The following is a 60,331-nucleotide window of genomic DNA, read 5'->3' on the forward strand; positions in this document are numbered from 1 at the left end:
AATCATATGAGATTAGCAATTAAGAGATGTTCATGCAACTTAATATGCCGGTTAATTAACAGAAAATAGTTGTAATTAACACATAAGGATCTTTAACAAGCTTTAAACAAAATCACGAAATTAAATTAATCCAATCATAAAATCAAACCATATTCATAAAGTCATCTATCCTAGACATAAGTTACGAGTTTTTAGCTCATAATTAAAGTAGAAAACAACTCAAAAACGAAATTAGTTGATGCAAACATAGTTCAAACAAAAGATTGGGTAAAGAGTACACTTGATTTGCCTTGATCTTCCCAAAATCGAATGATTCAACTTGATCTTCGAGTTCCAGAGCTTCAGCTGCAACTTGAATCGTAATTTTATCCCCAACGGTTCCAGAGAGAAGTCCCAAATTCGTGAATTAAAGTCCCTTATATATTTTCTAAAAACAGGGGCTACTCGTCAAGTCCATAGACCGACTCGGCGAGTCCACCTCTTAATCTCCGTATACGATAAGGACTATTGTTTGTTCGCGAATCTTCGAGCCTACTCGGTGAGTAGGCACCCAACTCACCGAGTTCTTCAGGGATTTTTTTTTCTTTCTTCTTTCTTTAGTTCCTAAGCTTCCTATCGCTTTTTCTGCTTCCTTTTGCTTCCGAGCTCATCTTTTAGGCTACAAATACATTTTAAACATATTTAAGTACCTTCCGTTCATAATATGTATTAAAATAGCCAAAAAGTATTAAGATTTAACACAAAATATATGACTAATTATGCACATATCAATCACCACGATGTGGTTAAAAGGCACCATGTCGTGGTCTTCATGGATATCTCGTATTCTCCAAGTCAGCTCATTCGTCGAGAATCTTACATTCGCCACATTGTGGTGGATGATCATCATGACGTGGTCTTCTATCTTCAAGCCTTCTTTGTCTTCTTTTGCCTTAGCTCATTCATTCTAGCTTCTAGCTCCTTGTTTTCTTCCTTTTCATCCTGAGCATGTCTTTGCTACTACAAAATAGATTTCAAACATAATAAGTACATTATGTCCCAAAATAAACATAATTGTAGCTAAAAGTATTAGAAATATGTACAAAATACATGACTAAATATGCACATATCACATATCACCAATACCTCATTGCGCATATGGAAAGTGTACATGCGATCTAGGGATCAAAGAGGTTGAGTGAATCTAAAGAAAATAAGATACTATGAATTGTTTATGGGGCTTAACACCATTTTCTTGACAATAGAGACACATATCCTCGCTTCTAAACTAAACCAACTCTAGGGACGACCTATCATTTTGTCTCTTAAGATGAACAACAACATGTTGTATCAGCAACAAGTAATCCAATACAAGAAGCCGCTACCTTCCAAGATTCCATGTTCGATGCCATTTTATGCACATTTTTGGGTAGTTTTCCTTATCATTTAGGATCATACTGTAACATCCAAAACTTTAGACCCAAAAATTTCATTTTTAGATTATCAAAATGTGACGATGTAACTCCTGTGTTTCCGGGCTCGTCATTAATATTGATATAGTAGTCCAGGTTAACCTTTGTAACCCGTTTTGAAATAATAGAAGTGTATTATTTGTGTATTATGTGTTTCGTGCTTAATTGCTTAATTGCATGTCTTAATTTAATTAAGAATAAAAATAAGCGTCAAAATGAAATTTTAGATAAAGACGATATCTATGGATAATGTTGTAATAGTTGAAACGAGGTTTCCGAATATATAAAGAATGCCGAAATCCGAGTTATAACGAAGAAGTTATGACCTGTCGAAGTTTCGCGACAGAACCGGCAACGCTGAATGACGTAAAAAGTGAAATTTACGTTAGTGCGATATTTAGCCTTAGTGATCTAAGCGAATGTTGTAGAGTTCCTTAAACCGAGAGCGTGCATGAAAAGAACGCCCAAATCTGACTTCGTATGAGGAAGTTATGATTTTTCGAAGTTTCGACTTAGCGGTATGCAACCCGAATACTCGAAATAGAGATTGAGTGATATTTAGCCAAAAATTTCTAAATGAGAATTGAAGATCTCATTAATAGTAGTCCAACGATAAAAAGACAGACGAAAACGGAGTTCAGATGAAGGAGTTATGAATTTCGAATAGAGTTTTCCTGTCCCGGCCTACTAAAAATAATATATAAGTAATATACTTATAATATATTAAAAATCAAGTCAAAATTAGCCAATGGAGTCTAAACGAGAGTTGTAGAGCATAATCTCACCTTCGCGTCGATATAAAGAACGTCGAAAACGGAGTTTGTATACGAAAGTTATGAATTTCTGAAGTTCGGGGCGCAAAACCCCAAAACTGTTAGATACCACGACGTGGCAAGTCTTCTGACACCTCCGGGATTCCCCAGATGCAACTTGGGATGACGCATGCAGTGACGACCAAGCCCACGACGTGGAAAAAGGGTGCCACGACGTGGCAAGGGCTAGTTTTGCCCTATAAATAGATTTGAAGGGCCAACCGTTTAGGGTTGCTCATTCTCTCGTCTCTCTCCCATATTACCTCGATTTACGTGCAAAGAAGTACCCCCGAAGCCCCGGTATCAACCCCGAGACCCGAAGCCTGAAGATCCCGAGAAGAAACGAGTTTCCGAGCCGAAACTCTGCCCGCGAGAAACCTGGTGTGTGAAGTGATCTCGGTTTCACCGAAGAATACTACTTCTACAAGCCGTAGTATTGTCCGATCATCTTCTGATCAAGTGAGTGTGTAGTTGCTTTCTTCTAACACATAATTATGAAGTATTTTATACGAAATACGTGTTATGTGTATAATTTTGTGGTTATGTGTGTGAATGTGTATTCACTCTCTTCTATCTCATAGATCTGATTTATTTTCTTTGAAATACGTGTTATGTGGGTGTGCCTCATCTGTTATGTGGAATATGTATTGAATGAAAATGCTATACAGGTTTTAAACTATGGATGAAAATATATATTTTTATCTGCTAATATGTTGGGTAGAACATGGGTAGATAGTTGGTGTGTAATAAACAGATGAGAGGCCTCGATGTTGTTGTTGTTGTTGATCTAGTTATTCAGCGGAGTATGGATAACGACCACAGACTCTTTCTAGACAGTCCTATGGAACCCTAGCAGGTTCATAACCTGTAGGTGTTGTGAACGATGTGTTCACCGGTGTACTCTATGCCCCTCATGGTTGCCTTTAGGATATCTATTGTTGAGGAAACCCCTTAGCAGTAATGTCCGTCCCGATGAAAATCCTAGATTAGGTCCCTTGAGATAGATGTTGTTTTAGGGACGTAAAGTGAGGATAACGGGAATGGGTAATCGGGATAGTGATTGGTTGGTGAAATTAAATATAATTTATTTATTGTGGGTTGAAAACCCTATATGCTCACCAGGCTCCCAAGCCTGAACCACTCAGTTTTATTCATATTACAGGTAGTGGAGCGAGGGCATAAGATGGTTGAATCATCAAGTTGTTTTGTTTACAAGTCTGTATATGTATGTATTTGTTGAATGACTTGTAATGTTATCGTTTATGCTTTATGGTCTGTATCGGAACATGACATCCCGAGTTTTGATTATATAATGAAAAGGCATGTCTTAATGAAATGCTTTGATAAATATTATTCTATCATATTTTGTTTTGGGAACAAATTCCGCAACACTTTTAAATCAAAAGGATTTACTCTGAAATTATTTTAAAAAACATAAATGAAATCGGTCTTTTCTGACCGTGATTTTGGGGATGTCACAGACGAGAACTACAATCTTTTCAAAACCATTAGGTCACATAATAGTTTTAGTTATACAACCAAGACAGTACATAGAAAATCATTATCAGATTATAAATCCCAAGGTCTCAAATACGGAAATCGTAGTGTGATGCAATGCTATCAAGCCGACCCTTTCCCCTTTGAGCCGGAGGTACCTGAAACACAAACTGAACCAGTAAGCATAAAGCTTAGTGAGTTTCCCCTACCATACCACATACAACATAACATATTGCCATGCATATTTGGGTGCCTGAACTACCCTGCTGAGCATATCTGGGTGCTCAACCTACCATGCCAGGCATATCTGGGTACCAGACCTACCCTTATCAGGCATAACTGGGTCCCCGACCTACCCTTCAGTCTTATTTCAACCGATTACGGGGTCTATTTCACCACTACCACTACCATACAAAATCATGCATATCTCACATAAAAAACAAACAATACATATCACCTCAATAATTATCACAAGGACAATTATTAAGCTATAGCAATACTAATGGGCCGGCCTTGGTGCCTTCGACCTACGGATTCTCCGAAAGGGGACTCACCTTAACTATGAATGTCGAAGCGTACTCCTCGAATGACTCGGGACTCCTCTCCTTAAAGCACAACAAACTTAATAATCAGTTATAGGATCCAAGAATGACCCCAAGGGACCAAATTCTACTTCGTAGCATGAAGGAAAGGTTCCCTAGTCCTTTCCCTATTGGGCCTCTTCCTCCAAGGCCCAACTTTCCCAATAAACCCAAGCCCAATTAATTAGGCTTTAAGGCCTAACAAGGTCCAATATCATAATCCCAGTCGTAGGCCCAAAGGTTTTAGTCCACAGGTGGGCTTGAGGCCCAACAACTCCAAGCCCGATATCACATGGCCCAAAACAGCTTTTGACCCCATGTACACGTATGCACGGCGTACTCAGCATGTATGCCATGCATACACTAGCCTTGACCAGAAGCGGGAAACTGACCCGGTACGTGCAGCGTACCAAGGATACGCCCAACGTTCCAGCCAGCCACCCTAAGATCATTCTTTTTTACAAAATCCATTAAGTCCGAACATCCAGAACATAGATCTAGACTTCTAACAACGTCTTAAACCATAAAGTTACAAACTTTATGTCTTTGCATGCATAGGTGGGGGTTAAGACATGATTTATGTCCTTAAACACACTGTATGGCCATCTAACATTTGCATGGTTGTGGGTTAACCATCAAGGTCCTATTTTTATGGTTCAATATGCTTCTAAGAGCTCAAAAGGACTGGAACTCTCAGAACACAAGATATCTCAACTATGGAGCCAAAAAGTCATACAAAACACCCTAAAACTAAGTATAAGCATGCAATGGTCAACGTTAAATCTTGATACCTCAAATAAGTCAGAAAGGGTGACAAACTTCTGGATCTACAAGCTCTCTTCATGTTCTTTCTCCTTCTTCTGACTTCCTCTTCTTCAAAATCACCCAAAAGTGCACCAAATTAGCTCACAAAGCATGCAAGAGGCTTAGGGTTTGATTTATGCGCTTTAGGGACAGTAGAGGCTGAAAGGATGAAGGTTGGGGCAATCATAAGGTCTTTATATAGGGTGCATACCCTAAAATTTAGGGTTTTCAACTAGACAGGTTACGCCTGGCATACGCTAAGGTATGCCCAGCGTACGCAAGGTTTCCCCCGTTTTGCGCCTCAACCATGTACGCCGTGTGTACGATAGGTACGCCAAGCGTACGGCTCGTCTCCACAATAAAGCATAAAATACTTAGATAAATCAAAGGGAAAATATTGTTGGATTAGCTGTCTAAGACTATAACTATAACTGGTATGTACTTGACCCGAGAGTAACATGGTCTTTTTGGGTTGCATTCACCAGAACAATCTCATAGGATGGACATTTGAGAAACTAGTTATTTATGATTTATTAATATATTACAAGTATAATATATTAATATGAAATCATGTTATTTAATTAGTATTGATCAATAATAAATTTGGAATTAATTTAGTGATCAAAAGAGACTAATTAAATTAAAGAGGACTGATTATGTAAATCAATGATGTATATATATATATATATATATATATATATATATATATATATATATATATATATATATATATATATATATATATATGGTTTGGGCTATTGATCCATGATGGGCTAATTTTATGTAAGTTTCCATGAAGAGTTAGCCCACATGAGATATGCATCATAACCCAAGTGTATGGATTAGGGTTTACGCATGACTCTTGGATTCCTACATTATATATATATATATATATATATATATATATATATATATATATATATATATATATATATATATATATATATATATATATATATATATGACCTCATGGCCTAAAATCGGTTACCCCTTGTGTTCTTATGTCACACCCCAAAAGCGGAACGGCGGAAACGTTCTGGGGTGGAGGACGTCATATCAAGTATCACAACACATTGTAGTATAGTAATCAAAGTACAAACACCATTGCATTAATAGTATAAGTTTTACATAGGTTACATTTAGCAACAACATCAAAGTAGATATAGAAAATAACATAAGATGCAGCTCGGTACAAGGCGGTCTTCACAAACGCTTCCGGAGTGTAACTGTCTACTGACGACCTGAGAATACCAGTTATTTTGAAAGCGAGTATCAACATTTTAATGCTGGTGAGTTCATAAGTATTTAATGACATTGATATAAATACATGTTTATTCATCAAAATAATCTCATAAATGATGGTGATTAGAGTTACAGAGTATTGGAATTTCTCCTAGAAAATCCTATATTTTCTAATAAAAGTAGCTATCTATCAAAACTCGACTGTTTCAAGTTTAAACGAATAAGTTTCTCTACTAAAAGTAGTCTTCTACCAAGACCCAACTGTTTTATGTTTAAGGAGTATTTTCCCCCAAAAGTAACTATCATTATCAAAATATAGTTTATACTTTAATGAATATGTGAGAAGATCACAAGTAAAAGTAATAAGGAAAATAATACTTTACTTCAGTAATGACGTGCTGTTTATAAAGAAATAAAATACAGACTCTAGGTAGTATTAAATGGACAATACACCTCGGAGAGTCTAAATGAATGAAATGCAGACTCCAGGTGGTATTAAAATGAACAATACACCTCATAGAGTCTAAATGAATGAAATGCAGACTCCAGGTGGTATTAAATGAACAATACACCCTGGGGAGTCTAAAATAGCCTTTAATCCTAAGTAGGTTAGTTTGAAGGTTTAAAATGTCGCCTAGTGTATAAATAGGAAAATATATTATGACGGTTCTATATGTAGAAAATACCATGATAACACTTATTACCTTAAAGCCATGAATTATAAGGTAAATGTAAAGATACTCGTAACCATACTGATTGACGGATGTAAACACGACGACCTGCTGGCGTCGAAATGGATATGACATTTGTCACCCCTTGGCTTGGTCGGTCGGGATTGTAGCTAGCAGTCAGGATGTGGGATGGTCTGTCCCGTATAGATCTATACACACAATGCCCACTCTCCCTCCAGGAGACTCTGGTTACCACTCGACAATGGTGAAATCCGCGTCATGAGGATGTATCTCGTGTTTTGATTTCTATAATCCGTTCTTTTTACTAAAAGTACAAGTTTTTAGAATATAGATATAACTAAGTTCTTCATCATGAAAGTTATCGTTAGTATCTAAACTACACCTATTATAGTTTACTTGAGAGGTTATCTAGGTGCCTTTGCTACCCAAAGGTGTTGAACTGGAGCAAAAGTTTTAATATCTAACCAGATATACATAATATATAACTAGGACTTCTGATGTGTGTAAAACCAACTAGTTTTAATCCTACTAACTTAAACACAAAGACAAACACACGAAAGGCAGTGTACCTATCGATTAGCAGTTTAGTTCAGGTAAGTAGGGTATCGAACATAGGGAACGGTAAATAATTAAAATAAATGCTAATATTATCTAAATAAAACAAGTAATAGAAAAGGGGTTTTCTCTAGTTTTGCAAGACTAGAAACTTAAACAATTAACTAAAACTTAAATTAAGAAACTAAGAGCTAAGCAAATAAAAATCAACTAAATTCAATATTTAAGAGGACTTCTGTTTAGGTTCGACTCATTTGTTCCCATGGATGATTTCAATGTATCAGATTAATTCTTCATTGGCTACCGACTAAGATGATTAGTTTCACGTTCGCTATTACTAATCCTTAGGAAACAAATTAACTCAAGCAGTGGCCAGTTGTCTAAATTAACAGATTTCCTAGTTATTGATTCGGGTTAAATAAGACTTGTAATGGTTAATTAAATTGGCCCTTCAATTAACCTCTTGCTGATGTTCATCAAACAAGCTCACACATTAACTTACCTATCTTCTAGTTAATTCTAGTTTCACATTCGCTATTCCTAGACATACAACTATGTGGTCACAATAAATCATATGAAATTAATAACTAAGAGATGTTCATACAACTTAATTACTGATTTATTAACAGAAGAATAGTTATTGTTAACACATAAGGTTCTTTAACAAGCTTAAAAAAACATAATCACCAATTAAAATTAATCCTAATCAAATAATCAATCCATGTTCACAAATCCATCTACCTAAATAGAAGTTATGAGTTTTAGCTCATGATTACAGCAAGCTCAAAACGAAATCAATTGGTAAAAACATAGTTCAAACAAGAGATTAGGTAAAGAGTAAACTTGATTTTGCCTTGATTCTCCTTAAAATTGAATGTAGGGTTGATTCCTGATATGTGCATAATTAGTTAGTTATTTAGCATACATTTTTATTCATTTTTAACTAATTATGTGAATAATATGGACAAAAGGTACTTAATATTGTTTAAATTTTGTTTTCAGTCCAAAAGACATGCTTGGGAGTGAAAGGGAACAAGGGAAAGCAATTGAAGACCAAAGAGTGAAGATTGAGGGACAAAAGCTCATCTACTCGGCGAGTACACGAGTCTACTCGGCGAGTCTAGCTGAATATTCCAGAAGATAGCCACGACTCCTGATTTAAGACGGATAACAACGAGTCTACTCGGCGAGTTGGGTCTGCTACTCGCCGAGTACACCCTGTTTTGAGATATGTATAAAAACCAAGCCTTTATCCGATGGGACTACTTTTATGGCAATTTTTGAAGATCCCTCTGCGACTGAGAACCCTGGAAGACGCTGAGGAGTTCTAATCTTCAACCTTTTGAAGAATTGAAGCAACTAGGTTAATCATTCCACTTAGCTTTAGGATTTGAGTATGTCTAATCTAGTTAAACTTGTTTTTATGTTTGTTTTTACTGCAACTATGAGCTAAATACGTTTTTGTTTCTGTTTGGGGAATACCAAGGAACTCCTATGGTTTAATTCTTAGCTTTTGATTAAATGTTTATTGGTGATCTATTAAATTAAGTTTGTTAAAGAACCTTATGCATTAATCACAATTATTTTTTTTAATTGGAAGGCAATTAAGTTGCATGAACATCTCTTAGTTGTTAACCTCATATGTCTATGTGAACACTAAATCATATGCTTAGGATTAATGATTATGAAACTAAGATTAATATGACAATAGTTGGATTGATGTGTGAGCTTGTTTGAGAAACCATCAAACAAGAGGTTAATTGAACCACTAAATTGATTAACCACTACAAATCTTATTTAATCCAAATTGTTAATCTAGGGAATTAATTAGTTTAAACACTTGATCACTGCTTGAATTAATTGATTGTCTAAGGGTTAGGAGTAATGAACATGAACCTAACTACTATAATTGGTAGCCAATAACAATTAATCTATCATAAATACAAAATAACCATAGGAGTGAATTGGTTGAACCTAAATAGAAACATCTTTATCAAATTTGGTGAATTAGTTGTTTTCTTTAGTTGATTAGTTAATTAGGTGTGCTTAAGTTTCTAGTCTTGCAAAACTAGAAGAAAAACCTTTTACTTTCATTAATTGTTTTAGTTAAAATAAGTTATTAGTTTAATTTTACGTTCCCTGAGTTCGATACCTTACTTACTAAACTATATACCACTAAAAGACAGGTTCACTGCCTTTGTGTGCTAAATTTATTAATAAAAAGTAGGGATAAAACAAGTGCATTTTACACACATCAAGTTTTTGGCGCCGTTGACGGGGAACGGTTCTAAATAATTAATCTAATTCCTAATTTTTTCGATCCTTTGTGTGAGTTTACTTGCATAAAGTTACTTTATTGCAATTTAATAGTTAGTAATTAGGTTTTAGCATTTGTTTAGTTTTAAGTATTAAGTTTAAATTTTTTTCAAAATCACACTGATACTCGCCGAGTGCAGTCGTGGCTACTCGGCGAGTACAAGCGTATTTAGCAGTTAATTTTCGATTTTTTCAGTACATTTTTTTTGTTCTTTTTTACGTTTTTATTCTGTTTATTTCAGGACTTTCATGACCAGAGGATCAAACACCCCGCTGGTACCCCCGTTTGAAGATCCCAAAACCGCATTGAAAAGAAACAAAGGAAAGGACGTGGAGAGTTCGAGTACACCAAAGAAGTCACTTTTGTCCAATTTGAAGACTGTTTTTGGGAAAAAGAAGAGCAGCAAATCAGGAGCATCCAGCGCTTCCTTAGTAGTCGACGAACCGGCTAAGGAAGATATTGAGTACGAGACCGAGGAAGAAGAGGACCCGACATACGAGCACGAAACCGAGTCCGAGGAAGAGTTAGCTATCACAATGGCTAACATTGATGAAATCCCCATGGGAGAATGGAAGAAGAGGATGCGCGACGACACCGGCCCAGGACTTGTGCAACCCGCAATTCCCGCGACTGCTACCTTCGAGCTAAAGGGTCATATCCTAGCCTTACTTAAAGAAATACCTTTTTATGGAAAAGACCATGAAGATGCCTACAAGCATTTGGACGAAGTCAATGATGTAGCTGATTACTTCAATGTTCCAAATGTGCCCCGCGAGACTCAGCTACTTCGTATGCTTCCGGTGACATTCAAAGGAGCTGCAGAACACTGGCTCAAGTCACTTCCCCCCGGATTAGTCACCACTTGGGCCCAGATGAAAGAAGAATTCATTGATAACTTTTGCCCACCTTCCAAGATAGCCAAGTTGAAGAAGGCAATTGCTAACTTTGAGCAACAAGCTGGAGAGTCGCTATATGAAGCATGGGAGAGGTACAAGAGCTTACTAAGAAACTGCCCACACCATGACCTAAACAGCCAGCAAGAAGTATCCATCTTCTATGATGGAGTCAATGTCACAACCAAGCAGTTACTAGACTCGCAAGGCCCGCTCACAAAGAAGCCGCCCCCGGTGATCAAAGAATTGATTGAAGAATTCTCTAAACACTCTAGAGAATACCACAACCCTAGACATGATGTCACTAGGGGAGCCGCTTATGCAGCTACTGAAGACTTATCTGCGGTCATGGCTATGCTAAAAACCATGGATAGGAGGATGGATAAGATGGATCAAACAATCCATGCTATTCGGGTGGGTTGTGAAAACTGCAATGGGCCTCACCTCACTAGAGACTGTGATTTAGATGAGAATGGCAACAAGAAGGCGCAAGTGTGCTACTCAAGTGGAAACCGATATGATGAAGATTGGCGCAAACAAAAGAAAGATTGGCTCCCTTATGAAGAGTACAAGAAAGCCAAGGAGGAAAGGTTTAGGCAAAAAGGGAGAGGGTTCTACCAAAAGGAGGAGCCGGTGCAAGAAAGGAAGCCAAGCTTGGAAGAAATGCTCACCAAATTTGTAGCTGCTTTAGAAAAAAGACATAGTGACCATGATGCTGCAATTCAAGAAACAAGGACCATGCTTAGGAACCAGCAAGCATCTATCCACAATATAGAAACGCAGCTTGGGCAAATTGCTCAACAAATCAACCAAAGGTCACCGGGCGAACTTCCTAGCAAAACTGAAAATAACCCACGAGGCGCGCAAATAAACATAGTCACAACAAGAAGTGGGAAGATAATCACTCCCCTGGCACGTATTCAGACCGAGTCATCCAAGAAATCACAGAAGGAGGAGGCAGAAAAGCAAGTAGAGAACCAAGACATACAATCTGATAGCCCTACTCGCCGAGTACCACATATGGACTCGGCGACTACATCACAAAATCCCACCGAACAGATTCCTGAAAAACTTTACCAGCCTCCCATGCCATACCTAGCCCGAGCTAAGAAGGAGAAGCAGGAAGAGGAGTATTAGAAGTTTCTAGATCATATCAAGACTCTTCAAATAAACATACCCTTCATTGAAGCCGTCATGAAAATGACCAAGTATGCAAAGTTCCTTAAGGAACTTCTCACTAATAGAAGTAAGATGGAAGAAGTGAAGAAGTTAGTGCTCAATGAAAATTGCTCAGCTGCTATGCTAAATAAGCTACCAAAGAAGAAAGGTGATCCAGGGAGTTTGACTTTACCTTGCCAATTTGGCAACTTGGCCACCATTCATTCCTTAGCCGATTCGGGAGCAAGTGTGAACCTAATGCCATATTCATTCTTTAAGAAGATGGATCTCCCGGAACCAAGGCCAATTCGCATGGCAATACACTTGGCAAACAAGACAGTCACCTTCCCAAGAGGCATATGCGAAGACATACTAGTCAAGGTGGACAAATTCTTCTTTCCCACTGATTTTATCATTCTAGACATGGAGGCGGATCCACAAGTACCAATCATCCTTGGAAGGCCCTTCCTCAACACGGCACGCGCTATAGTAGACATGAGGGACTCGAAGCTCACCTTGCGGGTAGGAGAAGATTCAGTCACATTTGGGGTAGACCAAGCTATGAAGTATTCAAGGAACAGTGACGACATGGCATTCTCAATCGATATGTTAGACGAATTATTGGAGGAATGCATAACTGAAGATTCCATCAAGTTCACAACTGAGGATGAAGAATTTGATCCAGAAAAAGACTTGATGGAAATTTAAAGACTGCTAGAAGAAGCAGATTATGAAGAATTGGTAAAACAAACTGACAGCTCTACTCGCCGAGTAGGATCGATCTACTCGCCGAGTTCCTCTGAAGAAAAGGCAGAAATTGTGAATACAGCCACAAACTCGCTGAGTACCCTACCTGCACTCGGCGAGTCCAACAGTCAGAACCAAAAAACGGAGCTCAAAACTTTACCAGAACATTTGGAATATGCTTTCCTTGAAGAAGGCAACCAAAAACCTGTAATCATAGCTGCTGACCTGACCAATTCTGAAAAGGAAGAGCTAGTGCAAGTGTTGAAGAAGCGGAAGCGGGCCATAGCATGGAGCATCACCGACATCAAGGGAATCAGCCCATCTTATTGCTCCCACAAGATCAATCTGGAAGAAGGAGCAAATCCGGTTGTACAGCACCAAAGAAGGTTAAACCCGAACATGCAAGAAGTAGTCAAGAAGAAAGTGGTCAAACTCTTAGATGCGGGAATTATCTATTCCATTTCCGACAGTCCATGGGTGAGTCCGGTCCAAGTGGTGCCCAAGAAAGGAGGGATGACGGTCATAACCAACGAAAAGAACGAACTAATTCCGACACGAACGGTAACCGGTTGGAGAGTGTGTATCGATTATCGAAAGCTAAACGATGCCACTCGTAAATACCATTTTCCCTTACCTTTTATTGATCAAATGTTAGAAAGATTATCGGGCCATAGCTACTATTGCTTTCTAGATGGATTTTCGGGTTATTTTCAAATACCCATAGACCCAATGGACCAAGAAAAGACCACATTCACTTGCCCAAGTGGGACTTTTGCTTATAGACGCATGCCTTTTGGGTTATGCAATGCACCCACGACTTTTCAAAGGTGTATGACAACCATATTCCACGATATGGTGGAAAAATTGATGGAAGTTTTTATGGACGACTTTTCCGTTTTTGGATCTTCTTTCCATGATTGTCTCACAAATCTTGACTTAATGCTTGCTAGGTGTGAAAAAACCGACTTAGTCCTCAATTGGGAGAAATGTCACTTTATGGTAAAAGAGGGTATAGTTTTGGGCCACAAAGTTTCCAAAAAGGGAATTGAAGTGGATCGGGCAAAGATTGACACCATTGCCAAACTACCCCCACCAACTAATGTAAAGGGCATTAGGAGTTTTCTAGGACACGCGGGTTCTTATCGGCGTTTCATAAAAGATTTTTCCAAAATAACTAGACCTCTAACACAATTACTACTAAAAGATGCACCATTTAATTTTACTAAAGTGTGTTTAGAGGCATTTGAATTTTTAAAGGAAAAATTAACTAATGCCCCGATCATTATTGCACCAAATTGGAACTTACCCTTTGAGATTATGTGTGATGCTAGTGACTATGCATTAGGAGCTGTCCTTGGTCAACGGGTTGATAAGCACTTTCAACCCATATATTATGCTAGCAAGACTCCAAACCCCGCCCAAGAAAATTACACCACCACTGAAAAAGAATTATTAGTTTTGGTGTATGCCTTTGACAAATTCCGCCCTTACTTGGTTTTATCTAAAACTACTGTTTTTACTGACCACTCAGCTATCAAGTATTTGTTTTCCAAACAGGATGCCAAGCCAAGACTAATACGATGGGTGCTACTTCTTCAAGAATTTGACATAGAGATACGAGACAAGAAGGGCATGGAGAATGTAGCGGCTGACCACCTATCAAGACTGGAGAACCCGCAATTGCAAGAAGATAAAGATGGAGACGACTTCCCGGACGAGTATATTATGGTGACCGTGGGAGAAGAGCCATGGTTCGCAGACATAGCTAATTATTTAGCTACAAAATACATCCCGAAAGATTTTAGCAGTCAACAGAAGAAGAAATTCTTTTCCGAATTAAAATATTACTTTTGGGACGAGCCATACATCTTCCGGAGTTGTGCGGACGGGATCATACGAAGATGCGTATTCGGGAAGGAAAGCCGGAAAATATTAGAGCAATGCCATAACGGGCCCACGGGTGGACATCATGGAGCACACTACACGGCAAAGAAGATCTTTGACATTTGGTTTTATTGGCCCACAATTTTTAAAGATGCAACCCAAATTGTCAAAGAATGTGATGCTTGTCAAAGAGTGGGAAACATTTCATCCCGAAATGAAATGCCACAACATAGTATCCAAGTGTGCGAGGTGTTTGATGTGTGGGGAATTGACTTCATGGGACCATTTCCCATGTCTAAAGGAAACAAATACATACTAGTGGTGGTGGATTATGTATCCAAATGGGCGGAGGCACAAGCATTACCAACAAATGACGGTTGGGTGGTGGTGCGTTTTTTAAAGAAATTATTTTCACGATTTGGAGTTCCGAAAGCCCTTATAAGTGACCGAGGCACACATTTTGCCAATGACCAATTGGAAAAGGTGTTAAAGAAATATGGGGTAACCCATAAGTTTTCCGCATCATACCATCCACAAACTAGTGGACAAACCGAAGTGACAAATCGAGCCTTAAAGCGAATTTTGGAGAAATTGGTGGGGAGCAACCGCAAGGAATGGTCGGATAAGCTAGATGATGCACTTTGGGCTTTTCGGACAGCTTTCAAAACACCTATTGGTACTACACCATATAGGTTAGTTTATGGAAAGCAATGCCATTTACCGGTGGAGCTAAAACACAAGGCGTTTTGGGCTTTGAAGAGGTGTAATTTCAACATGGAGGAACTAAAGAGCAACCGGTTAATGCAAATGAATGCTCTTGAAGAGCTAAGGAATGATGCATACTCTAGTTCATGGATTTATAAAGAGAAGATCAAGATGTGGCATGACAAAAGGATTAAAGATAAAGAAATTCATGAAGGCCAAAAAGTGTTGCTCTTCAACTCAAGACTATAGCTTTTCTCGGGAAAACTCAAGTCAAGGTGGGATGGGCCTTTTATAGTGAAGACGGTGTTTCCACATGGTGCTATAGAGCTATTATCAAGAGATGGCATGCCTTTCAAGGTCAATGGTCATAGGGTTAAAAAGTATGAAGAAGGAGTCCCCCAGAATGAAGGAATGGAAGAGTTGCTGCTGCTGGAAGGGATTGCAACCACGTAGAAGGGGAGGAGTCTAGCTAATGACTCCATAAAAAGAAGCGCTTCTCGGGAGGCAACCCGAGTTTCAAGTTTGCATTTTCTTTCCTTTTCTTTATTTTCATTATTTTCTTTTCTTCATCTTTTTTTGAGAAAATAACTGATTGAGGACAAGCAATGCCTAGAGTGTGGGGTGGATGGCTTAAAAACATGAGAAAATACACTAATTTTTCAAAAAAATTTCAAACTGCAAGGTTTACTCGCCGAGTAGGCACGTATACTCGGCGAGTACCTGCCCGAGTAACCCGAAAAAACGCGTAACTGCAATTATACTCGGCGAGTAGGGACTTCCTACTCGGCGAGTAGACACTGAACACGGGTGAAATATAAAACTGTAAAAAAGAGGGTTTTCACCCATTTCATCCCTATACTCGCCGTGCACTGCGAACCCTCAACCAGCCCCGGAGATTTTAGCGGTTTCGTCCGATCTCTCCAATTTTCCACTCGATTCTCATCATCCAAAGAAAAAGGTAACATCTTTACACTATAAACTCGTTAAAGGTTCGATCTTTATCATAGATTTGCCCCGATTTTGCTTGATTTCGGATTTGGGGGTTTCCTCAAATTCTAGGGTTTCAAATTAGCCATAAATTGGGTAATGTTAGGATGATTTTTTTTATGACTTATGGTTAGATAGATCATTACAACAAACCCCTGTGAAAAATTTGGATTCTTGGACAGTTTATACAGGACCGGCATAGAACAGTCCCGATGTTCATCCTACTCGCCGAGTAGATGACTAATCAGACCCAATTTCTTTGTTTTTAATTACTGGGTATTGTTTGTTTGTGTGTTTTTTGATGTTTGTATGCAGGAATCATGGCCAGAAGGGGGCAGTCTTCTCGTGGGGGGAGCCAAAGTGATATCCCATGGCTTTCTTTTCAACAAATCACTTCTAAGTCATCCCAAACAAGGGCCAGAAACAGATTGGAGGCCCTCAAGCAAAAGGAAATTCATCTAACGACACTCGGACAAATAACCGGATGCTCTAAGTCCACAACCAGACAAGGAACAGGAAATAAAGCGGGCTACCAGTCCTAAGTCCTTCAAACCCTACTTATATAACTATATCTATATAGACATGAGTCTAACAAGAATATAAGTTTAAAAGACTTTGATAAAAGTTTAGTAAATTCAAAAGCGATTTTAATATTTTGAAAGAGACTTGAAAACAAGATTTGAAAACTTTTAGGTAAATAAAACAGTTTAACATGCAGAAATCTATTTGCCTGACAGTTATTAATCACATGTGATTGATATAATAACTTATCAGTTCAACTTGTATTCCCCCCATAAAAGCATTTAAAATCATTTCAAAGGTTGATTAAGGGGTATGAACTCACTTGAAGTGAGTAACTCGAAAGAAAGATTGATATAGGATCACCGGATGTCGAATGAATTCGTGAGCACAAACGGATCCTAGTTTAACATGTAATAACAAATATATGAATATATTTATGGTATATAACCACTGATAGACACATGGATACACTTTAGGGAAATGGGAACCCTTAGAAATGAGTGTTACAAACACCCATTGAAGTCCCTAAATGAGTGTGGGGCATTAGATTTGAGTGTATGGCCACCAAACTCAACCTTTGTGAATGTACGACCAGGTGTGCAACCAGAGTGTGCGGCCAGAGTGTGCGCCCAGGCCTGTGTGTGGCCGTACACTCCCACCTAAACGTGCCTAAATCGATTTTCCACGGCTTGGGGTTGATCCTAAGAAGGTGTTTTGGGTTGTTGCTATGCTTAAAGGAGTGTTTAGGTCCATTTTAGGTCCAAAGAGGTGTGTGCGGTCACACACAATGTGTGTGCGGCCATACACCTTCAAAGGGTGAAGAACACGAAGAACACTATGAGTTTTAGGCTTAGATTCAGGTGTCTTACCAATATAACAAGCTGAATGGAGGAGTACTTCACGTTTTTGAGGCCCTTAGAGTGTTCTTGGATGATGATTCTAGAGAGAGAAAGTTCCAGCTTTGAAGGAGTGGGAGAAAGGGGTGTAAGGTTGGCTAAGTGTTCAATATATAGGGTCGAGTGTGAGGCTGGAGGGTGTGTGCGGATGGGTGTGCGGCTGGCTGGCCGCACACGCGGGTGTGCAGCCGCACACACCTTCTTTGGTGTGTTTGGCCCGATTTTGTGATGGTACACACTTTCTAACCCTTCTTAAGACTGATATCTAGGTTATACTAAGCCTAGAAAACTCATATAGATCCACATTTTCGTTAAAAGATAGCAAAACGAAGGCCGACACTCGGCTGAGTTGAATAGTTGGACTTTACAAGACAAGGATTTTCGGGTTGTCACATTATCCCCCCGTTAGAGGGAATTTCGTCCCGAAATTAGAATCTTAACGAATACTCAGGGATAGGTGCGAAGGATGCGGATACTTCATGCTCTATCCGATCTGCCCATTACGTTGGGGAATCAGATCTATACTGAGTCCTAACGAACATTCACTATGAGGTATAGCTTTTCCTCTGGCCTCTAGGCTACATGGGATAAGGTTTCATCAGTTTCCTTCACCGAGACAGATTTCACCTGTTTCCCATAACGAGCATGACTCTAGTATTTATGGATCTAGTCGAGAACATGATGAGAGTTTTTGTCGGGTACTACTGGTTCATTCGCTGAGACGTGGACAGGTTAGGGTGGAATTTATGGAATCCCTAAAGCAGTTAGGGTCTGACGGATGTTGGGCCAATTCTTATCAAGAATCTCTGAGGGTCCTAAGTTCTTGGGAAAATAGAACGTTCCGTACCCAGAACACGATGTACTTCCATGGTGAGATCATCACTTGGCGTGATCACCATTATGATGTTCCAAAAGTTTTCTCTTACTGGAGGTGTAGTCCTTATGATGGGTTCCTAGGAGTCTCAGGTCGTATACGGATTCGTATTTCCTACTGATTGGCCTTCGGAGGTTTTCTGGATTATTGAAGATGCTGGCTATATGCTGGAATCTATTGGTTGCGTGGCATCTACCTCAGTCCAGCGTAGAAAGGACCTGCACTTTCGACTCATGAGGTGTTTCTAACGGAATATCTCAACGTTAGAATGATAGAGAGTTTTACCAGATGATGCTTAGATAACTCTAATTTTCATCATAGTCTAATAGATGCTTTCACAGCATGATCCCTAATCGGAAGGAATCGTTCTCTCATTCGGTTCGCTGTTTCATGGATAGCAGTCTCTGATCAGGGATAGCTTCGCCCTTAGAGATTTTCTGAAGTGATTGACTATTTCAAGAGGTGGTTCTATTATCTCTTTAGAGATAATATTCGTTGGAACACCTAGTAGTCTAACAAATCTTTATGACATACTTCATTAGTTTTTCCCATTGTGTCTGCTTCCTCAAGTTTGTAGGAAATGTGCGATCTTGTATAATCCGTAGACTAACACCTAGACTGGTTTCGGGTCCACAATCTCTTTATGACTTGGATTATAAAGCTTAACACAACTTGTTGTCTACTTTACTCAAGTATTCCTGGTCGCGGAGGTAATCATGTGGTTCTTAGCATCCTAGTATTAACTTTGGTGAATGTAGACTATCATCTATAGAGTGACGGTAACTTTTCTCGCATGATGAAGCATTATCATAACTTTTTCCGATCTAGGCACTTCTCGTCTGTATTTGGATGGACGAAGTGCTTGAGTAGTGCGAGCATTCCTTGCAACTACTCTTTCGATGTTACCGAGTTTCTTTATCTAGGTTAAATCTAGATGGCATAAGATTTTGCCACTCAAAACCTCTAATTTCTCATCCATTCTTCTCAGAGTTTAACCCGTCACAGCTTTTCAGGTTTCTTGGCTCACTACTGAGATGCTTAATTTGTGGGATTAGGCGAGAGTGGATGGTCGTAGTCAATGTTTTGAATCTTACAACTTGAGTTACTTCTCCTAACTGAGGGTGTCGGCTACTATGTTGGCTTAACCGGGATGACAACAAATCTCGAATTTGTAGTCATTTTAGTAGCTCAACCCACCATTGTTTCCTTTACTTCAGCTCCTTCCCTAAGGGTATATGATGAAGGGCTTTATTTTAAGGTTCATGGTAGACCTCATACTTGGCTTAATCACTAATACTCGGCGTATGCAAGTCGTATATACTTGAGGTTGACAGGATGTTCAGATGTGCGACCCCACCCCAAACCCACAACCAAACAAGGAGCAGGGAGTAGGGAGGAAACACACATTTTAAATTTTATCGACCTAAATTATATACCACTCTAATGCATATACTCAGTAGTAGTAAGTTAATTCCATGAGTTCTTTCTCTTGATCACGAACCTGATCGTGCAATACAAATGGCCTTTCTGGAGGATCTATTGAGTAGGCCTCGGGCGGTTATTGTCTTCCAGAATACCTGCAGTGCCATTTGCTTTAGGTTTTAAATGTCTAAGGAGTGGTTGGTTAATAGCACGTGGTACCCCTCTCCTGGGTACTCCTGAAGGTTGGATAAGAGAGACGACTGGTGGTTCATATTAGGTTTTCTTATTAGGTTCGAAAGAAACTTTATTCGACGCTTAGGATAGGGTGAAAGTTCTTTTCACACAGCACTAGGAATTCTCACATGGTTGAACTAAGTCGAGCCATGACTGAAGGTGGTGTCGAAATTTACAACCATCGACACGATATGGAATGAAGATCGATAGGACCATGTGCTAAACAGGGCACACAAGTTCTTAGCGTCTCGGGTTTCGTCCATGATAACACTATCGTGGATACTTGGACTGACATGATTGACGCCGAACTCAAGGGGTCCTGATGTTTTGGAACTATGTACTTTTCATGAACGGATTTCTCACGAGGCCTCTCTATAACCGCCTAGTATACACTAGTCATGTATAATTAAGAGTAAAAGGACTGTTTACTGAGCGACTCCGCCCTAAATCCACAACCAAACAAGGAACAGGAAATAAGGCCATATCGCTTACTCTAGGTCTATCAAACCCAATTATACGTGGCCTTAACGCATACACTAAGCCATCATAGCTTTACCTGATGAGTTTTTAAGTGTTACAACAGTGCTGCGACTTTCGCCTTAACAAGCGAGTAATTACAATTAGAATTGATTATTTTAATTTTTCGACTAGCTACTTAAGGTTGAGAGGCGTAACAAAATTCTACCGGGTTCCTTGACGTCTCCCTAGGCATTAGGGTTAAACTCCTCCTGCGTCCTTGTCATTTCTTTCAGTTGGGCAGTCCCTCTTGAAGTGTCCAATTTCACCACATAGGTGACATACTGGACCAGTCCCAACATTAGTGGTTGATGTAATGAACTCAACCGGGGTTCTGCAGCTGCGAGCGGTGTGCCCCTTCATGTTGCACCTAACACAAAAGGGTTCTCGAAAGACTCCATGATGATGGTAGTCACACTTGCTGCAACGGGGAAGGTTTCCTAGGTATGGTCTTCTTGGTGTTGAGCTAGGCGGGTTGATAGGGGTATTGACTACCTCAGCTCGTTGCTCTTTGGATGGTCCTTGAGTCGAGGTACTTCCCTCCTCATTCTCAAACTTTCTTTTTAGTGGATTGGGTTGGAGTTCTTGGGTGGCTTTACACACCGGTACTGGTTGCTGCTATCCATTGCTATGATCGGGATTCCTGATAGTGCTCTTGCTAACATTGGCGTTGTTAGCATTCAGGTGAGCCATGACAGCTGCTACGACTCCTGAAACTGCAGCTTGAAACGTAGCTTCATTGATTTGAAGAATCGATGTCTTGCTAGCGGGTTGGTTACGTTTCTTCGGAGGCATGGTTTTTCCTACACGAAAAGGAACACAAGTTGATGAGAAACAATGGTTAACCCTAGATGTATCTTTCTTTACTATGATAGGCATAAATTTTTCCTGCGCCTTGAGTTATGGTTATCTAAGTGTCGACCTACATCCCCATGATGCAGTTCAGGTAAAAGGGTAGGAGTAAGTGTATTGGAAAGCCATAAATCGGGTGTCGTTCCAACTAAGTTATATTTAAATTGGAGAGGTTCACTCTTTGGCTTTGAAAAGATTTGAGAGAAGTGCAGAACAAAGATCACGAAAGAAAAGGCTCATGAATACTTATGGCTAAACACTCTCAATCGAGGTTTTGTGATCCGATCTATTTATATTAAAAGCGACAGGAAAGACGATTTGCCTAACACATAGTGTGAGTAGTGAAATCACTAGCTCACTAAATTGTATTATTTTATGGATTATTAGCGTGACGTTAAAGAGGTTGAAACACTTCTCGGGTTCCATGCATTGGCTCCCTCTGTCCACCTCTTATCCTCGACTGGATCAGCCGTTGGTTTTCTTCGGGTACTTATATAGGGTTCTCTTCTCTTGTAGACATACTGAATTTCTGCTCTGTCTTACTTCCGATTCTGACTCTGAGTGTCATCACTTCATAATGGATGACTAGAATCTCGGGAGTTCAGACGAATTTCTCACCGATGTCCCTAAAAGGTATAGGCACATGGTGATTTCAATAGTCTCGTCCCTGTTCATTTATTTCCTAATTGGAAATCTTCTCAATGAACCTCTTCTGGGTCTGTATCGACTCTTCTGCCAATTACTGAAGTGGATAAGGTTCTCTAAAGGGGTTTATGCGAGAATGGGAATGTCTAAAGAATCTTAAGAGATTATTAAAACATTTCACTGTGTGACCCATATCGAGTCCTGCAATAATTACAAAGTGTACACAAATCATATATAACTTAGATATGATAGGCCTTCGAATAAGTGATACTACTCTATATCCACATCCAAACAAGGAAAAGGAAGTAGAGTGGAACCACTCATTCTTAGTCTATGAGATCTTCACTATATATAACCTTGGGAGTATACACTCTGTAATCATAGGTCTATCAATAAGGTTCTTTTTAGTTCTCACGCAAGGTTATTTATGGTTCCTAAAATACTCCTATAGTATTTTAATTACATGCTTGATTTTAGAACTTTTGAACATGCTTTTGGGTTTATTGTTAGTCTTTTAGTATCATAAAATACTCCTATAGTATTTTTAAACTTTATGTTTGGCTCTAGCAATTTCTGTATGGTAAGTTTCAGATTTATTGCAACATCACCATCACTCCCAAGCACACGTTAGTCGCATATCGAATAAATATAGTTGATCAGGTTATATTTATTCCAGCTTACGATTACATAACTGCCCAGGTTTGACGGTAATGCTCAACATCCAAAGACTTTTATTCTTATTCTTCTCGTGATACTTGTTCGGGTTTTTAAATTTTGGATGTATTTATACTTCTGTAAAATATGGTTATATTTTAAAGTATAACTCTTGGTCAGAGTGTTTTTATCCCATTGTATTTATAGGTTGTATATCTTTTATGATTTGATATACTGAGCTCACTATAAACAATGCTCTGATACCAATCTGTCACACCCCAAAACCGGAACGGCAGAAACGTTCTGGGGTGGAGGACATCATATCAAGTATCACAACACATTGCAGTATAGTAATCAAAGTACAAAAACCATTGCATTAATAGTATAAGTTTTACATAGGTTACATTTAGCAACAACATCAAAGTAGATATAGAAAATAACATAAGATGCAGCTCGGTACAAGGCGGTCTTCACAAACGCTTCCGAAGTGTAACTATCTACTGACGACCTGAGAATACCAGTTATTTTGAAAGCGAGTATCAGCATTTTAATGCTGGTGAGTTCCTAAGTATTTAATGACATTGATATAAATACATGTTTATTCATCAAAATAATCTCATAAATGATGGCGATTAGAGTTATAGAGTATTGGAATTTCTCCTAGAAAATCCTATATTTTCTAATAAAAGTAGCTTTCTATCAAAAGTCGACTGTTTTAAGTTTAAACGAATAAGTTTCTCTACTAAAAGTAGTCTTCTACCAAGACCCAACTGTTTTATGTTTAAGGAGTATTTTCCCCCAAAAGTAACTATCATGATCAAAATATAGTTTATAATTTAATGAATATGTGAGAAGATTACAAGTAAAAGTAATAAGGAAAATAATACTTTACTTCAGTAATGACGTGTTGTTTATAAAGAAATAAAATACATACTCCAGGTAGTATTACATGGAAAATACACCTCGGAGAGTCTAAGTGAATGAAATGCAGACTCCAGGTGGTATTAAATAAACAATACACCTTAGAGAGTCTAAATGAATGAAATGCAGACTCCAGGTGGTATTAAATGAACAATACAACCTGGGGAGTCTAAAATAGCCTTTAATCCTAAGTAGGTTAGTTTAAAGGTTTAAAATGTGGCCTAGTGTATAACTAGGAAAATATATTATGACGGTTCTATATGTAGAAAATACCGTGATAACCCTTATTACCTTAAAGCCATGAATTATAAGGTAAATGTAAAGATACTTGTAACCATACTGATTGACGGATGTAAACACGACGACTTGCTGGCGTCGAAATGGATGTGACATTTGTCACCCCTTGTCTTGGTCGGTCGGGACTGTAGCTAGCAGTCAGGATGTGGGATGGTCTGTCCCGTATAGATCTATACACACAATGCCCGCTCTCCCTCCAGGAGACTCTGGTAACCACTCGACAATGGTGAAATCCGCGTCATGAGGATGTATCTCGTGTTTTGATTCCTATAACCCTTTCTTTTTATTAAAAGTACAAGTTTTTAAAATATAGATATAACTAAGTTCTTCATCATGAAAGTTATCATTAGTATCTAAACTACACCTATTATAGTTTACTTGAGAGGTTATCTAGGTGCCTTTGCTACCCAAAGGTGTTGAACTAGAGCAAGAGTTTTAATATCTAACCAGATATACATAATGTATAACTAGGACTTCAATGACACTCAGACAAATAACCGGATGCTCTAAGTCCACAACCAAACAAGGAACTGGAAATAAAGCATGCTATCAGTCCTAAGTCCTTCAAACCATACTTATATAACTATATCTATATAGACATGAATCTAACAAGAATATAAGTTTAAAAGACTTTGATAAAAGTTTAGTAAATTAAAAAGAGATTTTAATATTTTGAAAGAGACTTGAAAACAATATTTGAAAACTTTTAGCTAAATAAAACAGTTTAACATGCAGAAATCTATTTGCCTGATAGTTATTAATCACATGTGATTGATATAATAACTTATCAGTTCAACTTGTATTCCCCCCCCCCCCCATAAAAGCATTTAAAATCATTTCATAAGTTGATTAAGGGGTATGAACTCACTTGAAGTGAGTAACTCGAAAGAAAGATTGATATAGGATCACCGAATGTCAAATGAATTCGTGAGCACAAACGGATCCTAGTTTAACATGTAATAACACATATATGAATATATTTAGGGTATATAACCACTAATAGACACATGGATACACTTTAGGGACATGAGAACACTTAGAAATGAGTGTTACAAACACCCATTAAAGTCCCTAAATGAGTGTGGGGCATTAGATTTGAGTGTATGGCCACCAAACTCAATCGCTGTGAGTGTGCAGCTAGGTGTGCGGCCAGAGTGTGCGGCCAGGCATGTGTGCGGATAGAGTGTGCGGCCAGGCCTGTGTGCGGCCGTACACTCCCTCCTAAACGTGCCCAAATCAATTTCCACGGCTTGGGGATGATCCTAAGAAGGTGTTTTGGGTTGTTGATATGCTTAAAGGAGTGTTTAGGTCCATTTCAGGGCCAAAGAGGTGTTTGAGGTCACACACGATGTGTGTGCGGCTGTACACCTTCAAAGGGTGAAGAACACGAAGAACACTATGAGTTTTAGGCTTAGATTCAGGTGTCTTACCAATATAACAAGCTGAATGGAGGAGTACTTCACATTTTTGAGGCCCTTAGAGTGTTCTTGGATGAAGATTCTAGAGAGAGAAAGTTCCAGCTTTGAAGGAGTGGGAGAAAGGGGTGTAAGGTTGGCTAAGTGTTCAATATATAGGGTCGAGTGTGAGGTTGGAGGGTGTGTGCGGCTGGCTGGTCGTACACGCGGGTGTGCGGCCGTACACACTTTCTTTGGTGTGTTTGGCCCGATTTTGTGATGCTACACACTTTCTAACCCTTCTTAAGACTCATATCTAGGTTATACTAATCCTGGAACACTCATATAGACCCACATTTTCGTTAAAAGATAGCAAAACGAAGGCTAACACTCGGCTGAGTTGAACAGTTGGACTTTACAAGACAACGATTTTCGGGTTGTCACATCTTAGAGTTCATAGAGTCGATATTAGTGCATTAGAACCTCTCTCTCAAGTCATCCAATTGTTGGTGGAGTTTGTGACTTATTAGAGGCATCATATTTGAGGTGCTAAGTTCTTAAAGGCCAAAGATAACAAGCTACAACAAGAGGTAAACAATATAACTAGTCTTATGATTCAATTATCAAATTTTGTATGCTAGTTTACGCTTCATGCTTTGGAAAACGATATTGCATGTATATGTAGAGAAAACTTAGAGCCAAAGAATCTAAGGTTTTGTCCGCACCATAGGAGTGTTATAGTGCTCAAAACCCTTCAGTGGTATCAGAGCCTAGGGTGTTTTCTATAATATTGATGCATTGGTAATTGTTCAAAGCAAAAAAATCGTTTTCTTTGGAATATGACTGATGACCAAAATGTGATCAATGTGACCACGACGTGGTAACTGTTCGATGGACGTTTTTTTTGGCCTGGATTTGGTTGGAATCACTACCACAAACTGTTTTGCATCATAAAATTTGTTTGTTCTGATATGGTAGTGATTGTACTCATCCAATCAAAAGATAATTGTCAAAATTTTAAGATAATTGTTGGTTTATATGAAAAACAAGATTACTTGTAAATTGTTGATTTGATATTATCTTGCTTTATGAGTTTGGTTAGATGAATCCTAGATTATATGATAATTTTATTTGTTAAAATTGATCTAAATGTTTTTAATGACTTCCATAACCTATCCTCAAGTTATGGAACATGAAAAGTCTCATCCATTGAAATGACATTAAACTCATAAGTTATGGAAATGGAGAGTTTCAAAACTTTCCCTCAAGTCGTTAATGGAGTATGTACGGTTAAACGACACATTAACTTCGACTAGTAAGGGTGGCAAATGGTAGTTTGATGTTTGTCATAGATCAATGGAGCGTGTGTGGTTAACCGGCACATTGATTAGGTGATAAATGACATCGAGTGTACCAAGCACATTTGCATGGTTATTCACACCATGTTTGTAATCCTCGGTATCCCAGTCACAAACTTGAAGGGCATAAACGAGATTTAAACATGCCATTGAAAAGTTCAATGAATCTCAAAGGAATCTAGGAATTTCAATTCATTTAAAACCTAATAATCAATTTCGTTTTTTTCATGGTGAAAATTGGTAAATCGTCATTTACCTACCTTCAAATATTTTACAATTGGATAACCGCATCTCTCTTCCAAATTATGAAATATTGTGTTGGGTCCTAGCCTTAATATTCATTTTGGTGTTATATTAAGGATTCTTATCTAATCTAAACTTTGTCTTTCTTTTTCAGATGTCTTCCAACACCGCTTCTGGCTCAAACTCTTTGGGCTCTTTCTCCCTCATGAATTTGTGTGGGAGGGTCATCTTTGATGGTTCGAACTTCAATGACTAGATTCGGAACATTAGGATGGTCACTCGCTACGAGGACAAGGAACATGTCCTCGACAAAGAGCTTAAGGAGATTGATGAAACCACTTCTACTCCTGAAGAGGTTGCTGAGTATAGGGCACATGAGAAGGATGCCACACAGGTGTCTTGTATCATGCTTCCCACTATGACAACTGAACTTCAAATGTCTTATGAGGACTACTACCCTTTCGAGATGCACCAAGACTTGATGGAAAGATACCATCAAAGTGCTCGTCAGGAAAGGTATGAAATTATTGCCTCTATGATTACAACTTACAGAAAATACAAAGGTTTGTGGACCGCTTGCTGAAGTTGAATGTGAACTTCGATGAAGTGTTGGCCATTGATATTATTCTACAATCTTTGCCTCTTTGTTATGATCAGTTTCATATGACTTATCATATGAACAAGGAGGAGGTCACTCTTAGCAAGCTTCAAGGCCTTTTGAGAACTGCTAAAAGTAGTCTAAAAGGAAAATTTGTTGTATCTATTCCTACTCCTACTGTTGTTGCCCCAGTCTTGGCAATTAGACATGGGAAAGGGAATAAGAGGAAGGCTCCTTCTAAGAGCCACAAGGGAAAGTCTCATGATGGATCCTCTTCTAGTGGGACCAAAGCTGGTTCTGCTAATCCATCTACCAATCCGAAAGAAGCAGAGTGTTTCTATTGTCATGATAAAGGGCACTGGAAGCGAAGCTGCCCCAAATACTTGCAGGATGGGAGGATGGGAGGGTTAAGCCCACCCATGCAGGTATTTATACTATTCTATCTAATAACTCATCACATTCTTGTTCTTGGGTCCTTGATACAGGTTGAGGTTTCCACATTTGTTTTGATTTGCACGGACTAAAAAGAAGCAGGGATGTGGAGCACAGGAAGATGAACTTGATCATGTGGAATAGGAAAATGTCGCCTATCACCAAGATTGGAGTTTATTCTTTATTGCTTGGTAGTGGGTTAGAATTAGATTTGAATAATTGTTGCTACACGTCCGACATGGCGAGAAATATTATGTTCTTTCATAGTTTGTACAAACAAGGTTTTAGATTTTCATTTGATAATGAAACTGGTCCTATTAATGCTTTTTATAATAGTGTATTTTATTTTAAAGCATTGCCTTGTAATGGTGCATATGAAACTATGATGGTTATAGACAACTTAGGAAATAATGTGTTGCACATTGATTCGTCCGACAGTTTGGACAAGGCATGCTTTTGGCATTGTCATCTTGGACATGTCAATAAGAAGCGCATAGGCCAACTCCAAAAGGCTGGTGTGTTGGAGTCATTCGACTTAAGGTCGGATGACACTTGCGAATCTTGTTTGCTTGGAAAGATGACCAAGTCACCCTTCACTGGTACTTGTGAAAGGGGTGAGGTTATATTGGATCTCATACACACCGATGTGTGTGGACCCTTCATAACCAACACAAGGGATGCTAATCGCTTATATGTGACTTTTACTGATGATTACAGCAATTATGGCTATATCTACTTAATCAAGCATAAGTCAGAAGCCTTTGAAAAGTTCAAACAGTTTAAACAAGAAGTGGAGAATCATCTGGGCAGGAAGATAAAGATGCTCTGATCCGATTGAGGTGGTGAGTATCTTAGCATCGAGTTCCTTGACTATCTTAAGGAATGTGGAATTGTTTCATAGTTGACGCCACCTAGGAAACCACAGCTTAATGGTGTGGCTGAGAGGCACAATCAAACCTTGTTGGACATTGTTCGTTCCATGATGAGTCGAGCTTTGTTACCTATCTCATTCTGGGGGTATGCCTTAGAGACTGCTGCCCATATCCTTAATCTAGTCCCAACTAAGAAGTTTGCCAAAACACCTCACGAGATGTGGACAGGGAAGGTTCCCTCATTAACACACATCAAGGTTTGGGGTTGCGATGCTTTCGTGAGACGCGAGACTCACGATAAGCTCGAACCTTGTAGTGAGCGTTGTATTTTCATTAGCTACCCACAGAATTCCTTTGGATATCTCTTCTATAGACCGAGTGACAATTTTGTCTTCGTTGCGTGGAGAGAAGTCTTTCGCGAGAGAGAACTCATATGCCAAGAGGACAGTGGGAGGAAAATTAACCTTGAAGAGCTTCAAGAGTTGAGTGATGAAGGAACCTCAAACACTAGCGATCAACCTGAGGAGGAAACTCATGTTGAACCAATTGACGAGTCCGTACATATGAGGCGTTCCAGTAGAGTTAGTGTTCCACCTGTGCTATATGGTTTCCATATAACATCTGAGGGTGATACATTTATCAGTGATAGCACACCGGTAAATTTGGATGAACCTAAAAACTACAAGGAAGCCATGGAAGGCCCCGAGTCTGCAAAGTGGAAAGAGGCTATGGACAACGAGATTCATTCCATGTATGACAATCAAGTTTGGAACTTGGTTGACAATATACTAGATTGTCAGACATTCGGGTATAAATGAATCTTCAAGAAGAAGACCAACATGGATGGGAAAGTACACACATATAAGGTGCGACTGGTTACGAAGGGCTTTACTCAAACTCATGGAGTTGATTATGATGACACCTTCTCACCAGTAGCGAAGACAAAATTTATAAGGGTTATGCTAGCCATAGTTGCATTTCATGACTATGAAATATGGCAAATAGATGTCAAAACAACTTTCCTTAATGGAAAGTTGGCTGAAGATGTTTACATGAGTCGTCCAGAGGGTTTTGTCAATGCAAAGTACCCTAATAGAGTGTGTAAGCTTGAGAAATCCATTTATGGATTGAAACAAGCATCTCACAGACGGAATCTTTGTTTCGATGAGAAAATCAAAGTGTTTGGATTTTCGAGAAGCGAGGATGAGTCTTGTGTATATGTCAAAGCTATTGGGAGTATAGTTAGCTTTCTGGTGTTGTATGTGGATGACATACTTCTCATTGGAAATTACATCCCAACCTTGCAGGAGGTTAAGTCCTGGCGTGGGAAGTGTTTCGCTATGAAGGACCTTGGAGAAGCTGCTTACATCCTGGGGATAAGGATATTGAGAAACAAGAGTAAAAGACTAATTGGACTTTGTTAGAATACCTACTTGGAGAAGGTGTTGAAAAGGTTCAACATCGAAAAATCCAAGAAATGTGACTTACCCATCCAAAGCAATACCAAACTAAGTAAGACTCAGAGTCCGAGTACAGAGGCTGAGATAGCAGAGATGAGTCGAGTACCATATGCTTCCGCGGTTGGCTGGATCATGTATGTTATGACTAGTACTCGACCTGATGTGGCCTTTGCTTGAGCATGGTCAACAGATATCAAGGGAATCCTGGTAAAACTCACTGGACTGTGGTTAAGAACATTCTCAAGTACATGTGGAGGATTAAGGACTAGGTCCTTACCCTCGGTGGGAGTGATGACTTAAGAGTGACAGGGTATACTGACGCCAGCTTTCAGACCGACAGAGATAATTTATGCTCTCAATCGGGTTAGTTTTTTACCCTAAATGGAGGAGCAATAACTTGGAAAATCTCCAAACAGGAGACTGTAGCTGATTCAACATGCAAATCAGAGTACATAGCAGCAAGCGAAGCATCGAAGGAGGCGATATGGCTGAAGAACTTCATCAGAGACCTTGGAGTTCTACCAACTGTAAAGGAGCCTATGGAGATTTTCTATGACAATGAGGATGCAGTCTCCGTAACCAAGGAACCAAGGGATCATGGCAGATCCAGGAACATCGACAGAAATATCACTTTATAAGACATCGTGTGGAAGAAGGACTCCTCGTGGTAAAGAGGGTATCGTCAGATGAGAATCTAGCAAATCCCCTCACGAAAGGACTGAGTAGGGTTAAGCACTTGCAACATGTGAGGAGCATTGGGCTGAAGGACGATATTAGTTTCACTGGTTAGATAACTATTTAGAAACTTGTAATAGATCAAATGTAATTGACATTTGATGATTAAATAAAAGGTGTTTTATTTAAAAGTAAATTTACTATCTTATCTCAATTGTTTACTGTTGTTTCATTTTGCATGTTTTGGCTTCCAGAATAATAAGATTATTCAAACTATCCACAGTCGATCATACTTTGGAAGAAGGTATTGAGGCAAGATTGTCATGAATTTGGCTTGTAGATTGTCTGAAGTGTTTAGACATATCAAAAGATTGCTACAACATTCATGAGTGCTCATAAGGCCTGAGTATTGGATTAAACCCACACTCACATTAATCACTTCATAATATTTATCACGAGTGATTGTGAGATGATAATATCATATATGTCTTTAAACCGAGATATATTAGTTGTTGACTATGAGTTGGTTGTACATTGATAGTGTGAAAACGCATCAGTAACTTGGTGTTATAAAGCACAATGTTGTGTATGATTTAACGAATAGTTAGTACAAGCATATAATGTCGAAGTTTATATGTTCCTTTTAATTCTTGGAGGATTAAAAGCGATATATTGGGCCACTCGATGATTTTTGTCTTGACTTATGTACCGGTCCCGGTCAGGACTCAATTGATGTGTTCAATTAAGTTATATGTCAAACAAATCAGAAATCGGGAAACAAACTACTGGACAATAAGTATGACATTGTTCCATGTATTTGTCCAGCTGATATCTTGAAGAACAGAGGATTAAATGATCACTTATCTAAAGGACGCGTTAGAGTTCGACAACGGCTTTTAAGAGCTACGATTGCTAATCGGTTTTTGAGTCGTACTTGCAATTATAGTTATTAGACTTATCCAAGTGGGAGACTGTTGGATTAGGTGTATAAGCCCATCAATATAATTGGTATGTACTTGAACCGAGAGTAGCATGGTCCTTTTGGGTTGCCTTCACCAAAACAATCTGATAGGATGGACATTTGAGAAAGAGGTTATTTATGATTTATTAATATATATATATATTAATATGAAATCCTGTTATTTAATTAGTATTGATCAAGAATTAATTTAGTGATCAAAAGAGATTAATTAAATTAACAGGGACTGATTATGTAAATCAATGATATATATATATATATATATATATATATATATATATATATATATATATATATATATATATATATATATATATATATATATATATATATATATATATATATATATATATATATGGTTTGGGCTATTGATCCATGATGGGCTAAGTTTATGTAAGTTTCCATGAAGAGTTAGCCCACATGAGATATAAATCATAACCCAAGTGTATGAATTAGGGTTTACCCATGACTCTTAGATTCCTACAATATATATATATATATATATATATATATATATATATATATATATATATATATATATATATATATATATATATATGACCCCATGGCCTAAAATCGGTTACCCCTTGTGTTCTTAGAGTTCATAGAGCCGATATTAGTGCATTGGAACCTCTCTCTCAAGTCATCCAATTGTTGGTGGTGTTTATGACTTATTATAGGCATCACATTTGAGGTGCTAAGTTCTTAAAGTCTATAGATAACAAGCTACAATAGGAGGTAAACAATCTAACTAGTCTTATGATTCAATTATCAAATTTTGTATGCTAGTTTAGGATTCATGCTTTGGAAAACAATATTGCATGTATATGTAGAGAAAACTTATATCCAAAGCATCTAGGGTTGTATGTGCACCATAGGAGTGTTATAGTGCTCAAAACCCTTCAAATACCTGGCGACTCGGGCAGCCTCAATACATGTGATCGCATGTTATCAGAATCTCGTTCTGGAAGCTTCCACCTTGAGTATAAATACAACCCTCATAATCAATTGTAAGGGTTGGACGATTCCAAACAAAGAAAACCACTTCTAAAGGCGATTTTTGAATTCTTCCAGCAACTTTTGAAGATCTAAAGACTGCGAATCATTTCATCCATTTAGTTATCTAGATTGATCAGTAAATGTTTCTTATATCTAGTTTGATTTCGTTTTTGGCCATGTTTGGGTAAACTTTAGTTTTCAGTTCTGCATAGACTAATATTTTTCATGTGATTAGTTTTCAGATCTGATTTTCGTTTTGTGTTTCTATAGATTTTTTAGTATTGAGCTTAATGAACGTTTGATTTTAATTCTTGTTAGTCCAATCACATAGCCAAGGTTTTATCATTCCAATTAATCAGTTAATAGATTCTATAATTGTTCTTGTCAACTAGTAAAAGTAACAAGTATCATATTGGTTCCGTTTTGGGATTTAACTCTGGTATAAACTGTGAAAATCATATCTTTACCCTTCCAAGCTTGTGAGAAGTATTGGGGATTGCTAGGAATTTTACAAAGAACTTAATGCAATTTTTTGATTTAATTAAGAGTTTGTTTAATTGAATAGTAAAAAGTTAGGGTTAATTTAAAGAGCTTGTTTTGATTAACTAGTTTAGGTAAAAGAGATTATACTAGAGCTTGTTAGTTTTTCTCAGTACCAACTTAGATAGAACGCATCTCAAATAATTAGACATGGGTTAGTTGCATGATTAGGAAAGTTGCAACATAATTGAAACCAATTTTATTATTAATTTTCGTTTATTTTAATATCACTGCATCTTTTAGTTTTTAGTTTAATTTAAATCTCCCTTCTTAATAATTTCTATCTTGACTAGATTGTACCTGATGCAAAAAGCCATTGACCATTAGGCTGTATCCCTGAGGATTCGACCTTGCTTCCCTATGCTATATTTTTAGTGTAACCACCAATGATAAATTTATTTGATTAATACGCACGTGACAACGTGTTAACAAATTGGCGCTGTTGTCGGGGACATGGTGTTTTTTAATAGTTTTATGCCAAGAAATTTTCATTCAGGTACACCTTTAGTTTTTGATCCAGAAATCAAAAGAACTACAAGGAGACTAAAGAAAGAAGCGGAAAGAAAGAAACGATCATTTGGTCTCTTTGGTTCATCATCTTCCATACCACCAGAAACCTCCACACCACAAGGCAGTCCCTTGTGGAACGAATCAGATCTGTTTTTTCTGAAAGTACCCCCATCTTCTCCTCAAAATAGCTCATATAAAACTTACTCCCCGCCCTCTTCTGTTAAATCTGAACCCACAAATTCTTCAGAATCCAAATCTAAAGAATCAGACATGAGTGGAGACGAAGCAGAAAAGACTCTTAGAGAGTCGGCCACTCAAGAGGTCAACCAACAACCCTTTTGCATTACGTTTCCAGAAGCCTAGAACTTCGAACTCAAATCTGGGCTGATTCATCTTCTTCCCACTTTTAGAGGTTTGGAAAACGAAGACCCACATAAATCCCTCAAGGAATTTCATGTGGTTTGTTTGGGAATGAAGTTGCATGCTGTCTCGAAAGACTAGATTAAGTTAAGGGCATTCCCCTTTTCACTTCAAGATTCAGCAAGGGAATGACTACATAAACTTCCATCTGGTTCCATCACCACTTGGACAGAACTCGCAAAGGTGTTCTTAGAGAAATATTTTCCAGAAATGCTAGTTTCCAGTCTCAGAAGATAAATCATCGGGATCAAATAAGGAAAAAAAGAAGCTTTACACACTTACTGGGAAAGGTTCAAAAAGCTGCTAGTTCGGTGCACACATGGTATCAATAATTATCAAATTTATAATTGCTTTTGTGAAGGCATGACACCTTTGGAGAGGCGCCTGATAAATGCTTCCAGTGGTGGTTCCTTGGGTGATATGACACCGACTGAAATCAGCGAACGTATCGAAAAGTTGGCGATCGAGTCTAAAAATTCCAAAAACAAAGATGAGTGGTATCCAGATCGGCTAAGGGGTGTCAAGGAAATCAACAATGCTCACCTAGAGTCTCATATATCTAAACTAACAAAAGCAGTGTTGTTGACTAAAGAAAAAGTTGCTGCAAAGAAACTGTATGGTATATGTTTGAAGACGAAACATCCAACTGTTATGTGTCCGTTACTATAAGAGGATGTTGCTCCAGTCAAAGCTATCAGAGGATACCAGCAACAAAAGACTTATAATCAGCCTCCAAATTTTTATCAGAACAACTATCAACAAAGACAACAATTTCAGCCACCATCGGGTTTTCAGCAGATGAACTTTCAGTAGAATTTTCATTAGCTGCCCAACTTTCAGAATCCAAATCAGCAGAATTTTTAGAATTTGAATTTTCAGAATCAAATCACACATCAAGAACCCAGTAGTTTCAACGTGGCATTAAAATATATAATGAAGAGCTAGTATCAAGAATCTGGAAAAATAGGTGTCTCAGCTTGCAACTTTTGTGGTTCATCTGGAATCTCAAAGAAAGTTACCGTGCCACATAGAAAACAATTTGAAGCACAATGTTAGTGTTATTTACTTGAGAAGTGGGAAAACATATGGAGGCCAAAGCTTATCTGAACCAGAAAACAAACCTAAGGAAGAATTTGAAGAAGTTCTGGTAGAAGAAGAAGATGTAAAAGAGCCTGAAGAAGAAGATGAGGAATATAAAGAAGTGTTGGTTGAAGAAGATAAAGAAAAAGAAATTTCAGGACCACCCAAGCCAATTCTTAAAGAATACAAGACCTTACCCCCATTCCCATCAAGACTGAAGAGTACGAAGCGTGAAAGAGAGGATGAGGATATCATGAATTTTTTTTGCAAAGTTGAGGTAAATATCCCACTTTTGGATGTTATCAAACAAATTCATTAATATGCTAAATTTCTTAAAAAATCATGTATTTCAAAGAAAAACTGAATTTTAATGAGATTGTAAAAGCTGGCGAAAATATTTCTGCTATTCTGCAAAAATTTGCCTCCAAACTGCAAGGATTCGGGGATTTTTTCAGTTCCTTGTATATTGGGTAACCTTCATTTTCTAAAAGCCATGCTTGATCTAGAAGCTTCATTCAATTTCCTTCCATGTTCTGTTTTTGAAAAATTAAAAATGGGAACTTTACAAAAGACCGGGACAATTATCCAGTTGGCTAACCACTCGATACTACACCCAAAAGGTGTACTGGAGGATGTTCTTGTTCGAGTGGATAATTTGATCTTTCCCGCTGATTTTTATATTTTGGACACAGGAAACTTGAATACTTTTGATGAAAACTCTATTATTTTGGGAAGGCCATTTATGCAAACTACAATAACGAAAATTGATGTTTTAATGGCATGATTTCAATGAAGTTTGATGAGGAGGTTGTTAATTTTAAAATTAATGATGATAATTTCCTTCTAAAAATATTTCTATCAATTATATTGGTACCAGCAGTCCTTTATTTGAGGGCTTTTGTGTGTTTTCTAATGTCTCTGTGCAAGAGAAATTTGCAGACAGAAATTTATCATACACATCAGAGGAGCTGGTAGAAGATAAGCTTGGGGAGGTGAAGGAGGAGTATCGAATTCCTGCTGTAGAAAAATCAGATAGAATTTTGAAAAGGAACAAACTTTTGGAAAAAGAAGAGGAGGAGCTGGAATCCGAGGAAGTATCAGATGAAAATCTAAAAAAGAAAAATGTTTTTGAGCAAAGAAAAGGTAGAAGTGGTGATTTCAAATACGAGTCTGAAAAGAAGAAAGCTTAAAGAAAAGAAGAAGGAGATTTCTGGCAAGAATAAGAAGATCAGAAAGAGAAAGAAGAAATCAAGTCAATTGAAAGATTTATCTGCAGACAATCTGGAGTCTTTCTAGGCTATTGAAAAAGTTCCAGATCCACCCATAATGCCATCTTTGAAGGGATTTAGAGTCATAAGAAAAAGAGTTGAGCTTTAGAGAAGTCTCAACCACACCAGTTCATAAATCTGGTTGGACAAAGTCGAGTCAACGACTTTAAAAATGGGCGGCTTTCCGGGAGGCAACCCAAACGTTAAGTTTTAGTTTTTACGCTTTCAATAAAGAGATGGAGACGGTGCCACACAAGCTTGGGGAAATCAGAGGATCGACAAAGTTGCTGAAATTCAGATTTTTTGTCATATCTTCGTCAATATCAGATTTCTGCAAACTTATCAGGTACATTCTTTCCTAATTGCACCCTTTTGCTTTTATATTCTTTATTGAGTTGTTCATTCCTCTCTAAGCATTGAGAACAATGCATCATTTTAAGCTTTGGGAAGGGGTTAGTGTAAAAATTTACATTTTTTTAAAAATTTAAAATTTTCAGTTTTTCGTTTAAAATTTTCAAATTAAATTTTTCTTTTTGCATTTATTTTCTACATTGCATTTACATATAAAAATTTTAAAAAATCAAAAAATAATTTCCTTTTTATTTTTCTACATTCATTAAAAAGACTCCAAAAAGATTTTATTTCTAGTTATTTTTATTTTGTACATTTTAAAAATTCTTAAAAATCTTTTAGAAAAACGAGAAAATAAAAAAAAGATTAAAAATACGAGATGAAGATATTCTTTATATTTGAGACATGCGCTTACATTCAAATTCAAAGCCTAAAGAAAAGAAGAAGAAGAAGAAGGATGTTGTCACCAGGAAGGAATTCCTAAGTCTCCAAGCCAAAGTAGATCAACTTTTGGCTGCGGTTAAACCTACCCAACCTCCACCTGAAGACACTCTAGGACCGCAGTCATTGATTGAGCGCATCGAACGACTCGAGACGAGGGAGCGTATGGCTGTTGAGCGCATCTCTCTTAAGGTAGAAATGGGGATCCGGTCTCTTGACAACAACCGCAGGGCTGACCATCAGGACTTCATGGCTGCCGCGGAATGCCTCATTATTGAGATGACCGCAATCAAACAGGATCTTCAAGCAGCCATTGCGGATCAAGCTGCACAATCTCAGAAAGTGATAGATGAGACTCATACTGCTTATGAGTCCACTATCTCTGTTCTTCATGCAACTATCAACCGAATGCAGAAATCCCTTACCGCTAATTGCCATGGCCCTGAGATCCTCCAGCTTACCAAAGACATACACAAGCTACTCTTCAACTCCTCCACTCCAAACAATTCCCAATTGGCCGAGACTATGAAAGCTCAATTTCAAGAAGTTTGTGCCAAGGTGGATGGACTTAAGCAATGGCTTGAGGAAGCACCGGCGTTGCATCCCTCAAGAGGGGGAAGTGAAGATGAAGTCCACCACTCTGATGCTTCCATTCATCAGAGTCCTCCCCTCACCACTGAAAAAATCCCCACACCGCAGCCCTCTCCACCACCATCTCCAAAAGATACTACCAAAAAGCTTGAGACTCCTCCTCACTTCAAAAATCTTGAGGAGAACATGTCATCCGCAAGCTCCACAGACTCCCCTGCCACAGCCCAAAGAAAGCATGATTGGAAGGCGGCCAAGCTTGCTGAAATTATCTGGAGAGCATGTGGATTTGACACTATGATAGATAAGTCCTTGATAAACTCATGGGTCAATCCGCTCCGCAGGCTACTGGATGAAGACTATACTCCACACCTTACATATGTTGAACCCCCTTCTGATGGATATTGGGATATTCCAATCTCTCCCAATGCCAAATACTTTGCAGTATTTGAGTCTTTTGACTGCAGTCTCCCTGATCACAAACATCTTCCAATGGAGTTTGAAAGACTTAATCGTTTTTATGCTAAGCATGGCTCCTCTGTTGAAAAAATTTGGTCTAATGATAGACCATCCGCAGTCAAGAACTACAAGATGCAGAAGTTCATGAAGGCTGACTTCGTTCAGTATACCCTCACCAGAAGAGAGCATGACTACATCCGCACTCAGGCAGACTTCCCAAGCATGAATCCGGAAGAAATCTTACTTATTGCCAGGGTGTTCCAGAACAAGGCAGAAAAGCACCCGAAGATGCAAATGGCGCTTGATAAAGCCAAATCCTTTCTGAGGGATACAATATGTGACTTTGCCAAGATTGATGCGTATATCCACCCTATCATCATCAAGAAGTTTGATCTCCCTTCACTTGAACCTGTGCCAATGCCTACCGAAGGCTTCGAAGAAAGATCACTAGGCGCAACAAACTTTCCTGAACTTGGTATCATATTCAAACGGAAGACTGACAACGTCAAATACTTCATTTCGATGAATGCCATGCACCGCCTGACCAAGAAACAACTTGACATCTGTAAGACCGCAGTTGAAAGATCGAAGCATACTACTGCAATAGTCAAATTTGAAATTTCAAGAAGAATCATATGGCTTGAAAATGTCAGGAAGTTCTGGTGGATTCTGATCAATTTCCTCAAACTTGATAGCTGAACCGGAGTTAAAGAGGTCACTTAGGGGGAAATTGTTGAAACATAAGTGACCCTCTTGAACTCAGCTACCGCAACCATCACTCTAGCGCAACGGTTCAGCATCCGCAATCAATTCAGCACACGGAGACAGCTCTTCATCAGCAACCGCAATCAATCTGCAGTCTACTTAATTACTTTTCTTATCTTTATGTAATACTCTATTATGCAGCATACCTTGCACGGATGCTTATAGAGTTGTAGTTTAGTTCTAAGACTCTATAAATAGAGACTCATTCTACTGTATTAAAAGACTTCTTACTCTTGAATTTCTTAAGAAACCTCTACTCTTATCTCTTGATCACTGATGACTTGTGAATTATTCTGAATATATATTTCCCAGATATCTTCTTCATTTCTCTATCTTTCTACTCTTCTTACTCTAAATTGTTACTGAAACATATCAAACTATAACCTCTCTCTGGAGCAAGTCGTTAAGACTTAATCACTAAGTTTGATTTTTCTTATTAACTCGGAGTGAATGCATTCCTTGTTACGAATCAGCTTAAGTGGATTCTTGATATAACAATTGCTTTCATTTATATTTCTTTACTTTCCGCAACTAACTATCTAACTATCTAACTATATTATTGTTGAGCTTTTAGATCCTTTGAGATTAACTATTCCGCAATATACTTGTTCTAAAGTTTGTTCAAGTGTGTCTCCAAGTTTTTTCTCTCAGCAATTGGTATCAGAGCCAAAGTGGTTGCTTCTTGAATATCGGAACTCTGATTTTTTATTAGGCTTTCTATACCACTAAAGCTCATTTAAAAAAAACTCAAATGGCACAATCGTTATCTCTGAATGTCTCCAACAGTGTTGGTGGTTCTAACCGAGCTCCAATACTAGTAGCAAATGAATATCATCACTGGTCACAAAGAATGGAGAGGTACTTAAGAAGACTGGGAAGAGATGTATGGCGATCCGTAGAAGAAGGACCACATGTTCCAGTCCTTACACCAGTCCAAACTGACGGCGCTGCAACCAGGCTAGGAGGAGGTCAACCAGCCATGAGCCGTCCCACAAAAGATGATCTCGATAAAATGGAAAATGATGTTGTTGCTTTCTATGAAATTTCATGTGGTGTTGCTCCTGACAACTTTGATATTATCATAAACTGCAAGTCAACAAAACAGATCTAGGATGTACTCAAGAATCTGTACGAAGGCTCAGAACAAGCACAAGACAAGAAGCTCACTACAGCACTCAATGACTTCAACAACTTTAAAGCTCATACTGGTGAAAGTTTGGAAGACTCCTTCAAGAGGTTCAACTTGATAGTCACTAAGTTATCCGATGTGGGTACCATCCGCAGTAACCATGAAACCAATCTCCAGTTTCTTAATGGTTTAGGAAGACATTGGACTACGGCTAAGATGATAGTTCAAGGCGACAGAAAGATTCACTCTTTGTCACTCTACAAGCTCTATGGAGAGCTTCAAGCACAAGAATCCACTGTACTCAAAGATTGTGCTGACTTCGGAGGACCGCTTGCTCTCATAGCACGAGCCCCACCGCAGTCATCCTACTCTTCATCGTATGACACTCCACCGCAGTCATACGAAGCGGATTCTGAGTATGATGATGAAGAAGAATTTTAGAAGGCTATTGCTCTGGTTAGCCAACAGTTCAACTGTATACCGCCCTCTTCCTTCCGCAAGAATCAACAGTTCAACAAACCTCCATTCAACCGTAACTTCGGTTCTCAGAACAAGCATTCTCGATATCCTAAAGGCTCTTAGAACAATCAACCAAAGGAGGTACCGCAGTCTCCTCAGAACACTGACTCCGGTACTCAATCAGAAGACAAGAGTGATGTAGTGATTTGTCACAAATGCAATAAAGAAAATCACTTTGTAAAAGATTATAAGGCCAATATAGTCAAAGACAGAGCATTCTACCTTAGAATGGCTCAAGAGCTGGAAGAAAAGGAAAAGGCAAGGGCATATGTGGCCCATATCAAAAGAGACCATCAAGTTTGGTCATCCGGAGACGAAGAAGAGACCATCAGCAGTGTTAAAGGAAAATGGAAAATTTGCATGTTGGCCACTGCGGATGATGATGGGTCAACAATGTTAAACAAAAACAACTGCTACATGGCAAAGGATGGGACTCTAAGCATCGTCGAACAGGTAAAACTCATGATCCAAACTTTAAACTATAGTATGCATGATTGTCAACCCTACATAGATGATCTTAATGACACTTGTGCTGCCGTCCTTACAGACTATAACAAAGTCTAGGATGAGAAGAACATTGTGTCCCAAGAGATGTTCCATGTGAGAGGACGACTGGATAACAAGAGACTTAAGATGGCTATGTTAGAGAAGGATCTAGAGTTAGAGAAAGATGCTAGAATGTTAAGTGAAACCCAATTAGAGATAGCTTTGAACCAGAGAGATTTAGCTCAGAGAGAAATTGTACGCTTAAATCTCTTAATTGAAAATTTGTTTAATGAAAGTGAGGCTATTGAAAATTTGGTAAACAATGGAACCGTGGACAACACATATAATTGGGGTTGGTTTAATGGATATCCAACCGCAATGGATTCCTCACCCCGATTCAACAAAGACAGATTGTATGTCCCTCCGGATAGAGAATTTCATTTTCCTGTCAATGATAAAACTTTTCCCGAAGATATCAAAACTCACTTCGGTAGACTACACAATTTAAGCAATAATTGTGTCATTGAGGAAATTGTGCCTGAGGTTTCGGGTCACACGTGTGATCAAATTCCTATCAGTAGCACCATCTATTCAAATTCTCGAACATCATCCATAATTGATGAAGAGATTGTTGTTGTTGAAGGCCCCGAAGTCTCAAAGGATTTTCCATCTTTGTCCTCAAACCATAGTGTCTCAAACTGTAATCAAATGTCCCAGAAGTGTCCAACCGTAGTTCCATCTAAAACCTACTCTGCGGTAGTTAAATCATCTCTACCAAAATCATCAGTTCAAGGAACCACAACCCTTCAGTCAATATTTCATGAGTTACCTATAGAAAATTTTGAGGTAGGTCAATGCTCTCAAATTCTAGAATCCTCAAGTTCTGATGAATCAAGCCACGTTTTCAAAATCATTCGAAAAATTTCAGGAAACCGCAGTTGAATAACAATGACTGCGGTTCACCAAAATCTTTGGCAAAAAAGGCTTTCAAAGAAGAAATTAGATCTCGAGGCACAAGCAGAAAAAGTCTTTCAAAAAATAAAAAACATGTGAGAATTCCAAAATCTAAGAGTCCAGAAAAAATTTGTTTTCACAAACTACATTTCAAAAAACTCTTCTTTCGTGGAAACAAGCAAAAAGGGAAGCCCAGTTTCAAAAGTCATTTCTGCTACTTCTGACACAACCCAAAAAGGTGTCAAACTTGTAAGAAACTATGTTTTTCAGGTCTATTCCTCAAATGACCCCAACTGGAAAGGAATTTTACCCACTCCAACACTTACCAAATCCACCTAAAGAGACTCAAAGATTTACACATGCTAAACCTCGTTCAAAAGAAACTTTTCAGAAACCAAACAACATGTATGTCAGAAATTACCCACCTCGGACCAGTACCAAGTTTAATTCACTCTATAGACCGCTGACCAAGCAAAATGTCAGATTCAATGACAAATTTTTTCTTTGTAAATGTCAGTGTAGTTGTCAAAAGGTTTTATCTCATGTCAAATCAAATCAAAGTCAGAAACGTCGTATTTTTTCTAAAACTCACAACAATTCAAATCTGAACAAACACCCAGGACTAGGTCTAAAAGTTGACAAGAGGCATGTCCTTCAGTAACTAGTAAACGAACATGTTAAGTTACATATTGCAAGGAATAAATAATTCTAGAAGGTTGGGTCTAGCCCTATTTCGCAGCTCTTGTTTGAGTCCAACCGTTGTAGGGCAAGATCTCTCATTCGAATAAATATCTAGTCTGAGTAATATGTAATAGTATTCGCGAGCTAGTTAAGGGAAGAAAGCAGGGACTTCTTTTGCAGCTGATGACGGAGAGAGGGTTGGTGGTTACCTAGGGTAAGCCTAGGATGAGAGTAGCATGAGAGCAGCAGTAGTAGTAGTAGAAGGGACTTGGTGGAGTCAAGGCAGATTTTGAGGAAAGTACGGATAGATATGGAAGGTAGTATGGGCTCGTACTACTGGAAGCAGAGGATCCGTACTTGAATTGAGGAAGGCTGAGGCGAGACCAGGAACCTTGCAATAGATGCGATCCCTCTAAGATGTATCAGTACCACTGACAGTTGTCGTTATGTATTGCAGAATGGTGGTACTATGTTCGAGGCCAGCAGTTGGCAGTTCGGGAGAGGGATCGGGTTTGGGTTTAGGTTCCGAACCAGTGGATGAGAGGATACGCGAGTTCATCGTGTCAGAGATCACCAGAGGCATCCTTGAGTCGACCCCCATCATTTTCGGGTCGATCAAGGAAGGGATAGTTGAGTTGATGGAGGACCGCCTCAAGGCGTTCAGGAGTGATATGGCATCTGGCCAGTCAAGATCTCGCACATTGTCCTTTAAGGACTTCAGGAGCAATGGCGCGACAGATTTCCATGGGCGAAGGACCCCATTGTGGCCATACGATGGATTGCAGACATTGAGTCTGCACTCTGCACAGCTGACCAGCTTCTGCCCCAAGGGGTCGAAGGTGAGATATGCAGCAGGATGTTTCAGTGACAGGGCTAGAGATTGGTGGGAGTCTGTTGGTAACTCATTGAGAGTCTCGGCTGTTGAGGCAATGACCTGGCCGGACTTTGTGACCCAGTTCAGAGCAGAGTTTGTGCCAGCTGTAGAGCTTCAACAGCTGGCCAGGGAGTTTTTAGATATGAGGTAGATGACGGAGACTGTGGCGGAGATCACCGCCAAGTTCCGGGAGAGGGCGTTACTGGTGCCCCAGTATATAGGTGATGAGGATATGAGGAGGACCCGCTACCATGACATGTTGCGAGCCGACATTCGGGAGCATGTCAGTTTTTCAGCTTGCCCTATCCTGGATTCTATGATTGCCAGGGCTAAGGAGAGGGAGATAGATCTGGAGCACATCCGGAAGAGGAAGACAGAGGAGGGACAGTCGATAGGGGCTTCGGGGAAGAAGCCCAAAGGATCATATGGTAGGCCGAAAGGCCAGTCAGGACCAGGCCGCTGTAGGAAATGCGGCAGGCCACATGAGGGGGCGTGTAGATTGGGATCTTCGGGCTGCTATAAGTGCGACAAGACGGGGCACTTCAGCAGGGATTATATCGCCCCTGCACCTGTTATTCAGACGTCTGAGTTGCTGTGTTTCCACTGCAACCAGAGGGGCCACAAGAAGGCCAACTGCCCCTAGTTGACGGCAGCAGCAGCGCCAGTGAAGGCGCCTGCTCCAGCGACCCTGCGAATTACAGATGGCCGGCAGGGCAAGGCAGAGGCTCCGGTGGTGAGGAGTCAGGCATTTCAGCTGACTACCGAGGAGGCACGCGCCGCACCCGATGTGGTGACGGGTATGATTCTTTCCCTCTGATTTATTTATATGATGTTTATAATATTGACATGTGCTCTGTTTAGGATCGTTCCATGTGAACGGTATCCCTGTTCAGGTGTTGTTTGATTCGGGTGCCACTCAATCATTTTTCTCTCTTGCGCTCAACAAGAAGTTTCTGGAGTCTTTGGGCATGTTGGATTTCCCTCTAGAGGTCGAGATTGCGGACGACCGGTCGGTACGAGCGTCAGAGGTCTACTGGGATTGTGTTTTGAGGCTGTTCGAGGAATGTTACCTCGTGGACTTGGTTCCCATACCTTTGCGGGGGAACAAGGTTATTATTCGCATGGATTGGCTGAGCCCCAATGGGGCAGTGATTGACTGCGTGCAGCAGTCAGTGCAGATTAGGACCCCAAGTGGGGGAGAGCTGGTGGTTCAGGGCGACGGGCCACGGCGAGGACTAGCTTTATGTTCGGCAGTGAGGGCTAGGCGCTACCTCCAGCAAGGTTGCGCAGGTTATGTCGCCTATGTTACGGATACCCAGGAGGCGGGTAGGGCGACGGTGGGCGATGTGCCCGTGGTACGAGAGTTCGCGGACGTATTCCCCGAGGAGTTGCCTGGGATACCTCCGGAGTGACAAGTGGAGTTCAGGATCGACTTGGTCCCTGGTGCAGCTCTGATAGCCAAGGAACCATATCGGTTGGCTCCTCCTGAGATGCAGGAGCTGTTAGACAAGGGATTCATTAGACCGAGTAGTTCTCCCTGGGGAGCCTCGATTCTGTTTGTGAAGAAGAAGGACGGGTCGCGTCGGATGTGTATAGATTATCGGGAGCTGAATAAGTTAACGGTGAAGAACCGTTACCCACTCCCGAGGATTGATGACCTCTTTGACCAGCTACAGGGAGCATATTGGTTCTCCAAGATTGATTTGCGATCAGGGTATCATCAGATGAGGTTAGAGAGGAGGATGTACAGAAGAATGCGTTCCGGACGCGTTATGGCCACTATGAGTTCGTGGTGATGCCTTTCGGGCTCACCAATGCTCCTGCCGCGTTCATGGACCTCATGAACCGCATGTGTAGACCGATGTTAGACCGGTCTGTGATAGTGTTTATTGATGATATCTTGGTTTACTCCAAGATGCAGGAGGAGCATGAGGAGCATCTGAGAGAGGTTTTGGAGACCCTGAGGAGGGAGAACTTGTATGCCAAGTTCTCCAAGTGTGAGTCTGGTTGCGCGAGGTGCAGTTCCTTGGGCATCTCGTCAACCAACACGGAATTTCAGTGGACCCGGCCAAGTTGGTGGCCGTGATGAGATGGGAGGTTCCGAAGTCTCCATCTGAGATTCGGAGTTTCCTGGGATTAGTTGGCTACTATCGGAGATTCATCCAGGATTTCTCCAAGATAGCCTTACCCCTGACCAGGCTGACGAGGAAAGCCGTGGTCTTTCGTTGGGGGCCTGAGCAGCAGGCCGCATTCGAGGCATTAAGACAGAGATTGTGCGAGGCGCCAATCTTAGCCCTGCCAGAGGGCATGGAGGATTTCGTCGTGTACTGTGATGCGTCCATCTCGGGTTTGGGCGCAGTATTGATGCAGAGAGGGCATGTCATTGCTTACGCTTCGAGGCAGCTAAAGCCTCACGAGGCGAATTACCCGACGTACGATTTAGAGCTGGGGGTTGTGGTTTTCACCCTCAAGATTTGGCGTCATTACCTCTATGGGGTTCGTTGTACGATTTACACGGACCACAAGAGCCTGAGGTATCTCATGGACCAGCCAAATCTGAATATGAGGCAGCGTCGGTGGCTTGATATAGTGAAGGATTATGATTGCGAGATCCTTTATCACCCGAGGAAGGCCAATGTGGTGGCCGTTGCGCTTAGCCGCAAGGCGGCGCCGATCAGGGATATTTGTCTGAGGATGAAAGTGGTGACTCCGCTGTTGGAGCGGCTTCGGGAGGCCCAATAGGAGGCCATGAAGGAGGAACATCGGACGAGAGAGCGGATTGTGGGGCAGGTTTCCTCCTTCGATTATGATAGCCGAGGGCTGTTGACACTACACTGTAGGGTGTGGGTACCGTATCATGGGGGTGTGCGCCAGGTTCTGATGGAGGAGGCACACAAATCTCGATTCTCCATTCATCTTGGGACAATGAAGATGTATAGGGATCTTCGTCCGGGCTATTGGTGGCCCTGCATGAAATGAGATGTAGCATGGTACGTGGAACGGTGCTTGACCTGCATGAAGGTCAAGGCCGAGCACCAAAGGCCACACGACAAGATGCAGCCGTTGGATATCCCACTGTATAAATGGGAAGACATTACGATGGATTTTATCACAAAACTGTTGGATTAATGTCTAAGTCCATAACTATATTTGGTAAGACTTGACCCGACCCGGCATGGTCCATTTGGGTTGCATACCATCATGCACTTGAATGAGAGAAATAAGACACTTATGGTTATTAATATATTATAAGTTCTAGTATATTAATGATAAGAATAATAAGATTATTTAATTAGTATTGATCAAGAATTAATCTAGGATTAATTAAGTGATCAAAAGAAGACTAATTAAATATATGGGTTGATTGTGTAAATCATCCATACTTGTATAGTGGGCTAATGCTCCATGGATAATCAAGTTGGGCTAAAACCCATAGGATGGTCCATGGATGCTCCATGGTGTATTTGTACCCATGGATCCAAGGAAATGGAAAGTCATGACAATTAGGGTTTGCCCTAATTGTAACACTATATAAAGATATTATTCTTGGCAAAATTGGCGGCTAGTATGATTCTAGAGAGGGCTAGCCGATTTTGATGAGTGTAGAATTCTCTCAAGTCATTCCAAGTGTTTTGATGATTGTGATTCCATTTGAGGTGTCACACTTGGGGCACTAGGCACTCTAGCTTCATGAAGACTTTCTTCTCCAAAGAGGTATGTATTCTATCTTGCTATAGTCATTGTGTTTGTATGTTAGATTAGGATAATACCTTGGAAGTTCTTATTTGTATGTATAATAGAGAAAACATAGATCCAAGGTATTTAGGGTTGCATGTACACTTAGGAGTGTTAGAATGCTCAAAACCCAACAGTGGTATCAGAGCCTAGGCTTGTTTTCTTGTTATACCTGCAATAGAAGCTGAAAAAACGAATCTGGTGCTGTCTGGCCATCAGACTCGGCGAGTCCATCAGGAGACTCGACGAGTCCATGCCTAAAAAGTGATGAATTCGATCCAACTCGCCGAGTTTGTTCATGCACTCGACGAGTTGGACCCCCAGACAGCATATTTTCGAGTTTTTTGGCTAGAAGTGGACTAGGAACATTACCCTAAGTTGTTTTTGATCTTATAAACTTGTTTTTGATGTGGTAATGTTCATGCTAATCCATTTTCAAAGATAATTGTCAATAGATTCATGTTTTGTATTAGTTTAAGGTTTAGACTAATTACATGAAAAAGTTTGATTTGAATTATCTTGTTCTTATGAGTTGCTTAGATTAATAGAAATGTTGAGTGAAATAGTTGTTTTCAATCCATTTTAATCTAAGAGTTGAGTATAAAATGTGTTTGTGTAACTTGTCCTCAAGTTACATGAAGAGTCACATTAAAGACTCATAAAACTCATAATAGTTGGCAATGGTTACAAAATGAAGAGTCTTGTGTCATTGAATAATTTTTTTTTTTTATGACTCCATAACTTGTCCTCAAGTTATGAAAGTTCAAGAGTCACTTCATTAAAGAAAAATATGTAACCATAATTAAATCCATAAGTTATAAAATAAAGGAAAAGTTAGTTCTTTTATTAGTTTAAAGTCTTCCATAACTTGTCCTCAAGTTATGGAACTTGAAGAGTTTTTGGATTAAAACTCCTTTAAACACATAAGTTATGGAATTAATTAGTTTTGAATAGTTTCAAAACTTGCCCTCAAGTTTTGGAATTTGAAAAGTTTTCAAGTATGAATACTTTAATTCCAAGTTAGCCCTTAGAATTTTAAAAGTTAAAATTCAACCCTTATACTTTATAATATTATAAGTTAATAATATATATATGTATAAGAGTAAAGTCAGTCTTACCGCTAGTACGCCTCATTCACGAAGCCGGTCTATAAGGTGGGTATAAGGTTGTTGCCTATAAAATGGCAACTTAATGGGTGTCCACTCTCACCCACCGCTTGCTTGACCGGTGGAGGGTCGTTAGCCGAACGGGTTTGACAGGACTATAATTCTCCCTTCATTAAAAGTATTAATGAAAATACTAAGTAACTAAACTTTTAATAATACCCAATCTTAGTTACTTAGGAAAAATGTGAATAAGGTGCTAATCCATGAAATTACACTTTACACTTTGTCTAAGTCGTTAGTGGAGCGTGTGTGGTTAACCGGCACACTAACTTGGACTTAACAAGGTAGGTAAAGGGTGACTTAATATTTATCATAGTATCGATGGAGCGTGTGTGGTTAACCGGCACATCGATTGAGGGGTAATTTATTTAGGGTACCAAGTGATTTGCATGGTTACTTCACACCTTGTTTTGTGATCCTCGGCATCCCAGTCACAAAACCTGAAGGGCACACTCGAGATTGAAACATGCCATTGAACAGTTCAATGAATCTCAAAGATCTAGGAGTTTCAAAACCAATTAAAACCTAATAATTCATTTCGTTTATCTTGGTGGAAATTGGTGAATCGTCATTCACCTACCTTCAAATATTTTATAGCTTGGATTACGGCATACCTCTTCTAAGTTATAAAATAGTTTGTTGGGTCCTAGCCTTAATATTTCATATTGGGTGTCATATTAAGGACTTAAGATCAACTATCTTGAATATCTCCCAAAAGATGTCTGGTTTAGACACCTATGATCTTCCCAAATCTCTTGAAACAAGGTTTCCTAATGAAGATGATGTCCCATGGATATCATACTTCTTTCTCCTCCTCCAACTATTCTCCCTAACCCACAAGTTCTTGAAAAGTTTAAGGTCACTCAAGCCCTATTGGCAAGGCAAGGTCTAGGTGTGATCACATCTTGGAGATGTAGTCACATATTGACAAGCCGGGAGAGTTGGGTGTCAAAGTCTTGAGAAAGTTGGTGGTTCAATCACTTTCTAAGTCACATAGTGAGTTCCTTTGGGACACCTATGAAACAGACTATGACAAGACCCTTAATGATCTTATCTATTTGCTAAGATCAACTTCCTAAAACTTTATGGACATTGACAATGATGACATTGGATATCCAGTAAAGCATTCTCTACCCAATGGAAAGGGATCGACTATAGTCAACTCGGTTGACCAAATGGTAAAGAGAAAAGCTAAGTCTGTGATAGTCCTGTGTACCATTATCAAAGGGTCCATATGTTTGTATTGCCAAAGAAAGGGCATTGGTTGCGAAGCTGCCAAATTTACCTAAGGATGTTAAAGTCAATAAGTTTGACTCTACTTCAGGTAAATTCCACTATCTAACTCTGTTAAGTTTCTATTCTGAGATTCTTGATACATGATGTGACTGGGTCACATGGAGATGTTTTAAGAATCAAAGAAAAGTGAAGAAACTTAAAGAAAGAATATGCTGAATCTGATCGCGTAGATGGATTTCTATCGCGTAGCTTGAAAAAATCGGATTCGTGAGCTACTTCTTAGGAGTTATGAGATATTGCCTAGGAATAGATAACAACAAGTTCTCATATGGATTGTAAGGATAAGTTTTTTCCGCAAAGTTTTAAAATAAAAGAGAATTTTTTGATTTTATTTATTTTAAAATATCCTTACGATGGCATTTGAGGAAAAATTGTTGCTTATATAATTCCATTAATAGCAAGAGTGGAAATATGAAATTGATTCTTTCATTTGTGGTAATGTCTAAATTTACCAAATAAGGAAAGATTCTCATCACCCAAGTTTCAAGTGGACCGGAACTTGGAATCATGCAAGTTGTATAGCATGATGAATGAGAACTTTTAAGTTTTGGAAAAATTAAGACTAATTACTTATTCACATGGATGTGTGAGTCAAGTAATGGACTAAGGGATCGAGTACACATTCTTGTGCACTGGTCAAGTCCACCACAAAAAGTTTGATAAGACTATTCGTCATGATTTACTTAAGTTCAGTAAATATGATTATACTTACAAGCTTAAGTGTAACTCTGAGACATTGGAAAAGGTTCCAATGTAAGGCAGAGCGAATAAGAAGAATCAATTTAGGCAGAAGGATAAAAGTTTCTCAAATCTGAAAAGATGGGAGAGTACTTTAGTATCAGTTTTTGTGATCATCTTAATGATTAAGAAACCATATCAAAATTAGTTCTCTAAGGAAATCTTAGTGCATTCTTATGACTAAGAAGAGGAACTTGAATTGTTGAAATGGTTAAATCAAGAAGATGAGTCATACTTCGTTCCAATACAAGTCTTAGAGTCATACTCCAAGATTGTCATTTGAGTGACATGTCTTAAAGAAGGTTTAAAACACTTGTCAAATGTAAGAGTAAAAGTTTTCTACTCTTGTACATTTGAAATTGGTAAGTTGCGATGTTTTGGATAAAACAAAGACCAACTTAGGCCAATTGGGTAAAGTGTTTTTCTTGATTAGAATCCGCACTATCTCTTGGATGTTTGACAAGGGAGTCTTATATGTCAAGAGGACAGTGGGAGTCTTAAAGGTCTTGAAAGTCTCAAGAACTAATCAAGAATAAAACCTAAAGTTCTTCTCTAGCACACAATTTGAGGTTTATAATCTATTGTGTTGACATATCTGTGCCCATTCCAGTTAAAGTTGGCTTTGCTTATGAGTTCTTAGAGTTCTCAGTTTGTTGCATAAACAACTTGGAAGCAATGGCAGGCCCTTGAGCTGCCAGGTGGCAAGAAGTTAAGATTGAGTTCAATCCATATGGTTTTGGATTTGTCATTATCTTTGTCTTGTGATTATGGTTTGACAAATTCATATGGGTAGGAACTCATACACCATATAAATCTAAGTGTCATAAGGTTTCTCTCCGATTCATGAAAATGATGGTGAGGAAACACTTTCACTAAGTAGATTTTATCTAGATAGCAATTGTGATATTTGCATTCTCAAAGTCGTTAGTGGAGCGCGTGTGGTTAACCGGCACACTAACCTGGACTTGTGAGAAGTGGCAAAAAGGTCTAACCATTATGATTACGGCATACCTCTTCATAATTGTTTAGACTCACAAGTGTGCTATCTAAGGGAAGGTGTATGATTTTGATACAACCTTATCAAAACAATCTAGCATCAGAAATCTGAACTTTGGTAAGAAAGTCAATGAAGTATTGATTTCTAGAAGTCCAGCTGATTTCTGAGTACATGTCAAAGCTAGTGGGAGCATAAGTGTTATGCTAATAATCATCATGTTAGTGGGAGCATGATAATTATGATAAGTATTGCAAGTTAGCAATGTTAATTATAGAAAACAAAAGTTTCAATTGGGAAAAAGTTGTTTTGCTATAATTAAGGGAGAGGAAATTATACTTCATCTCAAATCTATAAGCTTAGATTGTGAGGTTTTAATCATTTAGTCAAGGATATATATGAATTTCATGTTGGAATGGCTCAACATAAGGAAATTCTGTATACGGGTCCATTATTTGCGTTCTAAAATTCGATTATGATTACGGCATCCCTTTTCATAATCTGAATTGTGAGAACTTGGCAAATAGAAATGGAAATGTTATAGCAAAAGACTGGTTTAGTCTTTATGTGAGACATCATGAATCGTGTCCCATATGCTTCGGATATAGGATCGATTACATGTGCTATATTCATCCTTTCTAAAATTTTCCAAATGCCTGGGGCATTAAGAAGGGAAAAGGTTTAGAACTGGATATGACTAAAAGGATTAAACAATTGTCGAGGACAATCTAAGGTTTACCAAAGATTGGTTACTCAAGGACAATTGGAAGTATAGTGATAATTCTGGAAGGACCATATTGACATAATCTGTAAGGAGGCAACTCTTGTTCAGAAGTGATAGTCAAAATGGAATCTGGAAATGTTTCAAAGTTAGGATTTTCAAATCTGTGTAAGATTAAGGAAACTTAATGCAAGAAGGATATTTCCAAGGAGTTGATCTCCTTTGGAATACTCTGTAATGATTGTTGCCAAGTCTTTATGACTTTGTGCATAATCATTACGAGAGGATCAATGCATATAAGTTTAGAATCAAACAGATTTCAGTAAATGGCATGAATTTGGAATTCCTGCATTTGCGGTAAGGATTTGGGAGTGTGAAAAGAGAATCATTGAAGTTATGTTCAATGGATCTAGTTCACAAAGTAAAGATCATAGACAAACATAGTATGCATACTTGGTGTATGGCATAACTAGTGTTTAAGAAAACATAGTGTACATGCTTGGAGCATGGGACAACTATTGTTTTAAATTCAAGATTAAAGTTGATAGCTGAAACAGTATACAATGAATAATGTGTAATCATATGGTGATAAATAAAAGGTGTTTATTTATGTTCAAAGAGTTGATACCATATTGGATTCAATTATTATTGTGTTTCACTTTGCATGTTTTGACTTCCCGAATAAACTGGGTTATTCTTTCGGAATGACTAAGTTATTCAAACTATCCACAGTCGGTCATATGTTGGAAGTAGATATGAATTAAGACTGTCATGATGGGTTGTAGAGGTCTAAGGTGTTGGACAAGGCTACAACAATCATGAGTGCTCATAAGTTCTGAGTATTGGATTCAACCCGCGCTCATTGGAATCACTTCATGGATTTTATCACGAGTGATCATGAGACGATAATATCTTATATTCTTCAAACCTAGAGATATGAGTTGTTACTATGAGTTGATAGTACATTGATTGCACGAAACCGCATTTGGTAACTCTGTGCTATAAAACGTGCCTTTGTGTATGACTCAACAAGTAGTAGAACAAGCCATATGAGTCGAAGTTTATCCGTTCCTTTTACCTTCGGGATAAAAGCGATATCTGTGGGCCCCTCGATGATTTGATGATGACAAATGGAAGTGCTCGGCCGGGCCAGGACTGATTTGATTTGTTCAATTAGTCAGTCGTCATAAATCGGAAATCGGGAAACAACAAATGGACAGAGAGAATGATTATAATCCATGTCTCAGTCCATATGATATCTAGAATGGAGGAATATATGATCCCTTATCTAATGGACAAGTCACTGACAAAGGTCAGAGTTCATCTACAAGGTCAGAGTTCGACAGAAGCTTTTGAGAGCTACGATTGCCGGTTGGTTCCTGAAGTCATACGCAATAATAGTTTCAGACTTATCCAAGTGGGAGACTGTTGGATTAATGTCTAAGTCCATAACTATATTTGGTAAGACTTGACCCGACCCGGCATGGTCCATTTGGGTTGCATACCATCATGCACTTGAATGAGAGAAATAAGACACTTATGGTTATTAATATATTATAAGTTCTAGTATATTAATGATAAGAATAATAAGATTATTTAATTAGTATTGATCAAGAATTAATCTAGGATTAATTAAGTGATCAAAAGAAGACTAATTAAATATATGGGTTGATTGTGTAAATCATCCATACTTGTATAGTGGGCTAATGCTCCATGGATAATCAAGTTGGGCTAAAACCCATAGGATGGTCCATGGATGCTCCATGGTGTATTTGTACCCATGGATCCAAGGAAATGGAAAGTCATGACAATTAGGGTTTGCCCTAATTGTAACACTATATAAAGATATTATTCTTGGCAAAATTGGCGGCTAGTATGATTCTAGAGAGGGCTAGCCGATTTTGATGAGTGTAGAATTCTCTCAAGTCATTCCAAGTGTTTTGATGATTGTGATTCCATTTGAGGTGTCACACTTGGGGCACTAGGCACTCTAGCTTCATGAAGACTTTCTTCTCCAAAGAGGTATGTATTCTATCTTACTATAGTCATTGTGTTTGTATGCTAGATTAGGATAATACCTTGGAAGTTCTTATTTGTATGTATAATAGAGAAAACATAGATCCAAGGTATTTAGGGTTGCATGTACACTTAGGAGTGTTAGAATGCTCAAAACCCAACAAAAACTTCCTAGGACCGCGCGGGGAGTGGATTTGATTTGGGTCATCGTCGATCGATTGACCAAGAGCGCCCATTTTATCCCAATTCAGGAGAGTATTTCAGCCGAAAGGTTGGTCGATATTTATGTTCGGGAGGTAGTGGCGCGGCACGAAGTGCCAGTATCGGTGATTTCGGACAGAGATGTGTCAGGTTTTGGAGGAAGTTTCATGACGAGCTGGGTACTCGTTTGCATTTTAGCACCGCCTTTCACCCGCAGACGGATGGTCAAAGCGAGCGAACCATCCAGATATTAGAGGATATGTTGCGGGCATGTGTTTTAGACTTCGGAGGTAGCTGGGATACCTACCTTCCGTTGGCAGAGTTCTCGTATAATAATAGCTATCATGCGAGTATTGGCCGTCCTCCTTTCGAGATGTTGTATGGGAGGAGGTGCAGGACCCCGATATGCTGGGGTGAGGTTGGCCAGAGGGTCATGGGGAGCACCGAAGTAGTGCTCAAGACGACATATAAGATTCAGCAGGTCCGGAGCAGGCTTCAGACTGCTCAGAGTCGGTAGAAAAGTTATGTCGACAAGTGTCGATCAAACCTGGAGTTCCAGGTCGGGGAAATTGTTCTCCTGAAGGTGTCGCCATGGAAGGGTGTCATCCGATTCAGGAAGCGGGGCAAGTTGGGCCCCATGTACATTGGACCCTTCGGGGTTGTAGCCCGGGTGGGCAAGGTGGCGTATCGGTTGGATCTGTCAGCCAAGCTCAGACAGATCCACAACACTTTCCACGTCTCTCAGCTGCGGAAGTGCCTGGTGGACGACTCAGTAGTGGTACCCTTGGAGGATATTCAGGTTGATCACAACCTGAATTACATCGAGCTGCCTGTAGCGATCCTTGATCGGAAGTCAAAGGATCTGAGGAACAAAAGAGTGGAACTCGTGAAGGTGCAATGGCAGCACCGGAAGGGGTCGAAGTGGACTTGGGAGCCGGTGGACGAGATGATGGAGCATTACCCCAAGCTGTTTCAGGATCGAGCAACAGACTTCGAGGACGAAGTCTAAAATAAGTGGGGGCGATTTGTAGCACCTGATTCTTGGTGCGTATTCTTTTTATTAGTTCTTTAAATATTTTGCATTTTTGGCCTTGGACTCGGCGAGTTGAAGGACCAACTCGCCGAGTAGAAGTGAGAGGGGACGCGGGATATAAGTGATGAACTCGGCGAGTCGGGTCCCGGCTCGGCGAGTAGGTGCTGCTCGGACTAAAACCCTAATCTGAGGGTTTGCACCCTATTTAAGCAATGATAGGACGGCCATATTGTCCCTTATGCTCCCAAAACACTTCCCAGTGAAACCCTAGCCGTTTGTGCATTGTTGAGGCCATTTTTGGTGTTCTTGTGTGGTTGTAAAACTTGGAAGGGAGAAAGGAGCTTGGAACCTGAGTTGGGGACAGTAGATCCAGGGATTTTACTTCATTTTCAGCAGATTCAAGGTATAATGCCCTTGTCTTGACTCATCTATGTGTTTATTCATCTTTAACTTGGTATTTCTTTGGATTGCTAAGTCATGTTTTGGTATTGGAAGTTTGGAGTGGGTTTTGACTTCAGATTTGGGCCTTAAGAGGGGTTTCATGGCATAAAGGTGCCAACTTTAGGGCCATGAGAGCCCCATGCACATTGTAGGACACTTTATGTGGATTTTTGAGCTAAAAACCCCATGCATGTGCATCAAGTCTAGAACTTTACGTATAAAGTGGACATTAGGAGGCCAGATCTATGGTTTTGGTGTGCTAGATCTCATTTAAATCAACTATTTGGAATTGGTCAAGACTGGACTCGGCGAGTCCAAGACAATCTTCTTAGAACTCGACGAGTTGTTCATAAACTCGGCGAGTTGAGGACAGAACTTTTTCATCAGATGAAGGTGGACTCGACGTGTTGTTCATCAACTCGGCGAGTTGGATGAGTTTTCATGTGACGTTCAAATGAGAGAAGAGCTCGTCGAGTTGATGGCCCAACTCGACGAGTAGAGTCGTGGATAAGGACAAATGGAAGGTTAGGGACTCAGCGAGTTGGCTAGCCAACTCGGCGAGTCAGGTCAACTGGAAGTTGACTTTGACTTTGACTTGACTTGATCAGGGGTAAAATGGTCATTTTACCCAAAGAGTAGATATCAAAATCTGATTGTGTGTTTTGTGGGATTTATAGTCGGAGGATTTCCGGAGCAGCAGTAGCAGATAGAGAGTTCCCGCACAGATCAATAGCTACTACGAGGTGAGTTACCTTCCAGTAGCGGTGGGTCTACGGGCACAATGTCGGCCCACCAGTAGGGATCGTATGATAGATGTTTGTCTTTGTGATATTCATCTATGTTGCTACTACCTGATATGTTATATGCTAGCGTGATATGATATGTGATAGTGATAGAGTTCGGTTGTTAGGACCGAAGGGTAGGTTAGGCACCCTAAATATGCCTAACAATATGTTATGATATGTTTAGTTGCTAGCATGATATGTTATACGAGATAGAGGTAGTAGGAGGGGGAATGGTCCCCGAGATTCGGTTGTTAGGACTGAAGGGTAGTCAGCACCCCAGAATGGCTCGACATGGGTAGATCAGCACCCCAGAATGGCTTGACACGGGTAGGACGGCACCCCAGAATGGCCGTAACGGGTAGGTCGGGCACCCCAAAAATGCCTGGCAGTATGTGTGTTGTATGATTGTATGGTATGTGGACGATGGGGGAACTCGCTAACCTTTGTGCTTACATTTTACAGTTTTGTTTTCAGGTACCTCTTCAGCAAAGAGGAAGGAGCTGGCGCGGTAGCGGCACATCATACACACATGCATTGGTTTTCCACATCATGAGATGTTCTGGGATTGTACTCTGACATTATTATTATTTTTATGATTTGGTTTTCAGACACGAGATATGTTTTTATGAAATGATATGATCAGATGATGTTTTACTACAAATGTTTCGCAAACCACTTATTTTAAATGAAATTTTTGGGCGTGAAAATTGGGTTGTTACACATATCCAGTACCCAAATCAAAATTTCAAGCACTTAATTGAAGAAATCTCAAGAAATTCAAAAGTTCATTGAAGAACTCAAGCCAAAAACAAAGATACAAATTCAAGTTCAATCAAATCAGAAGTCATCTCAAAGTTAAATCTGGAGAATGAAGAACTATGTGATATGATATTAGGTGGCTCTCGAAAAAGTGAAAGCATAGGAGCTGGGCCCCTACGGGTGTGGCCCTCTGCTTCAGCGAAAGCTGATTTGCCGAGACAGGTTCTTAAGGATGCGTTGATTCTGGTTTTTGACTATCTAGTCTTAAGGACATGAGATCGTGAACTGTGTTATTTTCTCTCATAAAGCTAATATGGTTGGACTATTGGATTACATTGTTTCGTGGTCTCCTCACTTTAGGAGTCTATGATACATGAAAGGTAGCAAGATGGTCGTCTAGGTAGTAGTGATTAGAAATCCCTCGATGTAAAGTCTGATCATAATATATATATATATATATATATATATATATATATATATATATATATATATATATATATATATATATATATAAGAGTGAAGTATTTTTATTTTATTTTATTTTATTCTAAATTCTTTTTAGGTCATCTACATCATTCCATTTGTTTATAATGTTTTATCTTTTTCTTACTTGAGGGCAAGTAAGGATTAAGCTTGAGGAGATTTGTTAGATGTCATTTTATGCATCTTTTAGGGTAGTTTTCATTATCATGTAGGATCATATTTTGTACATTTGCATGTCATTTATTTAAATAATGTTCGACTCTTGTATTTCGTTAGAATTCCCGTACTGCTCATGTTTTTATGTCAATTTCAGATAGTACGAGTGGAGCAGTGCTTTGGGAGTAGTTGGATGCACGTTTGGAGCTTAAAATGTAGCTTGGAGCTTATGAAGGATTCTGAGGAATGCTTGGAGGATATTTTGGTCAAGAAACATTCGATCAAATTGATCACAAGAAGATAGATTCTACGATCTAAAGCTTAATGATGTTGCTGACAGCTTTGACCCCCTGTCAGTATATGTTATGAAAACTAGACGAAATTTCAGACGTCTTAGGCAAAACATGAGTTTGCAAATTTTCTCGTAACTTGTCTTCGATGTTTTTTAGTGCCAAAAATTCATCTGGGAGAAGAAAATCAAAACATGCGATCGCAACCTATGTACATGCGATCGCAACTTTACCAAAAAAATGTCGAAATAGCATCCTACTTCATTAAAAAGGCCCATGATGCGTTATCTTCAATACCTGCGATCGCAACCTCAATACATGCAATCGCAGCCTCAATACATGCAATCACATGTTATCAGAATCTTGTTCTGGAAGCTTCCACCTTGAGTTTAAATACAACCGTCATAATCAGTTGTAAGGAATGGACGATTCCAGACGAAGAAAACCATTTCTGAAGGATATTTTTGAATTCTTTCGGCGACTTTTGAAGATCTGAAGACTGTGAATCATCTCATCCATTTAGTTTATCTAGATTGATTAATAAATGTTTCTTTTATCTAGTTTGATTCGTTTTTGGCCATGTCTGGTTAAACTTTAGTTTTCAATTATGCACAGACTAGTACTTTTCATGTGATTAGTTTTCAGATTTGATTTTCGTTTTGTGTTTCTATCTAGATTTTTTCAGTTTTGAGCTTAATGAATGTTTGATTTTAATTCTTGTTAGTCTGATGACCTAGCTAGGGTTTTATCATTCTAGTTACTCAGTTGATAGAATCTGTAATTGTTTTTGTCAAATGCTAAAAGTAACAAGTATCAGATTGGTTCTGTTTTAGGATTTAACTTTGGTATAAAGTGTAAAAATCGTATATTTACGCTTTCGAGCTTGTGAGAAGTATTGGGTATTTCTGGGAATTTTACAATGAACTTAATGCAATTTTATGATTTAATTAAGAGCTTGTTTAATTGACCAGTAAAAATTTTGGGTTAATTCAAAGAGCTTGTTTTGATTAACTACTTTAGGTAAAAGATATTATACTATAGCTTGTTAGTTTTTCTCAGTACCAACTTAGATAGAACGTATTCTGAATAACCAGATCTGATCTAATTACATGATTAGGAAAGTCGCAGTAGAACTGAAATCATTTTTATTATTGATTTTCATTTACTCATGTATGTACAATGCATGACCCAACTACTCACTAGGTAAAAAGAGTGGAAAATGAGGTCAAGACTCATGCTTGGAGTCTAAAACTACTCAAAAACTCAGATCGAAAGATTATACTA

General features: G+C 39.1%; 3 protein-coding genes and 1 non-coding gene across 4 annotated transcripts; 3 read left to right on the forward strand and 1 right to left on the reverse strand.

Annotated features, from left to right (window-relative positions):
• Positions 1 to 10,871: 10,871 nt before the first annotated feature.
• LOC111892916 (small nucleolar RNA R71) lies at positions 10,872 to 10,978 on the reverse strand. Its single transcript, XR_002850732.2, has one exon. It is a non-coding gene; the product is annotated as a small nucleolar RNA R71 (small nucleolar RNA).
• Positions 10,979 to 12,044: 1,066 nt separating this feature from the next.
• On the forward strand, positions 12,045 to 12,710 carry LOC128127579 (uncharacterized). Its single transcript, XM_052766184.1, has one exon. It carries the CDS (start codon positions 12,045 to 12,047, stop codon positions 12,708 to 12,710), a length of 666 nt encoding a protein of 221 aa, XP_052622144.1.
• Positions 12,711 to 14,924: 2,214 nt separating this feature from the next.
• Positions 14,925 to 15,587, forward strand: LOC128127580 (uncharacterized). The gene is made up of 2 exons (XM_052766187.1): positions 14,925 to 15,250; positions 15,326 to 15,587. The coding sequence occupies exons 1-2, from the start codon at positions 14,925 to 14,927 to the stop codon at positions 15,585 to 15,587; spliced, it is 588 nt and encodes a 195-aa protein (XP_052622147.1).
• A 19,414-nt stretch (positions 15,588 to 35,001) lies between these two features.
• On the forward strand, positions 35,002 to 36,908 carry LOC128127582 (uncharacterized). Its single transcript, XM_052766189.1, has 4 exons — positions 35,002 to 35,252; positions 35,713 to 35,995; positions 36,104 to 36,453; positions 36,596 to 36,908. Exons 1-4 carry the CDS (start codon positions 35,002 to 35,004, stop codon positions 36,906 to 36,908), a joined length of 1,197 nt encoding a protein of 398 aa, XP_052622149.1.
• The last annotated feature ends 23,423 nt before the right edge of the window (positions 36,909 to 60,331 follow it).

This window comes from Lactuca sativa, chromosome 1, assembly GCF_002870075.4.
Source record: "Lactuca sativa cultivar Salinas chromosome 1, Lsat_Salinas_v11, whole genome shotgun sequence".
Taxonomy (NCBI): Eukaryota; Viridiplantae; Streptophyta; class Magnoliopsida; order Asterales; family Asteraceae; genus Lactuca; species Lactuca sativa.

What these genes read in the sequence shown, in the direction of transcription:
- LOC128127579 (XM_052766184.1), top strand. Translation starts at nt 12,045, where the DNA reads ATGACCAAGTATGCAAAGTTCCTTAAGGAACTTCTCACTAATAGAAGT.
- LOC128127580 (XM_052766187.1), top strand. Translation starts at nt 14,925, where the DNA reads ATGTCTAAAGGAAACAAATACATACTAGTGGTGGTGGATTATGTATCC. An exon ending in GGGAGCAACCGCAAGGAATG is followed by an intron (nt 15,251 to 15,325) that starts GTCGGATAAGCT and finishes TACACCATATAG; the next exon opens with GTTAGTTTATGGAAAGCAAT.
- LOC128127582 (XM_052766189.1), top strand. Translation starts at nt 35,002, where the DNA reads ATGACACCTTTGGAGAGGCGCCTGATAAATGCTTCCAGTGGTGGTTCC. An exon ending in AAAGTTGCTGCAAAGAAACT is followed by an intron (nt 35,253 to 35,712) that starts GTATGGTATATG and finishes TTACTTGAGAAG; the next exon opens with TGGGAAAACATATGGAGGCC. An exon ending in AACTCTATTATTTTGGGAAG is followed by an intron (nt 36,454 to 36,595) that starts GCCATTTATGCA and finishes TATTGGTACCAG; the next exon opens with CAGTCCTTTATTTGAGGGCT.